General features: G+C 47.4%; 1 protein-coding gene across 1 annotated transcript; it reads right to left on the reverse strand.

Moving 5' to 3' along the window:
• Positions 1 to 3277: 3277 nt before the first annotated feature.
• EPS8L2 (EPS8-like 2) lies at positions 3278 to 46534 on the reverse strand. Its single transcript, XM_010295852.1, has 19 exons — positions 46486 to 46534; positions 30203 to 30267; positions 23756 to 23917; positions 22674 to 22823; positions 22459 to 22538; positions 22179 to 22318; positions 19929 to 20008; positions 19302 to 19428; positions 18855 to 18943; positions 16449 to 16523; positions 15280 to 15428; positions 14914 to 15097; positions 14459 to 14574; positions 10545 to 10656; positions 9359 to 9478; positions 7783 to 7924; positions 4960 to 5143; positions 3933 to 4065; positions 3278 to 3612 (listed from the first exon to the last, which is right to left on the reverse strand). Exons 1-19 carry the CDS (start codon positions 46532 to 46534, stop codon positions 3541 to 3543), a joined length of 2229 nt encoding a protein of 742 aa, XP_010294154.1. The 3' UTR covers positions 3278 to 3540.
• Positions 46535 to 66156: the final 19622 nt, after the last annotated feature.

Here is a 66156-nt window from a genome sequence, read left to right on the forward strand (position 1 = left end):
TGGTTGAGGGGGTTGCGGTTCGGTTTGGGATTGCTGTGACCCTGAGCACGGGGAGGGAAGCGCGGCTCTTCGGGTAGCCGCTGTCCCGGACGGCTGGGGGCGAGGGGCCCTTCTGTCTCCAGGAGCTCCACTGGGGTCTCCTCACGGCTGGGGATGGCGCCCTAGCCGCCCCTTAGGCACCCAACCCTCTTGGGCCCATGGGGCCTCTTCGGAACAGGGCTCTGCTGGTGACACAAGATGGCGGCTGGAGGGTTGGTGACGGTGAGGCTTTGAGGAAAGACTCGCAGCCGTGCCTCGCCTGTGTTAACCCGTTGCAGGAGCCAAGTGGTGTGTTTCCTTCCTTGCTGTTGTGGAAAGGCTCAACATAGCTTGTTAGCCAGGGCCTCAGCCTGTCCTGCCATGCCAGAGGGAGCTCCCCTAACTCAGTGAGGCTCGCGTTCTTGGGCACCTATGGCTGGTTGTTTGCCTAAGATGCTTTTGAGCTCTAGAGAACGTGACCTGTTCACATGGTTGTGCTTCTGAAATAGGGAATGGGACTTGGCTGGAAATGTTGCAGAATCCATCACTTGGCCTTTCAAGAGACTCTTTGGACCATGCTGTTCCCCTCATTTTGTCTTGTTTCAGTTGTGGAAGCTGCCACAGTAACTTCCCTTCCTGATGTACAAGAATATGCTTTTGTACAACCTTCTCATGCTTCGTCCAACTCAAAGAGAAGGTAATGGAAAGATGTGTTGGGTTTAAGTCCTGTTTGAATTCCGTAACTATGTAGGAAATGTGTTCTCATTGTCTCCAGAGTTACTTGCCAAGGAATAAGGGAGCCTCCCTTGTATATCCCTTCCCTCCTCTTTGTTCTCAGCCCTGCATTAGCTGGCATTGACCAGGGTTGGGTGTTTTTAGCGTTGCCAGTGCATAATGTAGTCTTAGACAGTATCTGTGTGTGTAAATGCTGGTGTGTTGTTTCACTTGCATGTTCCAGAGGAAAGAGAAATTTGTTCTTCAAGATGACGAGGAAGGGGATATTTTGGATTCAGGTCGTAGCTTTCCCAGCATTTGATTGCTGTCATACGTGGATTTTCACCTACCCCTGTTTTTAGACACGAATGATTATCAAGGCCATAGTATCCTTTCTCTTGAATGGTAGTCCCCATCATGTTTCAGATACTCTGCTGTGTATCTCAGCAGACTTACAGTGACAAGTAATTATGAAAAGCCAGCCCTTAGCAACTGTTTTTGTGTCCTGTTGCTTTAATTTATATCCACATGAAAGAGACAGAGATGGAGTTAGAAGTATAACTTAACTATTTTAATAAATCTTATACAGTGCATGGTTATATCATTTTATCCTTCGTTCAATTACATTAATGTACAATACATTATAGCACTATCTGCAGGCAGTACAAATAGATGCACAGCTCAGTCATATGGAAATTTTTAAAAGTGACTTCTGCAGTAAGACCTACCAATATATTTATTTTATGAAATGCTCCTGTGGCTCCCAGCTTTATAGAACTGTCATGTATGCTTCTATTGCAGTCCCAAGTAACTATAATTGTGTGATTTGTTTTCCTCTATACCCAAAGATGAGAATGGTGTCATATTCCCTAGCTCACCCTTTGTTTTTATTTTCATTTTAGAAACTATTTAGCCTCCTGTGCTTGTAACACCACTGGTTTGCAAGTGTTCACACCTGCTTCCTCTCTCCACCCTAATCCAGAGCCAGGGCTTCTCAGGAGGATTGTCCTCTTCATCCCTCCCTGACAAGGTGAGTGCCCTTTGCAAACTCTGTGCAAGCCAGCAGGGTTCTAACTAAATCATGATCCTCCTCTGTAAGTTCCTTGCCTGCACCCTAATTCTGCTGGTGCTAACAATGTCCTGTTTCAAGATTAAGAAAATATATCATCCATGAGAAACGCTTCTGGAAGAACAAAGCCAAAATTGAGAGGTGCATCAATATTCTCAGATATAGACACGTGTTCCCCAGCTACTGCTTTACAGTTGCACATGCAAGGACAGGCCCAAATTGTGCAAAGACTTAGGCATGTGCTTAACCTTTAAAGGAGGTGGGACCATTCTCAGCACGTAAAGGAAAGCACATGTGTAAGTATTTGTGGAGTCTCGGCCTGAATTCCCATTCAACCAAAGTTAAGTGTGAATGGAAGAGAGTCTTCCTGGTCTGTGAGCAGTTCCTGTAGATGTGTTTGCTTTACTGCATTCCTATCAAGTTGGTCTGTAAGTAAAATATAGATACAAATACAGCGTGTGGCAAACTTGCTGTGGACAGGAAGTCTACTATATGCTTGCTTGAGCTTTTAAAACTTTGACTAAATTATTGATGCGTAATCACTTAATTATGTCTCTAGAGAAAGGGATTTTTTCCTCATCCCTATTTATAGATGTAAGAGCAAGGGGGTATTTCACTAGATAGATATATACATATGCACATAACGTTACTAAGAAAAACAGGAAGTAAAGAACAACAGCCCCTACTAAATTAGAGATTCTTTTTTTTCTTGTGGCCATCTATTTTGTATTAAAACAGCCTTTCCAAGTGTGTTCTTGCTTCTTAGCTATTTAGGAAGCATTTCAGATTGCTCTTTGCAATGAAAATGTGAAGGTGGGGACGAGTGGCGAACACCCTGGGAAGGGCTTTGGGTGTGACTGGGTTGTGAGCAAATGGTAGGGGCTTAGTCTCCTTGTTGAGGCCTGGCTTTGGCAATACTGCAACTTTCCGATGCAGGATCAGTGCTGAGGTGAAGGGCTGCACAGCTGCCCTGAGCCCCAGCCTCTGCGTAAGCAGGGATGATCAGGCTGAGCTCACCTATTTGCAGATTCAAATCACTTCGGTTGTCACTCGGATCCAGCTCGTTATTACGCAATGAAAGCCCATTTCCACGGTTCAAAGAGAGCACTAACTGGTACATGTGTTTAAGGAAGCAGCCAATCTTAGGTAACGTGTGTTGCAATTCTAGCCTCGTCCAACAAGGGGGCATAGGGCGACAGAAGGAGGACAGTGAATTGTCACAGGGCCTTTGCTAGTGGGCTGCAGGGGATGTCTGCCACAGAGCAGGAAATGAAAAGTGGGGCAAAAGACTTATTTCCGTGGTCCAGACTCTAAATACTCAGGCTGGCTTGTTCTGTGCTGTGTGCCATGCCCTCTCTTGCTGAGCCAGGCCGGCAAGGGGGTTTCGGGAGCGGGTACAGCCCTTTGAGAAAAGCTTTGCGGGGTCTTTTTTTCTTGAATCCAGCCATTGTCATATATTCAGACACGTGTGAATTCTTATCGCATGCACATAAAATTTCAGTATAAAATATATAGTTATAAAAAAAAAATACTTCATGCAATATTAAAACACCTTTCCCAATGGGACATGATCTTATTGTCTACCTTTAACAAGTGTTCAAGAAGTTGTCACTTTGATGGAAATTACACTGCTAAGTGTGGAGCACTGCTGTCTCTTGTCTGGACTGGGGATTATTGCTTTCATTCCCTTTTTCTGCGCTACTATGACTAATAGCTGAAATAAAGCAGATGATAGATTTTTAATTAGCGGAATCAATCCTTTCCTGGCGACGCTTCATGATTTCTTGGAGCTCTGACTCCCCTCTGCTTTTCTAGGATGGAAACAAAAGACGAAGTTTGAATTTTAACTTCAAGCTGTAGTTAAATTATAATATTTAACTAATGCTGTAAGAGTAGAGCTAGTTTCAAAGGGATGAGTGATACCAGCAAGAAGGCAAATTCATTAGTCCTTTTTCCTGAAAAGACTTCTCAGCATTTTTAGAGGGTGTGGTTTTTTGGTTGTGTGGGTTTTGGATGTTTTGTTATTTGGGTTTTTTTTAATCATGTTTCTTAAAGTGTCTGTTTAATGGGATATCTGACACTGCTGGTACAGGCACCCATTCAGGTCAGAATTGTCCAGAAAGCTACTTACCTCCAGTTGGTTTTTCTCCACTGTGATTTTACTGTATACTCTGTTTCCTTCATCACCACACACTTTCTTCAGCTCCTCTCTGTTGAGGGAGAAGAGCTGAGCTCCAGTAAGTATGCCAAGGTGTTCCACTGTGCTGAGAAGACACAAAGTGAGGAGATGATAATTGTGCTACACGTGGCCTCTTCCCAAAGGTGAGGAGTCGGAGATAAAGGGGCTAGGAGCAGCCGACCTGCAGTCCCTGCACCAGGACCATATCACATGCAAGGCCCTGGGTGTGTGCCAAGGTGGCAGCAGTTGAGTAACCCAGGCTCTTGGCGGGAATGACAGCAAGCCATGAGGAGTGAGTGAAGCCAGCTTCACCCTGGCATCCACTGTGTACCCAGACACATGGGTATTGCAGTGATTTCACTCCAGTTGCGTTGCACTTGGGAGCAATCCTGGAGCTCCTCTTAGCTCGCTGTGCAGCGTGTGAGTTGTTGTAACTCATAACCCTGGACTACGTGCAGCTTTTTGGTCCTTCCCTGGTGGCTGGGAAGATTTGCTAGCCCCAGCTGAGGGTCTGGCTCTTCCTCAGAGATACTTTAGGACAGCTTCTCCAGAGACAGGCAGTCATCTGGAATTTGCATTTCAGGCCACGGGTTTAGTTAGTTACTTTTCTCTTAAGTTCATCACTCTGAACTGGCTAACCGGGGCCAGACAAGTGCCAGTGGTAGGACATTGTGCAGTGTTTGGCTGTGAGTTGTGTGAATAAGCAAGACCATTCCTTTATTTGCAGCTACTCATTAGGTCTTTTGTGGCATTGTAAGACAAGGTTTATTTGATAGTATGTAAGAAAGGGAGTAGGTATGGGCTCTGAATGTACTGGTTATATAGGCTGGATTTAATATGATTGAAATCTAATTTATAACACAGGATCTGTAAGTAAATACAAGTGACTTGTAATCCAGTTGAAATGTTGCAAGCTGCCTCCCCCACTCCTTTTTAAATGAAGGACCAGCATTTCATATGGTAATAAAGCAGATCTTACTCTTTACTGAATGACTTTGCCTCCAGCCAAGCTTTGACTTCTTCAGTGCTGGATTCGAAGGTGAGGGGCACAAAAACTTGCTGAGGCTTCTCCACTTTGAAATTCCTATGAGGAGGCTGAATTTTATTGTTTGTGATCTTCTTTAGCAACTCATCATTCAGCTCGTCCATTTGATGAATAAGTTCTGGGGAAACAAGGCACAAGGTAGAGAGTAGGGAATGAAATCAAGTCTTCAGTCACAAATCCTATTAAATTAATGTGCAGGGAAAATGTGAGGAAGATCAAAATGTGTCTCAGCATTTTTATTAACTCTGTAAATACACCAAAGGAGGAAAGTGCATACTTTTGTATTTTAGTTTTAAAGAACAAGCTCAAGTGCCTTTAGAGCAAGAGGTTGAGCAATGACATTTTGACCTTCAATATTCCATCAGGAACAAAGGTTTAAAAAGACTGCCACAGTTTTGGAGGCTGACAGACTGCTGGAGCAGACTGTGGGAATCTCCCCATTCCTCCCAAGCCAATACTCTCCTCTTCCTTCAGCTTTTGAAACCTCACTTGTTCTTTGGGAGAAACTGAGATTTCTGCAGTTCCTCTCCAGAATGATGGAGAGGAGGAATCACAAAAAAAGGCTAGATGCTCATCCTCCACACAGCGATCACTGAAACTAAAAAGTTGCTTAAGGGTTTCTTGCAGTGTGACTGTCCCCCAGGACAAGGGCACTGTTTGTTGCAAGCACTGCATGTCTGAGAGTTTGGCCTCAATGCTTCAGCAACGTCCATTAGGCTAATTGGGGAGTTTTGGAACAACTGCTGCTGTTCCTGGGAGAAAGAAAATTTCTGGTTCTGATGTTGACCAGCATTGACATAACTGTATAATTTCTAGAGAAAAGTATATTCTCCATCATGGTATATACCAGCAGGCTCTGAGCTGTCTCATTTAATAAGCACATATTCCCCAGTCCATGTTTAACTGAGTAGATATTAGTCTGGCGTGATAAAGGAGAGCACACATCAGCAGAGACACTTGCTTTTAGCCAGCAGGAGCAAAACTACCCATCAATCTGCCTGGAAAATTGTTGTTCAGAAGCACTTACTGGGGGGAAAATTGTGTCCTATTTGGCAAAATAACGGGAGAACTATTTGATAAGAACACGTTCATTCTGTGTGACTGGCATCTGCAGCAGGTGCTTGGTGAGGGCCTATATTTTCACCTATTTTATATACAAATTTATATTGGGATTGATCTTGTTTCTTGTGTTGCTAACCTACCCTGTTCATCACACCTTGTTCAAAGTACATTAAACCCTGCAACACTGACTAGCAGAAGTTTGCTCAAGGGTGTAAAACCCGATCTGGCAGTGTCTTTGCTTGCACTGGTGCTGTCAAGTGGTGACAAAGGGCATGGTGCCTTTTCCCTGCTGTTGTGTTTTTGCTTTAGTTTGTCATCTTCCTGTTTTTGAGTTACTTAGCTCCCACTGGGCTACTGAAATAAGGAAATTGCCCTGCAAACTTAGCAGCTGGGAGGGGGGAAAAAAAGCTAGACCACATGAGACAGCAGAGGTTAGGGAGGCCTGACTATCTGAGAATGAGGGTCCTGTTTTTCTGTGCCCCTGTGTTGCCATTTATTTTCTTCCGATTACCCCTTTGCTGTCGCCTGAGGTGGAAGGCCAATTGTGTACCTACAATTAGATTCCTGTTTTTGAGCAGTAGCCCTGTTCTCTCTGCTTTTCAGTCCTCTCTGCTACTTCTAGTAAGTAGTTCGCTGATCCCAGTCCTCAGACCTCCAGCTTTTGCTGTGCAGCTAAATAGAAGTAGCAGGAAGCATGAACTGGGAGTGAGCAGCACATTCATAAAACTCCAGTGACACATCATCTAGTATCACTTTTTCCATGAACCTCCTGGAGACTGTGGAGAATAACTCAGTGCGATTAATAGGTGCCTGTCTGTGATGCTCGTATTATGGGGCTTTCCGTCATCCCAAAAGGGCTCCTGCTTTCAGGAGTCCACAGTAGCTGAACAGGAGATGAACCTTGGTTGTGGCCTTCAGGAGACAGCTTGCTACAGGTGTATGCAGGGTGTGATAAGGGGGTGAGGTGAGCAGGACTCTGGGTTTTTCTGATGGTTCATGACCCCGCATAGCACACGCAGGGTGAGAGAGTGATGTGACTCTTGTGTTTGGCAGATCTGCTGGCTGGGATTTCTCTGAAACCACTTGAAGGAACAGGCCAGATGGACACCACATGTATGGCAGGAGGCAAGAGCAAAGGAAGCGAGAGAAAGGGATTGACCTGAATGTGGGTGGTTACTTAGACTTAAATGTGTTGGCGTGGAAAGGAAACTTCTTCTTGGGAGGAGGAGGGAGGTCAAGCTGGAAGGAGGGTTAGGGGTCACCTTTTTGCCCTTCTTGTCCCAGGCTGCCTGACAGCAGTGGGTCAGTGAGCTCCTCAGAGCTGCTCTGTTGGCTGTTGCACTACCTGGAACCTCCTCTGTGCATCTCCGCCAAAACCACTGTTGGTCTATTGCGTATCACTAAAAGGTGCAATCACTCCTTGTGCAGAGCCTTATGAGAGGGAACACACACTTGGGTAGGACTGGTTACATGCACACAGCAACCAAAATAGTGGACAGACCATTATGGTGAAAGTAAAGAAAGAGAAAGAAAGAAAACCACCAGGACAGAGAGCAAACAAAAGCACGTGCTCACAAACTTTTCAATTAAGTCCTGAAATGCAAAGCTGCAGTGCCAAGCTCTCTGGCTGGCTGAGGCTGCTATGTATGGTGTAAAAGGTGCCCGGACGCTGGGAGTGTGATGTGGGACACATACGTTCTTTGGCATCCTGGGGAGAGTTGCGTGATAACATTTCACTTCCCCATTTATCCCCAGCGTAGCTGGCAGGTAGCTTGTGAGTTGGGCTGGATGGTCCATATCCCCTGGGGCTTGGGTCTCCTTTGTACCTCTGGTTAGACTGGGTGATAAGAAAGAAAAAAAAAGAGTGTAAGATTATTTTTTTGCCATTTTTCATTTTCTAAAACATTTTGCCTTCTACCCACAGTAGCAAATTGAGGGACAAATTGCCATGTTCTCCCTGTGCTGATCTGCAGCCACCCAGCTGAGGCTGATGTGACCTCAGGTGGAGCTGCATGGAAGAAGTTAATTCTTGGGGTCTCACAGGAAGGAACAGAACCTAAGCCAAAGGCTGAAGACTATGTGAAGGCATTTACACCCCTGGAAAACACATCACACTCCCCAGCGGGAGAGGAGTGGTATTTTATGCTTGCTTACTACTGCTGTGGATGACTGCTCTCACATGCATGACTCGGCCCCTTAGCCTCTTGCTATGCAGAAATTACTGCTCATAGAACTTCCTTGGGGATGGAGAGCACGGGAAGCAAAAGGATTTTTATATGAAGAAAAAACAAACAGAAATCTCATTTGAAGCTAAAGCATCACTGCTCTAGTAACTTGCTGTTAAGTGGGACCACTGCCAAGTGCCCAGAGCAGTCTGGAAAGTTTTTTGGCATTTTGATTAAACTAACAAGGCTTTTGTCCAGAGGCCCGCTGGGGCACCTTATGCTTTGCCCAAGCTGTGAAATATCAAAGTGGGGAAGCAATTCCATGCTTCCTTAGGGCATTTAGAGCTCTTTAGCTCCACATTTTTGCAATGCAAGGTGCTCGAGAGCAGTATTCACTTAATACTTAGATGACATTTCCACCTCCCTCCGCTCCAGTAACTTGTTCCTGCTGCTGAACTGAACTGGATGAGGAAACTGTCTGTCTTTGATTTAAACCCCAACATTTGTTGGCAAAATTTGGCTGCCTTAGCTGTTGTGTCCTGTTCACAGCACAGCCCTGAAAGCAGCAGGGTTTTGCAACAGAGGGGGTGGTAAACCATAGGCTGAGGAGTACATGGGTTTTGGGGGGAAGGCACTGGCAAAAGGTGGAACTCTTTCAAGCCACTGCAGCCAGCACCTGCTTGGTGACACCTTTTCTGTTGGGATGACAAGTCATGGTGCTAGGCTTGGGATGGGTGTCTCTTGGAGCTAAGGTCTCACTTTGTAGCAGGCTGCTGTCTATAGCACAGGACTCAGCCTTCACCTGTCCTATAACCCTGCCTGCCAGGCACTGTTGGCTGCAGGCAACGTGCTTGGCATCTCGGAGCAGGGGAAAAGCATGAGGCTGCTGCATGGATGGGAAGAATAGGCCTCATTTAGGGAAGGTGAAGGTAAACAGTGGCAAAATGTGGGAGTTTTATCATAGGAGACTCAGGAATCTCCAGGATCCTGGTTTGTCTGCTTGTGAGGGTTCATGCCAACTTGTGCACAGCATCCTAAGAAATCCAGGGAGGTCTAATTACAAGATTATTCTCAGAGGCTGATTATGCCCTGCAGTTACATGTCACCTGACTACAGACCTGTTCGAGCTCTTCCAGTTTTACCACATCCAGGATGTTATAAGGGACATAACCAGCTTGCCCACTCCGGTTGAGCAACTTCCACCACTGCTTATTATCTTCCAACACCTGAGAGAGGGGAAAAAAAATAAATTTGCTAGTGAGAACATCAGATTTCTGGCACACATAAATGGCATATAGTAATAATAAACCACACAGTAATGTGAAGTTGTCAGAATAACATCACTGAGGCCAGGAGCTGGCAAACAAATTTACTGCACTCATTTGCAATTCAGGACTGAAGCCTTTGCTGAAAGGCATCAGAACTTATCCTAATGATGAACAGGAGAGCACCTCTGGGGGAAAATAGACCTGGGGTACGGAAGAACTCATAGTTCCTACTTAATTTATCAGTTTCTCCATCTTCTTTTTTTTTTTTTCCTTCAGTGCCTGAGTTTGTGTTGGCTTTTTGCATTAAGAAAAAACATAAATCAAAGTGACTCCTGCCAAAGATGCCAGAGTGTTGTTATATAACTTGATCATGTGTCACATCATAACATAATCACATCATAACCATGATGTGGCAAGGAGATTGCCTGTTGCTGAGATATCTCCTATTGCACCTGCCTCCCTGTGCCTTTCAGCAGGCTTCTTACCCAGAACTGTGATTTTTTTAAAAAATTTTCTTTTTAAAGTAACCTTCCTATAATGGATGAGCTTTGCGGGTAAGACCCACCCACGTTTCTCATTCTAGCTACATTTTTGAACCAAAGTCTTTTTCTCAAGTCATAGATCTGTTAGTGTGTAGACCAAGTCATATCCTGCATTCTCCAGCTGCCAACAGTATTGTGGTAAGAGAAAGGTTATGAAAAAGGATGTTTTCAGAGAAAATAATTCCTTTCAGGGGGGAGTGGTAATAATGAATATAGGCTCAGAAAGTGGGTGAGCTGTGTGCTACAGTGACTTGTTTTCCGTCCTCCTCATTGCTAATTAAAATGTGACTGATGTGTTTCAGCTGAGCAAATGTACCCTGCTCCGGCTCAGATGTAAAACTTTAGATTTGAGCAAAGCTTCATGTGACTGCTCAGAAAACACCAAGCGAAAGTGAGTTGGCACTTGCCAGTATCTTGAAATCTTTCTCCTGTTCCTGGAAAAGGGAGGAGGGCACACCTTTTCCCTGAGCATGTTCACGTACCTCCAGGATTTCATCCTTAAGCACTGAGAGTTCATTGGCATTTCGCGCAGTGAAATCGTAGCGGATTTTGGCATATCTCTTCGGCAGAGCCATTCCCTGTGCCTCAAAATTCCTGCAGGAGAAAAAAAATTGAGTTTTAATGGAGGCCCATCTAATAACTAGGGAAATTTAGGTCCACTAGGAAAAACTAGGGCTCACTGGCAAAAGAGAAGAGTTGAAGGTTGAGTAGCAGTGCAGGTATAGAGACAAATGTGTTTGTGTTAGGAGGGGGAAATGCCTCTTTGCTACTCTATTTTGAGGAAGATTTTTCAGCTCTTATTTTGGTGAAACACCCTGTGTTTGGGGGGAAAAAAAAAAGAAGCTGTAGGGCTGTTTGGTTAGTGGCCTTATTGGGGGACTGTGAGTCTGTTGCTTTCAAGGTGGGAGCCATTTCACTTTACCAAGCAAAGACTTCTTCCCCGTCAGTCACAGCTTTGCTGCAGCAAAGACTGGCGAGACTGACAAAGCACAAACAGAATGCTCTGATTGCATGTCCTGTGAAAAATAAGTGAAACCCTCATGTCCTGATAAGTGGAAACAACTGCCCTGCTAGAGCAGGGGAGCAGCAGGCACCAGTGCTGGGGGAAAGGGTCTTGAAAATGAGTGTAGGTAGACCTGACTGGAAATCTGTGGTTTCTTTCATCAGGCAATGAATGCTGAGCTACTGAAACAGAATTCTGCGGGTTCTCAGGAAAAGTAAGTTTGAATGTTTCTTTTTTAAGTTACGTTTGGGGGAAAGAGGACTGTGTTTAAGTATTTTGCTTGGGAATTTCTGATGCAAGAATATATGGTTTTCAATGATGAACTGGCTTTTCATTTAGAGAGAGAGACAAAATAAATATGGTAGGTTGTAAAAAATGGAAAATGGTGAAAAAGTGGAATGAAAGATTTCCTTTGACCCAAACTGAAATTATTTATTTTTCATAGTATTTTTGCCTGGCTTAGGAAAATTTTGCAGATCTCATCTTTTTCTTCTCCAGGTAAGATGGGTGTAGTGTTATTTCCAAAAATGTTTGCAGTATGGAAAAACTGTCTTGCATTGTTGTGTAAGGGCAGGTGGGAACTATTTTAATGCACCTTGTATGGATCTTTCTGCTTGTGACTTGCAACTGGCACAGCTACAGGATGCAGAAGACTCCCGGGTACCGTATTCACAGTGGGCATGCCAACAGGGGTCAGGTTCTTCTCCAGTTTATGTCAAGTTCTGTGTAACTCGGTGAAGCCAGTGTTTCCAGCACTGCTAACAACTATGGTTTTTAGCCTGATATTTTTCCATTGCTGAGTTCTTGGGTTTGGTCAGTGATTTTAAATCTATAATCTGTGGAAACTCATGTCTTGTGGACTGTTCCTGAGGTGTCTGTAAAATCTGACTTTGAAAAGCAAGCCATTACGCTTAGTTTCGGTTCACTTTACTGTTTTCATTAGATAGCTTTTGGTGGTCTGAAAAAGGTTGAAACCACTGAGGCAGAAGTTTGCTATCATGCCTATGGCTGTAGTGTTGTCTTTAGTTCCCTTGGTTCGGGACAACTCTTGGTCTAGTTACAGCCATGTGCAATATGTAAGTTGTAAGTCTGCAGCGGGGGAGAGCTTGGAGCGGACTCTCAGATTGAATCCACCTGTCAAGAAAGGGAGTGGTGGCCTTACCCAGCAGTGCCCTGAAGGCAAGGAGGGGGAGGAAGGCCTGAGTTAAGTGGAAATTACTTCTTTTGTAGCATTCCAGAAGGTAAATGAGTCATGAGGGAAGAGGTGATGGCTGGAGGAGTTTGAGGCTAATGTGTATTTTGCATGCACCTAGATTTTACACAGCTGACCTTTGCTGATTATTATAATATTGCTTGGGGCTTTCATGACACTTCTCTGCAGCCAAAAGCCCGGTGTAAATAATAATACTGATGCATGGGTATTTTTGTTAATATAGAGTCTCTTGGTTAGAAAACTAGTTCAAACTACCCTGAAAAAAGCATGAGTGTAGTAGGAAATATGTCTGTCCCAGGACTGTGATCTTGGCAAACATCTGGGCAGACTCGGCTGAAGGCTGCTCTGGGCTGAAGAAGGCATATAAGCACATTCTCAATTTTAGCTTCGGTGCTGTTAACGCTGATTTTTTTTTTTCTTAAATGTTATGCATGAGGAAAACTTGCTGTTGGTAGTCTGAAAGGTAGGTGAAAAGGCATACCACCTATCCCAGGAGAAAACAGATCCTCCATGTACTCTTCTATGAGCCCACACCGTAGTTAGGCTGGGTGGTGTCTCAGGGAAACAAGGTGAAGAGGCATACTGTTAATTTGTATTCCAGGACTAATACTACTATTTATCATTTGCCTGTGCTGAGACTAACAGATGAAAATGTTTCCTTATGTGTCTTATCTGCCATTAAAGATGGATTTAAATGTTCTCATAAACTAAGTTCTCCTTATTTTTCATAACCTCACTGAGAAAAATGGAATTGGAGAAGAGAATTTGTCATCGTAATTCATTCCCTACTCGACACTGCATCTGTACCATTTTATGGTCCCACCAGGACCTTTGATGGGGTGAACGGGAAGAATAAGTTATTTTGCGGTTATAATTGGATTTAAGGTATTTTGCTGTGAATTTGAACTTTTTTGTAGTAGTAGTAGAGCTTATAAATCTTCTAGATTAGAATATAAAACCATGAAAAAAGAGTCTGGCTTGAAGGTTTTTTCCCAGTCTAGAGCTGGCTACAGAAAAGTGCATGGTTAAGTGCTTTGCTGGGTCTGGACTTCCAGTCTTGAAAGATTTGAAGTTGATAACTTCATGTGAAATCACTGCAGAGCGGAGTATGGCAGAGAATTAATTTGCAATTTGGGAAGAGCTTGTTGAAACTCAAGAGAGCTCCAGAAAATTTCAAAGGCGTAAGCCCATGTAAACAAGCAAGCAGATGAAAATCCTCTAAACTTTGAACCAAAAGTACTTTCATAAAGGTTTTATACCACTGAGTAACATGAGAGAAAACTAGCAACAGGGAAGGGTGTTTGGTTAAATTGTGGGAGAGCCATCTTTCCCTTGGAAAAAAGCCTGAGGCAGATGGGTGACCGGGTTGGTTCTGAGTTGGGAATTGAACTTTCCAAGACTCCGGAGGAAAGGGGAGGAGGTTTTTCACCATTTTCCACATTTGTCTCATTAAGAAGAGTTGTTTGAACTTAAACCCATGTCCCTTTCCTGATGGAGGGATGGGCAAGATGGGAAACACGCTCTCATTTTATTCAGCCTCTTAATAAATGTTTTTCCCATTGGTTGTGTCTAAAAGCACAGAGGAGTGGCTGCCTCCAGTGAAACAAAATGGCGCTGCCTCAGTTAAAATGTTTTCCATGCAGTGCTGCTCAGGTTGCTCTTTCCCAGCACTACGATTTTCAACAGCAGAAGGTCTATACATGCTCATGCTTTAGTACAGATTCCTCCTATAGCAGGTTCTTTCTAGGCAAGCTGTTGTGGCTTTAGGATGAATGGAGAGATACTAGCTCCTTTAACCGTATGGAGATCAAAAGTGCAGTGTAGTATCTTTGGCACATGATCCTTAATATCACCTTGGTGGGCTGATGTTATAAAACAAGACCTACCGATTGACTAATGAAGTTAGCCAATATTTTTGCCTCTTGTGGTGGAAAACACATGTAACCTATTTCCTTGTAAACCGGATGGTGATTAAAAAGCTGACAGTGTTTACATGAATAATCCCTCGTCTGATCTTTGAGTTCTCTTGATCTTGTTAACAAGTCTGAATTAATAACGGCAGAGAGTTACCTACCAGGATGCCAAAACATCCTGGTGTCATGATATGTTGCAGTGGATGTTTATGCGGTTACAAGGTGGGAGCCAAGGCGCCGTTGTCCAGGGTGGTGCTGATACATTACCTATTTACATGCTGAGTTACGTTCTGTTTAAAGGCATCTACAGCTTGCGTCTGATTGGCAGTCTGGCCACGCTTGAGTGAGGAGTTACGGTAAGGATATCCATTAGCTGATGATAGCTGGAAAGGTAAAAACAGAGTCAGTGTTCCCAGGAAAGGAGAAAGCTTTATCAAAGAAAAGGAGAGTGATAGGAGAGTGATAGTAGTAGGTGAATTATGGCCTGGAAGCTTTTGGTCATGATGAGGTGCATACCAAAGAAATGTTCTTCAGGCAAACCTGTATCCATGGGGCTCAGTTATGGTATAGTATTCTTTTTCTTGTTGATGAGGAGGTGAGGCTGATTATTGCTGCCCTTTTCTGGCCTTATTTCCATATTTAACTGTTGTGACCAGATCCAACTAAGTTTTGAGCCGACTACTTGTTACATAGCCCTGCAAACTCCACAGATCATCCCTCACTCTGAAGAAGGGGGAGGGAGGGGTAAAGAAGAGGATGACCAGGGGCACAAGACTAACCTCTTCTTGCAAGTGTCCGATGTCTATTTCCCAGGGAGCTCCGCGGAAGATTTCCATGGGCGGTTCCCAGCCATTGTGGAATTTGGGGATGTAGGTGGGGATGTTTGCTTCTCGGGGCCATTCAGCTCTAGGACATGAAGCAGGGAATATGTGGTGAGATTCACAAGGAACATGTCTCTGATGGCACATTAGGAAGAAACAGGGGCATCAGGGCATCCTTGACCCTCTGACACTGCTATAAAATCAAGTATCCTGTCTGCCTTTCTCAAGAGCTTGGGGAACCTGGTGAGGTAGCAGCTCTATCCTCACCTGGATCTGGTCCATGTCTCTCCCAGGGAGTCCCAGAGATTTATCTCTTTTGGTGTCAGGTGTCCTCTGAGGAAGTCTGTGGCATCTTTAGAAAGAAGTGGGCTGATGACAGACCTGGCAAGCTCAGGGCCACCACAGCTACTGATGATCTGGATCACATACAAACACACACAAATATGAGAGATTTTGCAGGAAATGTTCCAAATAGCAAACCAGCACATACACAAAGGAACAGAAATCAAAGACAGAAAAATCAGTGGCTCTGATCCTTTGGAGTCTCTATGTCTGCCCACTCCAAAGAAAGTCAATGTACCCCTCCATGGCGTCTACCTCTAAAACTAGGCTACTTCATGTTAGACTTGCACCTCCAAAGTTGTCCTCCATGCCTTCATATGTAGGGTGAGGTTTCACAACACAGATGAACTAAATTAATGGTTTGCTGCCACTTGAAGTACTGATAGTAGTTGATTGGCAGATTTTATTAAGAAAAGGCAAATAGACAAATAAGACATATAGTTCCTGACTAAGTTCTCCAAGGTATAAAATGAAAGCCAGAGGGCAAGCCATCATGCCAAGGGATGGTCTGACTCCCACTGGCAGCAGCTAATTCTTAGATCAGCTCAGTTCTCTCAAGAAACATCAACCTAAATCTTTGAAGACTGGACAGTTCAGAGGAACATAAGAATTTTTCTGTTGGAGTCAAAGCAAGGTCTGATGTAAAAATTAGCTGCTGTTAGAGACAGGATACATCACAAGCTGGCACTTTAAAAAATGGAAAATCACTTGGTATTTCTGTGTCCCTTCTGGCTTCTTTTTCAAATTGGGATTTCTGCTTCCTATTTTCAGTGCAAATACTAAGCCATGTTTGCTTGACGATTGGGCAGATTCCCAATGGGAATCATAGCTGTCTGGCACGTTTGTTCACAGTAAGTCTTTATTAATGGGATGGAAAGATTCATATTTGCTAGGGTTTGTCTATTTACTTCAAGCTGGCTATCAGATCAGAGGCCAGAAACACTGGCATTGTTGCTTCTAGACTTTACTGGGAGAGCTTTAGCCAGTTGTGAGCAGCCTTCTAACTGTTCCGCGTAATCTAGCTGCCTGTAAGTGCAAAAGCAATGTTAGAAATAACAAATGAGTTCACAGTGAAACCTGTGAATAAGATTTACCAGTTCCAGCGGCCCAAATAGGAAATGCACCAACTCTGAAGCGCTGGGGTTCTGGATGTGCTTTCTCAGTTTGGCCTGAAAAGAGAAAGGAAACCCAGTTTAACCCTAACCTGATTTTTGCCTTCTCTTTTCTGTCACATGGAGGGATTGTTGCTGACCGATACTTGCTATAGTTAAAAACACAGGGCAAGGAAACTTTAAACAGTGCACCTGAAATCAGGGAGGAAGAGTAAGTGATTGGGGAGTATGAATCATCCAGTTTTAGATAATTTTTATTTTGTGTCTGTTTCTAAGTGTGTTGAATTTCAGGAGGGGTGGAGCACCTACTCTGTTAAAATCAGTCCCTTTTGAAGCTATTTTGAGCAGAAGCAGAAAGCCTTGGCTTATTTTGAAAGTCTTAGTGAGGAAGGGCCAGGCCTGTTGCTTCTGACTCTGCTTGCAAAGTTGAAAATCCCACTAGTTCCCATGAATGAAAACAACAGAACAAGTGTTTTGCGGAGTCCCTTGGCAAATTGCTGATGGGGAAAAACCTCCACCAAGGTCTTGCCTGCAGCACCTAGAGCTGCCCTGGCCACTAAAATGCTTGGTATTTAGAATAGACTGTGGTGGAATGGAGCAGCAGATGCTTAGGATTACTTTACTGTAAGAATTGCATTTCATTAACAGCGATCAGCTAAGCTGTGGTGAGACACCACTTCAGTTTGTGCTTCCTTTCAGCTCTTTCTTGTGTCTTGTGCTACTGGCATTGCTGCAGTGGAAAACAGCCTCCCTCCTCCCTACTGAAATGCAAAGCATTTTAAATGCTGGTGATTAAACATTAATGTGGAGTGGAAAGTGTGAAATAATTGATGCCAACAAGGTGACTAAATGAAACAGCGCTTCACAAGGACTTTGCAGCCATGTGACATGTGACAGCAGTCCTGGGGTGGACATGGCAGTGCTCCACCACTAATTCCCCGCTCTCCTTCTTACTGGCCCCCAGCCTCTTGCCAGGAGAGCAGCTGCTCTTTGTGTGTTTGTGGATGTGCGGGCAGCAAAGTCCAGGGCCCAAGTGCAGGGAATGAATTTCCTATGTGTTCACTCCCACGCTGCTGACCGGGGAGCAGCAGCGATGCTGAGCTCGGGGGCTGTGAGCCAGAGCATTTGCACAGATCCGCAGAGGGTAACGGGCGCTTGCGGCTGCGTTGCGTGATTGGCAGTGGCCAGGGTAGGGCACTAACTCCAGCGCAGACCTGTGCTGTGGCTGAAGGTTTGGCTGACCGCACTGACTCCACTGTATTTATCTCAGCTGTCTCAGCGGTCAGAAAGGGCTGGGATGCAACAGCCAGGCTGGGTTTTCTTTATGCTTGGAGAATCCTCAGCTGCTTCTTCAGGGAAGCTAACACCTTGCTGTGGATGTGTGGCATAGCCATAGCAGGGTGCCTGATTGGTTTGTGTGAGAGCAGTGATTGCTGGCCAGAGCTGACACCTCCAAGACTCACTTCTGGTCCTAAGCAGGCAAAAATTATGCGTATTTGCCTCTCAAAGAAAAGCTTGGAGTTTGGTGTCCTGCATTAATGTTGTTTACACTCTCTGTGGTTTCCTTACTAATAACTTCTCAGGAAGGATCTTGTTAGGCTGTGTTCGCTTGGCAAGTTTGGTCAGAACAGACAGAATTTCCTTCTGCCTCATTAACCTTCTGGTCTCACATGCTTCACTCAGCAGAGCTGGCAGCACTGGGAACATCTTTATGCTCCCGCTTTTCATTCTCTTCCTAAGACAGCAGCTCTTCCCGGAGAGAAGGAGAGAGGGCAGGAACCTCAGGGCAACGGGGGACATCAGTTGTTGTTAACCAAAGACTTTCCAGGACCTTGGCTGAGGCAGCTTTACAGCTGCTCTATAAGAATTGGATGAGAACAATTTAAAGTAGATAAGACTTATTTTTCTTTTTTTATATTTGCAGTCCTCAGTTTTATGCTTTGTAGGGATAACAAGGACTACAGCTCTCACAAAACTACCCAGATTTTTAAAGGCCACAAGTAGAAGCAAATATCTGGAGTGGGGATGCCTATACAAGCCTTTGCACAGCTATCAGTAAGGTGGGCATGGCAGTTCTTGGCTCTGGAAGCTCACAGCTTCACAAATGTTTTAAGTCAGGTCTGTATCTGAAAAGAGATCCAGGCATTGCAAGGCCCCTGGCTGCTCAGTCCCATCCTGGATTTTATGCTTGTAGTTTCAGTTTAACAACTTGACCCAAGAAACCTGCACAAGCCTGACGAAATGTTCTGGATTCTCAAGAATCTGGAATTCACACCTTTGTCCCTTGATAGTGTTTGCAGTTCAAATTTCACTTTAAATGCTTACTACTGTGGTATATGGGAAAAAGCCCTGTCACTGCATGGGACGAAAATACCCTCTGTGTCTTACCAAGAGGTTAAAAGCCAGTTTGGTTTTCTGGAAGCAGTCGATGAACTCGGCCTCGCTTGGGGGTCTTGCTCGAAGAGTCAGCATGCCCTCTTTTATGAGAAGGTGGAAAGAAAGACACTTTAATTAAAGCATCCCTTTTCAGGAAAGTTTCATCTTGCTGGCATGCAAAAGACACAGCAATAAAGGGTGCTGAGACTAGAACTACTAAAAATCAAGGGTTCAAGAAAACCAAAAGTCTTTCTCTGTGTTGGAGGCTTTGCTAGGCTCTGTGTGCTCTACAAGAGGTCCCCACAGACCAGTGAGACCTTCCAAACTCGTGTAGCTGCTGTTGGATCCATAGCCATGCTGCTGCATCAACCTGGCCTTTCTGGGGTGTAAGCTGAAGTGTCCTCCCAACCTTCATCTGTGCCTGTGTGTTCCCCATTTGTTCTAGCTGTTGCACTGTACCTGCTGGCCCTTTCTTCTTGTTCTTCTTCCCTTTCTTTCTTTGGTTGAGCTGTTTGAATGCCTCTGCAGCCTTCTGAAGCCTGGCAACAAACACTTCAATGTCATCCAGAGTGCAGTTCAGGATTTGCTGTGGAGACAGAAATGCAACAAACCGAGGTGAAAGCCCAAATTGCACACAGCTGGGAAGCCCAAATCCCAGAGCATGCCGGTCAGTCCCTGCTTCATTTCCTGGAAGAATGCACAGGAGAGGGGAATCCAAGCATGAAGTTAAGCTGCATTCATCACTTCCCAAACACAAAGCTGTGCCTGGTTGTGTGCTGTACTTAATCAGTGTGACAAGTGACCCCTGCTAATGGACGTCTGGAAAATAACCCCAAGACTAGACCGTGGGCTGGGGACGAGCAGACCATCTGAAATCAGCAGAGCTACCTCAGGTCAAAGGAGATTGTAACTGACCCAGTGATGGAGCTTTGCTTTTGTTCACCTTATATTTATGAAGGGTAGATATTAGTTTAACAATGACTAGATTATGCCTAAAATGTCTGCTCATGGAGGAGCCCCTTGCTTCCTTCCTCTCTTCTCCCTCTCCTTCATGCCTATTGACTGTGCACCATTCTTGTTACCAACCGTTTCTTTTTCAATCTTCTGTGCTAAAATGGCTCGGGACTCCTCGTGGTCATGAGCGCTGGAGCCTCGTCGTTCATAGTCTGCAAACAAGGGAGGGAGAGAAAAATGTATTTACTATCAGAGGTTGAAATAGGCTCCATTAAATGCTGGGACCCATGGGATGGTAACTCCCAGATTGGTTGTTTATTCTGGGTTATGAGAGCACCTCAGGAGATCAGAAAGGAACAGGAGGTGATCAAAGTTGCCAATTAAATCTTCCAAGGTCACAGCACCTGCCCACCAACGCTCTGTGTCGATATGCTGCCTGTTTTCACATACAAGCAGTGAATCAATCATGAAGAGCATACAGCTGCCAGCTGCAGGCAGAGACCTGCAAGCCCCAGTCCCCAGCTGCTGTGAGTCACTAACTCCTTTGCCTTTGCATCTAGGCTGACTTACGCCTGCAGAGGACCTGAAGAGCCACCATGTGCATTGCAGAGCACTCCACATGTATGTAAAGTGCGATTAGATTAACTCCTACTCTCTCTTCTAACCCACATCTCTCCACAGGCGCCTTGCTTGGCCCAGAGGTACCAGTTTAACTAAATAGTTAAAGAAACAAGACCTGGAAGTGAGTGCAACTGTCACAGGCTAGAAAGCAGCGTGCCAGGAGTTCTGCGTGACTGATGTTTAGGCAGGCCCGTGCACAAATCAGCATTTTTGTACAAACTTGCGTGCGGTCTCTCAAGTGTTTTTAATGGGTATTAAAAAAAATACTTCTGCAATGAAAAAACAACACAGGCACCTCCCAGCTTCCAGAAGACAGTCACTCAGTGAGGGGGTGATATTTTGGTGAGAACAATGGCTCAGGTGGCCTCTTGTGAAAAGAATAATGTGTCAGCTTGGTGAAATGGGGTTTGAAAGGGCTGGCTCAGCAGGTGTTTGGACAGCAGGATTTATAAAGTGGGAGAACTGGGGAAGCAGTTTTGGCAAAGGACTGTGAAAAATGTATGTCATCTTTAAGTGTTAAGATGAGGTGATTAGTTTTGACAGGTTTTGCAGGAAAAGCAATAAGGCGTGTTTCAAAGGAGAAACGATCTCAGCAGTCAGGCATCATTCAAGGCTTTCTCATGTCACCTGCTTTCATGACAGACTCTGTATTCTCACATCCAGAAATCCTGCCTGGCTAAATGCCCTGCTCTGCTGGTGTAAGCAATGGACTTAAAGCTTTCTCCTAAGCATCCTGGGAAAAGCAGAGTTGAGGGTGGCTGTTTCCTGAAAAACTGCTGTGCATCAGAATATAGATATTTATACATAGTCCAGCTCTGAAATATAGATCTTAATTTTCATTATGCAAAGCTGGACCTGAAACAAGCTGCCAGATCAGCTGCTTGGCTTCAGGTGCCATCCCAGGGAAATGAGTGTGGTTTTTTTTCTTTTCAGCTGGTGTTTGGAGTTTCTTATTGTACCCTGATTACTCGTTTTCCTTGAATTTAGAAATTAATCCCAAGAGATGGTGGCACAATAGGCAGTGATTAAAAAGGCTTAAATTTTGCTCATCATTTTAGTCAGTTTGAGGTTTTGTCAGAGAAGGAGCTTATTTCTGTTACTTCTTTCTCCAAAGAGAAATACAAGTTTTTTCAAGCCAGCTCAAACAGGCTGAAGTCAGGATGGTTTTGGAGTAAGATTTTAGATTAGTACATGAGAGAGTACATGAGAGCTCAGATCGGCGTTTCCACGCTCAACTCTAGGAGAATTCATGTAAACTACTTGATTTCTGAGGGTGAAATCTTGGCTCCCGTGAAGTCAGCAGGGCCAGGAATTTGCCTTTCTGACCAGGTCTGTCTTGTCTGTTTAAGATCACCAGTGCCTGGTCCAAATTTCATATGATTGCTCAGTTTCATGAGGGGCTTTTGCCTCATTTGAGCATTTCAGCGTCCCCAAAATTCAGGTGTCATTAAAAGGAGTTTCTAGGAGCCTTGATTTATTGAGCTGTCATTGAGCAGAAGGTGTCTACTGCTAGCCCAGTGTGTAGAAATGTTTGCTGTGGCACAATTTTTAGGCATTTATAAAGCACAGCCAGGGATAAACCAAAATATTGTGCCTTTGGTATGTGTCTGTGTTACATTATAACACAGTGAAAAAACACTGGGCTTCTGTGCACCCAGCAGTATGGGGCCTGAAATGACGACAGGCCATTTCAGGAGGGTCAGCTGTCCAGGCTAACAAATCCCCTGTCCCCACGACAGACTCGCTGAGCGCTCCCAGTACCTGGATTGTGCTGGGAAGGGGGTGCCACGCGGTTCCTATTCATCCCTGAGCCTCGCGTGTCGTGCTGGATTGGGATGGGAGCTGGCCCTTGCGGCGGTGGGAGGATGGATTGTCTTTGCTTGATCTTTTCTTGGTTTGCTCTGCAAGGGAAGCAACGCAGAACAGCCCCGTCAGTGGCTGCCGATCCCGTTTCTGAGAGATTGGTGTGCGAATGCACCATTGTGAATGGGGCGCTTTTTTTTTCTTTTTGTAACTCCCAGCTGTGTCCTGCAGTACTTACTTGAGTGTCTGTGGCCGTATCTTCTTCCCATGCTTGTGGTCTGCCAAGGCACTTTCTATGTCCTCGTGAACCATCTCCGCCTCAAAGATAAAACAGAGATGTTTTTAATGGCTTTCCTTTGGAAAGGATCGAGGGCTCTAAGTGAGCAACGGAAGAAGGGGCTGGCAGGGAGCTATTTTGTTCTGTTTCACACTGGCAAGGAGGGCTTTGCTCACCTCCACCTCGTCACAGTTGAAGAAGTGGATGTCAGGTTTGTGCTGCTCCGAATCCTGACACACCAGGAGGAGTATGGAAGAATAGCGCATCTGATTCAGCACTGTTTGGCAGTGCTGGACTGTTGGCAGTGGGAAGTCCTCCAGCTCCTCCTGGAAGACAAAAAGGAAGGGGTCAGGCAATGGAGACCTATTGAACTGATGGGGAATGGTTCTGTGTACAAACTTCTGGGATCCCTCTTTGAGGAGAGAGACCTGGCAGGACTTGTGCCTCTTGGCAGTGGCTTGCTGCGCTCTTCAGAAGATACATGTCGAGGTTTGCAGAGGGGCAGTGGCTTGGGACTGCGGAATAGGAGAGAGGTGGATAGCAAACAGAGGTGAGCTCTTGTTCTCCTCCGAGTCCTGAATACGGGGCCTAGTGTGAGACCTCAATAACTTGAGCTTCGTTGCTCAGACCATTATCTTACTGCTCTGCTTTACCTGCACCAGTACACTTATCATGCATCCCAGCAGACCACTGGGAGGAAAGATGCTTTCTGTGAGGGGCTTACCCTCCCACTGTCTCCTTGGATGACCTTGGGCTAATATTCTTTAGTTTCTCATTGCTAAAATCAGGGCAGCACCATCTCTCTCCCACTGTCTGGCTGCTCTTTTACCTCAGATTAGGTGCCTTTTGTGTGTGTACATGTATCACCTGCCAAAACGGGGCACTGTTCTTGGGCAGGGAATCCTGCATATTATTTTAATGCAAGTAATAGGTCCTTCCCTCTCTGCTCATCCTTTATGCAGATCTCTGTGGACCTGTAAGTCTGCATCACTCCCACAGAAAGCAGTTTTACTGTTGGCCTGGAGCACAGCTCCAGGTATCTTTCACCTGGCGTATCTGTGCTCTGGAACTGTGAATAAACCATCCCACACCTACCTGCCCTTTGAATTAGAGTCAGACAGCCCCCACACACCCAGGAGTGGATTTTGGTAGTGATTCACCCTTCTTTGGGTTCCTTAGAAATGGCCCTCCCAGGCAGAATGGGAAGGGCACGCACTGCGTGTCAATCCGTGGGTAGCTCTTGCAGAGCTCTGGGTACCTGCGACTCGCAGTCCAGCAAGCGGATGGACTTGTCATTCACTTGCAGCAGCATCTCCTGTGTCCAAATCTTCTCTTTTGAGTTGAGCAAGATGAGTTTTCGGATAGCATCATCCACTGTCACGATGGACTCGCTCTTGTCCATGATGAAGGTGGCCAGGTGCTGAAGTTGGAGGTGAAGGAGGAAAAAACAGGTTAAGAAGCTTTGATGGTGTGTGGACTATAAATCAGTCGTGAAACCAGCTCTAAAGGACTGAACTACTGTTTGCTCTTTTAGAGCACAGGCATGGAAGAGTCGCTGCAGAAGGTGTAAGTTCTGGTTGTAATATAAGCCTCTCCATAGTGGTGAAAGATTAGGGTTTCATAACACAGCAAGAGTTTTCGTAACGAGTTTCACCACTTGCATATTTATCTCATCATATGTCAATTCTAGCAGCTCTGGCCCCTGTCCAGCAGCGCGTGTTTGCAAATGCTTTGTACACGTGAGTTAGTCCTCTGGTTTCTGAAACTGGCTTGGAAGTTTAAATACAGTAGTTAAGCCTCACTTGCCAAGCTAAAAGCACTTGCATTTTGCTTGTCTCATGTAGCAGATCTCCCTGTGTGGAATTTGTCCCAGGCGAAGAGCTTACACAAGCCAGGGGCAAATGTTGGTCCTCTTGTGCTGAGGTGGGATCCACGCGATATGTTGGCTTTGGCCAGGTCCCCTGTCCCAGGTAATTCAACAGGCAGCACAGCCACAGCGGAGACCTTCTGTGCTGCAAAGCTATTTAGTCTGCCAGGTGCTGCAAAGCTATTCAGTCTGCCAGACAGCTCCAAACCTGACGGCTGACTGCACCAGCCCTTCAATCCCCTCATGTTACCCCCCAAACTACCCAAATCAGACCTCAAGGTAGTGAAAATCGGTGTCGCTAACTGTAAGAAGGGATTATTTTTTTTGCTACTTGCCTCTGTTCTGCACTGTGACTTTGCTGGATTACCCTGGTTTTCCTCCCTCCACTTGTCCTATAAACCCAGCCTAGTGCTATTCCCACTACCAGCCTGGCTTCCATGCTATCCTCCCCTCTTGCGGTGCCTTGTGTGTGCGCTCAGGACAGGAGCACCTCAGGTAGGGTGGTAGCGTCCTGGACATGACTGCACTCGCGTCCTTCCCCACCCCTGCTCTAACCTGTGTCCTGAAGCATGTGGCGATCCAAGCCTTGTGCTTGGCACTCGTGTTTGAGCTGCAGCTGCAGGCTTTGGACTGCTCTTGGGGCTCCATGCGAGGGGAATGCTACGCAGGGCAGGGAGGCAGCTGCAGGAAGAAGCGTGTTGTATCCAAATGGTGTGTGTGCCTCCCCAGCAGTGGGTGAAGGCCACTCCAGAAATCCAGGTAACTCATCTCCACTCTGATCAGCAGCCAGTGAGAGCAAGCACCGCTCTCTGTGGATGGGGAGAACATTCGTCTGCCAACAGAGGGGACTGCAAGGCAGGAGAAGCTGCAAGCTTTGCCTGCTCAGAGCAGCCAGGCAGTTGTCCCTGTATGAATGACAGCGCAGCCAGGCCATGCATTCAGGTGACAGCAGGGCAGGGAAAAATTCATGAAGGAAAAGGAAATGGTTCTGTTTCACCTTGTTCCCTCTGCTGCCCTACTGTCTTCCTGGTGAGGAGACGGGAAGGAGGACATGCCTGGCTGGGAAAGCAGCTGAACCCTTTCCCTGTCATAAACAAACTTCCTCCAGGGGAGAAAGCTGGGGAGGTTTCAGGTGGGCAAGTTCGAGGCCTGACCAAGGTGCCTGTGCCACAGCTGGACGTAGGGCCTGCTTCTGGGAGGCTTATCAGGCCAGGTCCCAGCTCTTTTTCTCTTCCCTGGAGTATCTATGGCCCATCCACAAGCATGACACTCTCACCCCACTTCCCCTACTCAGTAGCATTAGGGTAAAAAGCACATTGCTGCTGAATCCACTGTGGCTCAGCTGAAGAGCAGATTAACCTTTCTGGCAGGGAGACCCAGGTACTGTGGGTAGAGGACATGCATTACACGTGTTTACTGTGGGGCTGGGGGTAACAGTATGGCAACGCCAGAAACAGTTCTGCCAGGCATTTAGTGTTTCTGTGGATGGCAGCCGTAGAAGCTCCTGCTTGGGGCCTGATTTCAAAGCAAGAGCTGGAAAAATAGGATGCATTTAAAGCAAGACACAAATTGGAATGTGAAATTTGGAGAGGCTCTTTGCTGTCTTTAGTACAGGGATGAGTTTAGCTGGCTTTTCTCCCTCTGATTGCTTGTCTTTGTGCCTTCTCCCAGTGATCAGACATAACCTTTTTAGGGTTCAGGTAGTTTATTTCTGGTGCTTACTCTTTGTTACAGTGGTGCTGTATCAGGGGTCAGGGTCCAGACATGGCACAAAAAGACAGCAGTCTTTGTCCCAGAAGACTAGCAAGCAAGAGCTACAAAACACAAGACGAGAAGGGGAAAAGGCTGGGGGAAAATCTGTCTGTTCCCAGTAGCTGTCTCAGCTCGTGGGCTGGTTAATAACCCACTGGGTAGTGTCCACAATCAGCATATGCCTCAGAGGGCAATGGAGGAGATAGTTGCTTGGGGAGGAAGTCCTTTTTTACCTGTAAAAGCCCAGGGAGATGCAAAGGGGGAAGCTGGACTAAGAGGCAGCAAAGGCTGACCCTACTCCAGCACCAGGAAGGGAACCAGCACTGTACTGCAGTGGAAATAGGTTATGAAGGGACCTTGGAGAGGCCATGAATGTTGAGGTCTGACACAGACCAGATGGACCTGAGGAGGATCTGCATACTGAGAACACGGAGCGTTGGATGGTTGTGTTGAAGCATGGGCAAGAAATATTGTTGCAATCTGCTCCAGACAAGCTGGGTGCAGGGGGAAAGGCTCAGATTAAAAGCACTCCCTGACAGGCAGAAAGGGCTGAGACTTTAAACATGATGGTTGATGGTGGGAATTAGGGGTGGACAGTGGGAATTAGGGGTGGACAGGATTTGTGGTGACCAATCTGTTGTTGAGGTGGTTGTTGGATAATTCACGAAGACCGGAAAGAGCAGAGAAGAGGATTAACGTCACAGAGTGTGAGACCCAATCCTGTGTTCATAAAACAAAGGTACTGGGTGAGGCACTGTCTAAATAAAACTCCTGGCAAGTATTTGAGCTGAAAGCTGAGATTAGCCATGCAATCAGATATGAAAAACATGCTCAGGTATATGTTACTGTAATTGTAAAATAGTGCATGAAAAGGTATGCACAAAGTCAATATTATCTGTGTAGAGGTGACAAACTCTCTGCTTTCTGAGCAGTGAAGAGAACCGGTTTATCCCTGATGACTGGCACTCTTATCTGCTCTATTATTTTAACTGCCAGGTTTACAATCTTCATAAATTCCTTTGTTGTTTACTGTTAAGTAAATTAATTTTCATGGAGGGGAAAGCTACTTGTCTAACTCAGACTCATTAGAATATTTTTTTCTTTTCCGTTTTCTTTAGATACGGGTGAAGTGAGAGGGAGCGAAGCTTGCTGCTGTCTTTGATTTATCTCATTAAAACCCCTTTTCATCCAGATGGATATTCAAACATAGTAGCTTTGTTGTAAGAATGGGCAATGACTCCATCCATTATTAAACTTTGATCAGCTTATAGATTACTTCAAAGGGTGTAAAATGCCTCTTGTGAGGAAAACTCTTCCTACATCACTGCCTGCATCTGAAATCCTGTTTGCCTTGGTCAAAGTTCAAGGTAGAGGCTCACAAATGGGTGGCATATGGCATAATTAATGAAGAATTCATGTATGTGTCACTGTTTAAAGTTCCTTCTCTGCTGCAATGAGTGACTTTATTTGGTAGGAGTCACTGATGGGGAAGGCTGGCAGGACCACCAATGGGGCAGTTGGCCATCAGGTTAGTTTCTCCGATGGAAACCAGGGCCTCTTTCCAAACAAGCATTTTGAAAAGTCTAAACTTAGTTTTTAAGCAACTGAACAAGCTCCTTTGTTTCTGTGTACTTAAGCTCTGTGCTGGACTTGGGTGTTAACCCAGCAAAGACTCAGGTGTTAACCCTACCTACTAAATATGAACCTCATAAAGTGTCTTCCTTTCTCGCCTTGCCCAGTTTTCAGTGATGAATTGTCCAGCCGGCCTCAGACAGGCACTTCTGTTGCTGTGGTGGCCTGCACTGGCATGTTGTGTCCCAGGAATCGCCGGGCTCAGGATGGCCAGGCTGGCTCCTCTTTTTTAAGTGCATAGTCTGTGACACTGGGAGATGAATTTGACTTTAATGCCTATCATGGTTGAAGGGTTTTGAATTACTTGAGAGGACACAGTAGCTGAGGGAGAGCTGAAAGATAATAGTCGATGTGGTCTCTGTTGTTTGGGCAGATGAGTTCCTGTAACCACCTGTCTGTCCATGCTGATCAAGAAGGGTTTGAAGCATGGGGTGACAAGAGAGACAACAGCTTCTCCATTTCTTGTTTCCTTGTACAGAATTTCCCTCGCCTTTTTAACATCTTTTTTTTTTCCCCGTTCTCCTCTCCCCAATTACTCAACAGTTTAACTTACTGAATCTTGATTATTCAGAAAGGAAATATATTTTTGATAAATGATGGTTTTATATGGTAAAATTGATAAATTTAAAGTAGAAAAGAGGCCCATATGTAATCAAACCAACTTCACATTCTTTAATAATCATTTTTGTCCTCCCTTCTTGTCAACCATTTCCCATCTGCAGGCTGTAATGACAGAAAGTGTCTAGCTGAACGACTGATTAGTGCTGGCTCTACAGCAAGTCCCTGAGACAGTGACCTCCTGAGCACGTGTCACACCTCATAGCAAGAGGACAGAGTTGCTGACCTCAAAATGTCCCCAGACACTGGTCCTTGATGTAGCCCAGCAAGGGTAAGGGGACAAGCCAGTAACTTCTGAGCCTTTGGTACAGGTCGGCACACTGGACATGCAGAAGCAGTGACTGGTCTCTGTTTCTCTCCCCATCCTCAAAGCAGTTTGTCTAATGTGGATGTCTCTCCCACTCTTCAATTCAAAGAAATGTGTGGGATCTAGGGGAGGGACAGGTAAATAAATGGTCAGGGATGGCCTGCGTCATGCAACGTGGGAGAAGCCATCAAAATCTGGACGCAGCTGTGTTATGGGATTTGAGCATGATTCAGAGTTGCGCCACGGAAAGCTGTTTGTAGCCTTGTGGGAGGATCTGTGAGCTATACCAGAGTCTATTTGCTTGGACTTTCAAATAATGCCATACCATAATGCTCAGGGGGATGGAACACCTCTCCTGTGAGGACAGGCTTGAGAGAGTTGGGGTGGTTCAGCCTGGAGAAGAGAAGGCTCCGGGCAGACCTTATTGCAGCCTGCCAGTATTTAAAGGGGGCCTATAGGAAAGGTGAGGACAGACTTTTTAGCAGGGCCTGTTGCGATAGGACAAGGGGTAATGGTTTTAAACTAAGAGCGGGGAGATTTAGACTAGATAGAAGGAAAAAATTTTTCACAAGGAGGGTGGTGAAACACTGGCCCAGGTTGCCCAGAGAGGTGGTAAATGCCTCATCCCTGAAAACATTCCAGGTCAGGTTGGACGGGGCTCTGAGCAGCCTGCTCTAGGTGAAGATGTCTCTGCTTATGGCAGGGGGTTGGACTAGATGGCCTTTAAAGGTCCCTTCCAACCCAAACTATTCTGTGATTCTACTATGGTAACGGGACAACTTCTGCTCTCCAAAGCAAGCAGTTTGAGAGGAGCCATGGAGAAATAAAACATGGCTGGAGAGCTGGTATTGCTTTTAGACAGAGCAGGCAATATGTGAGAGGAGAGAAAGGGGAAGGATCCAGTTCAGTGTGAAACCTCTGACTCTTAGGAAGAAGTGGGGTCAGTCTTGGCAGAGGAGTTGTCTCAGGACTTGTGCTGCTCTCATAGTCCTTTAGTTTATCTCCTCCAAGTGTCTGTGGTGAAGAAATTCCTGTGCTCCACCTGTGTATGCTCTTTACTTCCCTACCCTTTTGTGCTTGAAGGAATCAGATGAGAAGCCCAGTTGACCTCAACTTCAGTAGCGTGTTATATGTGATGGAGAGGACCTGTGTGGTCTCAGCCCTTGGGTCCCGGCTGGCAGGACCATGGGGACCCGCAGCTCGAAGAGGGAAATTACAGCAGATGGCTAAGTCTGAAAGTGTGTTCTACAGTCCAGGAGCTGGATATAGTGAGTGCACCCAGCTCAGGGGGAAGCTCAAGAGGCAAGTTTATCTACAGGCATTGGGGAGCCAGAAACTGTGGTAAAGAAATACGAGGTTTCAAGCAGCTTTGCTGTTTGCCTCTCCCAGGGTGTGAAAAGCAACACTTGCTTATTTTAAGAAGGTTCCCAACTACTCTTTCAGGACAGGACAAATGAAACACATTGCATTACCAGCATCTATCATTGACGTTGGCCTTTCAGCCCCTTAACGTTTCGTTGCATACTCACCTGTACGTGGTACTGTGAAGTCTCATGCATAATGATGTTTGAGTTGGAGTATTTTTTCCTTTGTTCTGCACAAAAAAGAAGAAAACAAGCTTTCATTATAGTGGCTGTTTATCAGTATATCAGGGTCTGAGAATTATAGCGCTCATGATGGTGTGCTGCAGTCTTTCTCATAGTCTCTGAGCTTTCAGCTTCAATTGGTGTATTGGGAATAATAAGACATATTAACGATATTAACTTTTGTCACAAGGATTGGCAAATTGGGTGTGTAGGGTACACAATGCTGCTGATAGTTTGATTCCTGGACGTCAGCACCATTTGTGGAGGAAATTAAACCTCGCTTAAAGGAAAGCCCCAGATAATGAACGATTAGGGAAGCTCTCGGAAGAGGGCTTGGGAGGTGAGGAGTAGGTTGAGAAGGCTGGCAGAAGGCTATGACATTCATGTGGCAAGAATAACAAAATCCAACCACAACCCACCAGTTTGGACATAACAGCCCTTTTAATTGTCCTCCAAAAGAAACCCTTTGCACTACCATAATGTTTTTAGTTGGCTTTCTTGCATTTTCTAAATGCAAGAAAGATTCCTAAAAATTTCTTAGAAAACTAGAGGGCTGTAGTTACAGCAGGAAGGGCTGTAGGGACGAAGGCCAGCCAGTCAGAACCTGAGTTTCTTGTACAGTATTTTTGAGGCAACAAATCTTCATTACTTCCTGCGTTTCTTACTGGAAAGTGGCATTAAAGAGCAATTGGGAAAAAACTGCTTGGAATTTCAGGAGGCTTTTGAATATAATCCTATAAGAATTTGCCCGGCCTACTCTTACTGTTTTGGTACTTGTCCAAGGATTCCTTATAAATACTGTGTTTGAATAGCAGAGGAATAACTATCCAGGCCCAGAGTGATCTGGGAGCATCCAAACTGAAAGAATCTTCCTCACCAGCAGAGGACATCCTCTGATCTCTGGTTTGCTTAGAAAATGCAACGGCAGTTTTATATGTTTTCACCCTTCTTAAAGCCTGTGTTAGAATATCCTGTCCTCTGTAGCAAGTTACAGCCAAGGGGATTTCATAACACAGCAAAGGTTAGGGCTCCTTGTGTTTTAAAGAAGTATATATTAATCTTAGTTTATTTGTGGCTTACTTCAAAGCTCTCTTTAATGCCTGCTAGGGGATGTTGGCTTCTCTCTTTTTTCTCCCCTTTTCTTTGAGCATGGAACATGTGGCCTCATTTAACAAATTTCACATTAAAGAGACTAGCACCTAGAAAATGAACATTCTTGTAGGAACTCATTCAGTTAGTTTCCAAATTTATTTAAAAAAAAAAAAAGGACCTTTTGGTGAAGTGGTGCAAGACCTAGGTAAAATTTTCCAAAATGGTTCCTTATTTTATATCATTAGTTGCATGTCACACTTTAATTGACAACACTCCCCAAAGACTTACAAGAAACACTGGTAGTATTTTAGATGGCTAAAAATTGAAGCTCTCCTTGTAATCAGAAGACCATGACTCCTTCTTTTTAATAAAAAAGATGGAAAACTGAAGATAAGTCTGGTTCAAAGTGCAGACAGTGAAATGAAGTGAATATAAAGCAGAGCAAGGGCAGGGCAGTAACTGGGAGAGGCTGGAGGTGGTAAGGAGCTGGAGTAGTAGCAGCCTAATGCAGGTGCTGGTGATGTAGCTCTTCCCTAGGGACACCATGGTTTGTTTGACTTTTCCTTTTGCTGTCCTCTGAAACCGCAAGTGTTTTGCATCCTTTTAGTTTGTTCAGCAGCACAAATACCTGCCTACGCACTGCACTGAGTTCTCCCCTCGTTTGCTTCTGTGCAAATCCTTTCCTTTCTGGGTAAATGAGCACAGCTTAAGGGATTGAAGGGGCCACGTGGTAGTTCTCCCTTTACCACTGCTAGTGTCTTGCTTCTTATTTCCTCAGTCCCTTGTGTAAAACAGAGAAGTGACTATTTCTTATCTGCTGCTGCTACTATTGTACTATTGAAGTTACTCTCCCATTTCTTTCCCCCTGTGAAGTGGCCTCTTAGTGCCCAGTCGGGCCAGGCATGGTCTCCCCAGCATTGCCTTCCTGCTCCTGGTTTAGAGGCACAAGTTGCTTTGCAGAGAGAGAAGCTGCCAAGCCCAAGTCCCGAGAAGTGAGTAATGTGGGCTCACTTAGAGAAGACAACCAGGTTTTCCCTGCACCCTGGCCACCTTCAGCAGGGACAGGAAAAGGCTCCTACCTGATGGGTGTGCATTGCCATGAAAGAAGGAAGTGTGATGAGTATGGGTGATAGGAGCAGGGACAAAGGGGGAGAGGAAGGGAACAGCACCTGGTCTGCTTTTGTGTTGTTTACACATTTGTTAACAAACTCCTTAACAGACTCTTTACCAGTGTATCTTATCGGGGTTGCTGTGGGAGTGACAGTGAGGAGACTCCCAAGCTGCTGGTCAGGGAGAGGAGCCAGGGTGTGTGCAGAAGGAGAGGGAAGGCTGCCTGGTGCACACACCTGCTGGCTCTGTGGGTCTCCTGCCTTGGGTCTCTGCATGGAAAGAGGTCCAGCAAGTGGGGCAGGGGGTAGAGGGCACAACAGGGCACCCACAGAAGGGAAAGCTGTCATCGTCGACACAAATAGTGGCTGAGGCAGTGCTGCTCTGACAGCCTTTTCCTTGTCTACTATATCCCAGGAAAAATGGTCTCTGAGCACTTCACCCCAAGAAAGTGCATCTCCTGGTTGGTCCCAAACTATGGAGTTGTTTTCTACAAGATCTACCAAGCCTGTCCTTTACATCTTGTCCATAGCTAGCAGGAACCACTGAGACTCCTGCAAATGGGCAATATCTTCTCCAGCAGCTGCTTGCTGCTCCTGCTCCTGTTGCTGTTCCACACTAGTTCAAGGCCATGCATCTTGTCCGTCCCTTTCCCTGAGCTTGCTTGAGGGAACTTGTCCCATAAACGGTGACAAGCAGAGGGGTCAGTGGACTGCAGCAATGGGACAGAGAAATGAGGGCCAAGTTTGGAAAGCATGGCAGTTCCTGAAGCTGGTGACAGTGATGGAGAAGATGTGACACTGAATTACAGCCTGAGTATTGACTGGGGGGTAATTTGCCAACTCTGACATGTGTTCTACTTTAAACCTTGCATCCAGGAGAGTGCTAGCAAGGAGACAATGCAGTGAACCTGCTGTGACAAGAGCAGAAAACAAACCTCAAAGCACTGATTTGGAGCTTTAGCTTAGTCTTGGGGCCCTCATTGTATTCACTTCTTACCCGAATAGAAGGTTATTTAAACCTCCTGCCAGTAGGTCCTGTGCAAAGGAAGAAGCTGGCCTGAATCTGCTGCTTTCACAGAGAATTGACAGGAATTAAAATATCTTATAGGCATGTGCTTCCTCAGCGCTGATTGCCAGGATTTCTGCAAACGTCCTTTCGCACGAGTGTGCATGCCGTTGCATATAACGTGCAGCTTCATGCCTCGATTTTTCCTGCCTAGAACGGGATAGGATTTTGAGCCAACCCATCCAGCCTCTGTGAATGCTCCTGTTTCACCTTACTCTGATTTTGTTCACACCTAGTGGGAATTTGGGGTTTCTTTGGCTGTCCTAAAATCAGAGAACAGGCGGGGAGGGCAGTTAAAAACTCGTTATGGTTGAACAAGCTCAAACCTCTCATGTATATTAGACTGTGGGTTTTTCGCAGTCTTCTTTCTACCTGTCTGTCAGGTGCTCTCACTCCCGTAACCTGCCCAGGTCTGGGGCTGCAAAATGCTGGTCAGGAACAAGGGCCTGTGGAGTTGGGATCAGGGCTTGAGTCACGCGCAAGTTTGCGGCATGCTTTTGCTTTGGGTTCCGCCTCTTTAGCGTGAACCTTTTCCCCAGATCCCCCCTTGCATCTCCATTATGCTTTTATTTCTACTTGGCTTCCGTGGAAGGAGGATAAGCGTGTCCCCGAGCTCAGCACGGGCTCCGTAGGCATTGCCAGCAGATGTCTCTCCAGAACAAGCACTGGCCTGAAGGGCTGCTTTTCTTGGGATTTGGTTTGGGCTTTTCACCTTTCTCCTTGGCCAGCAGAGAAGAGCTTTTAAATTGAGCTCCTCTTGGTACTTCTCTGAAGGCACAGGGCTGAGCACTGGTAGCAAACCTGCCTTGGAGCTGTAGGAGTGTGCTGAACATACAAAGATAGCGCAGAGACAATGAATGTGAGAAGAGATGTTGCTGCTTTCATTTGGAGCCTGGCAAGGGTTGAGAGAAGCTGATTCAAGCTGATTTCTAATGCTTTTTAACATTCTTCTAACACTCTTTAAGCCTGAGGTGTGCCATCAGCTTGGCAGGACACCCCAGTACTTTGCACCTTGTATCTCTGTGCCTGTGACTGAAAACACAGCAGTGTGCTTTGCCTCTGCGGCTAATTCCTGGTAGCCCTGAAGTGGCTGCTCTTCTCAAGTAGAAATGATTTATTGGTGGGCACGCTGGCAGACGTGTTAATGGGGAATGCAGGTCTCCGAGCTGGTGCCTTTTACACCACCAGCAATAGGTCAGAGGTGGAGCGAGGACACTTTGAGGGGGAAAGACCTCAGACACCCAGCACAGCACCCTGGCTCAGCTATTAGCTTCCAGAGTGAGCTTGAGTAAATTAGTTAATATTTCAGCATGGCCACTTCCCACCTTAGGCTGGCATTGAAGAGTCAATGGCATTTTCTGTTTGCTGTGTGTTTTAATTGCAGTCTGCCCTACTTCAAATGTGGGCCAAGGTCTGGAACAGGGCACACGGCAACACACACCGCAGGGATTCGTGTCTGATGTGAGTAACTTTTTTTCCTCTCTGTAACCCAATTTCCTCACCAAGCATTTCTCATGTAAATAGATGACACTAATGGAAATGAGAACACTGCGTCTGTGTGGGATGGAGATAAATTTGGATTTTAAGACATCCCGTCAACTCCTTTTTAAAAGAGAGTGGGAAAGGCTGAGATGGTCAGTCTGGAAACAAAGGAGTTTTACATTAGGACAGGCAAATGTCTCCAGCCCTGAAAAGAATGGTGTAGAGATGTGTCAAAAGCTGTTAGGCCCTGAGGAAGGCAAGGTGTACCAGGAGGACGGGGTTTCCAGAGGGAGGCTAGCGCAGGACTGCATTTCTGGCAGAACAGCCCACCAGACTGTAGGCTGGCTTTCTGGTAGGAGAACAGCTCATGGAGCTGTAGCAATGGTCAGGGCTGTGGCTGGTTGCCTACAGACTTTCTGGGGTCCCTTCTGATGCCTTTGTCCTATCCTCCAAGTTCAAAGAAGCTGCACGTGTCATGGTCAGGGGAGATCTCAGCATGCACCTCTGAGAAAACGTTTGGAGAAGCCTTTGCAAATCTTGGCGACCTGTTGAAATCTCGGAACTCTGCATAGCCCCACTTCCCATCAGCTGCACTTGGGGGTGAGCTCATTCAGAGGTGCCAAAGTGAGCCTCTGGTTAGCCATTTGCATCCTTTCCCAGTGACAGAAGCAAGCCCCGGGCATGGGGAAGATGCAGATGTTGTTTCCCCCCCATTGATTCTCCATGGGGGCATTTCTGCATTACCTTTAAAAGTCTCAGAACTAGAACGAAGTGCCTCTATTTTGTCTCAGGATGCCATTCAAGTGACATCCCAGAAGCAGCCCAGAGTGAGGAAGGGGGTGTTCCTGCATATTCTCTTTCCTGTCCCTTTCTTTAATATGTCTGCTTGTTCCTTCTCCTGAAACCCTTTCTGTCTCATTGGCTTCTACCTGGTCACCACACCCATGGAAACTTTTATTTTTATATTTCCTCCTGGAATCTGCAAATATAACCACACGGCCTGAAAATAGCCATGCCTTCCGGGGACAGCAGGGTGCCAGAACACTGAAATCTCCCGCTTTCCTAGCATTTAGTTTTGATTTAAACACAGGAAGAAGTAAAGATGCAGGCTGCAAATCAGAAAATAGTCAGTCTTAGGTCACGTCCATGCAAGAAGAGTGGGTGCTTTAAAAAAAAGAAAAGAGGGGTTTTTTGTTTGTTTACTTCAAAGCAGTGTGGTGAAACATTGCAGACTTTTCTGTGGATGCATCATTGTTTGCCCTAGCTTAAATCTGTCTCTGGTTGTGGTGGGCAGAACAATGCCTGCAGGGAGATCTGTGTCTGTCTGGTTCTGTGGATCAAGGGGGATCCTTTACGTTGGACAGGTGAACTCCCTTGGCCAGAAAAGACTTTGGAAGATAGGTCGCGTGTCCAGGGTGGCTTCCCACACTGGCCTTCTGCAGATCCCTGTCCTCTGTCTGCTTAATTTTGTATGAATGAACACCCATTTTAACAGTAGTAGCTAATTTCCTCCCAGTTTATCTGATACCTCTTCTACTAGGACACTTTGCATTTCTTGCAGTGGAGAAGACCCAAGCAGCATAACATGTTATCCAACCCATACCCTGTCCCCAGGAGGTGGAGAATTTGCATAATCCCCATGCAATAAGTAAGCATTACAGGAATATAGCGATGATTTTCCCAAAATCAGATGGCAGCTGCTGCGAGAGATTAGTCACCAATATGCACCTCTGTTTATATGAATTATCTTCTGCTGTGCCCTTTAGAGGCTGTAGTGGTGGAGGACTCTTTGATATAACATGGGATGGACTTCAAAGGGCAAGGAGAGCTCCGGGGCCGTGGCACTAGTACAGCAAACATCTGAAGGTGATAAAAGCGAGCATGAGCCCAGTGACCACCACTGTACTTAATCCCTTCTGTCTGCCAAGAGAGCCAAAGAGATGGGAAAACAATACAGCTTTGTCCCTTGCTTTTGGTATCTGGCAACAAAAAAACTCTCATAGCATGGGAACCCTGTGTTGTCTGGAGGAAGGTGGCTGGTGCGCTCCACTGCTGTGGCCTCAAGAGCAAGGATGGGTAATTCACAGTCGTGCTGTTGCTGAGCCCAAACACGTGTATGAATGGCATGGGTAATCCAGAAAGTTTTGAATGACCCGAGCATGGACGCCACACGGGACTTGCACGCAGTCTGGTAAATTGTCTCATCTCCTGCCTCTAAGGACTCAGCCCAGTAGCCCTAAGACAATTCTTTCAGGGGAAAAAACCCTATAAATGGTTCTTTAACTGAATTCAGTTCAGTTGTTCAGTCCTTTCCTAACCAGCTAGCTTTAATCTTACCTCGTACCCAGAGGTGTGGGGAAGACTACAAAGTCATTCTCTGAAGAATGTTACCTATCGCCAATATCTTATGGATAAACAGTGCTGTGGGAATGATGTTTCTCCCTGGCGCCAGTGACCACATGAGGAAACGGAAAAAGCTCAGACCACTGCAGAGGTAGCAAGGTGGATTTTACCCAAGGGCTCAAAACTGGGTGCTGGGCTGAAATCCCAGTGATGAGGCTAAAATCTTGGCTGGAAGGGAGGGTGTCCTGTTTGCCTTTATGTTAAGGAGTGGAAGAGATGAAAGAGAGTAACAAATGGGGGGGGGGAAGCAGGATCGATACACATCCTGGAGGGACGGGGTTATCGGCTTGGTCTGGGAAGCCAAACCACATCTTTCATGCCAAGTTCCCTCCCCATTTCCATGCAACGCCCTTTTTTGCAGGGAGTTAGGACATGGTTGTGAACACTCCCTTCAGCCCAGTGGATTGTGTGCACAAGAGATTGGCTAGCGGGATATACTCTGCCCGCTGGGATCGGCTTAGAGCTGAAATAACTTGGTTAAAGTCTCTAGGGATGTAGAGTAGAGCAAGGAATGGCAGAAGCGGGCTTATCTCTGTGCATGGCCTCTGCCAAACCAGCAGGGTAGAGCATCTGCAGTACAATGTAACTGTGGTACCAAGGTGGGAAAAAGGGTGCCCGTAGGAGTAAGACACCCAATGGGGGGCCTGGGCTTGGGCCCTGCCTCTGCTGCCAGCTTCCAAAATGGTCTGTGAGTGTTCACAGGGGAGAACATCGGCCTAGGGAGGAGGGAAACAGGCTTCTCTGGGGTTCAGCTTTTATCTGACCCTGAAGCAGATGGCAAAAAGATGTTAGATGAGGGGTATGCCAGAAGAACCTCTGGCTGCCAGCTGTGCATCTCCATGCAGAAGACCCTTGTGCCTCTGCATATGGGGTGTGCTCCCACCATGCTCTGCTTTCCTCAGATTGTTAGTCAGTTATAGTGGGTTTTTCTGCTCTTTTTTAGATTTTTTTATGTGTCTGTAAGAGGGCAGAATGGCCTCAGGACTGTTGTGATACTGTGTGTTCCCAGTGTTTCAGGGGAATTTCAGCCTTTTCCTGCTGGTGGCAGGGGGATTTTAAAAAAGATTAATCTTTTTTAGATTTTTTTATGTGTCTGTAAGAGGGCAGAATGGCCTCAGGACTGTTGTGATACTGTGTGTTCCCAGTGTTTCAGGGGAATTTCAGCCTTTTCCTGCTGCTGGCAGGGGGAGCACCTGTGGTGCTACGCTGAGCTGCACAGGGGTTACTGGCTGGTGCAGGCAAGATCCCAAAGCTCAGTCCTGAGATACCATCTCTTTCCATCCATTTACATTCTCACTACTGCTCTAAACAAAAACTTGTGTGTGCTCTTGCTGTATGGTGGGGCCAAAGTCAGTTGTGTCAGTGGGTGCCTCTGTAATGAATGCAGCCAGTTACACCAAGCTGCGAAGGCCCCAGCCTCCCCTCCATGCACATCCTTCTCTGATTAATTAGCAAGTTTTATCACACAAGATCCTCCCTGATTCTCCCCGTCTCTTCCCGTATTTGTTTTCAGCCGTTGCTGGGCAGAAGGCACAGCAGAAAACGTGGGGGATGGACAAGTCATATGTGAAGCAGTTTGTAAGGAGCAACAGATTTATCAGATTAGGTTTGTTTTCATTTGGCAGTACCAGACCAAAGACGTCTCCTTGCTTCCCTGCATCACGCTAGAGACCTCCCTGGCCTCCACATCTATTAGAACAACCTAAGGAAAGTCTTGGCTGTTGCATTCTGGAGCTTGCCAATTCTTTATATTATCTATACATTATCTAGCAATGCACATGCTGTTTATAGTAACCTGCCAGTGTAGTATGACCTAGACTTTGTGCCAAACCAACAGGTCAGGACACAGCCCTCCAGAGGAGAAACAGCAGCAAATGCCTCAGTATGCTAATGGAAATGATGCAAATTTGCCAGGCCTGCATTATAAAGCAGCCTTATGAAATAGCATCCATTCCCAGGATCTGAGCACAGGGCCAGATCTGATCTGGCAGTCTGACTGTGCATCTGCGGTAGCGCAGCTCTGCCGATCTGACAGGTTCCTGCTTCCTCGCCGAGTGGGAGGATGCTCCAGGTTCTGCAGGGTTAGTCGAGGATCTGGTTTCAGGCACTGCACAGACCTGCTGTGCCTGAGCTCCCAACAGGGAGGCATCTGCAGGTCTGTACCTTGCTTCTGCTGTTGTGGAGGCTTCCCTGCTCAGTGGTCCCTATGGCTCGCCGGCTGGCACAGGGAGAGCTCCATTTTGGAAGCATTTTTGCAGCTTATGAACCATAAAGCTCCCTGGTTTTCCTGATAGCACCACGGTACTTTCTGAACTGCCAGAGCTTGTCTGTACTGGTGGCTGTGACGCAGGGAATCTTTGCATGGGGCAGCTATCACTCGTGGCTGGCACATTAGTACATGATCTGTAAGCTCCTGAAGTGAATGAGAAGGCTCTCATTGAGGTTGGGGGCAGCCAAAGGTATGAATGGTCTGTGGCAGCAGGGAGCCACTTTACTGATAGCGTGTTAGCAGCTGCTTGTAGGTGTCACGAGGCTGAATTCCTCCTCAGAACGCTTAATATTTGCCACTAGCTCAGACCCAAGTGCTCACATTCCTCTTTTATTAGCTGAAGACACAACCCACTCTAGAAGAGCAAATAAAAACCTGACCCACCTCCCGGGTTGTGCAAGGACTGAGTACATCAAGAAACACTGCTTGTTTGTGTCCAGCATGCCAGGGAAGGCAAGGCGGTGTGTACAGTAGTGTACTGTCTGCTGGGCAGGCACCCAGAGGCCGCTCAGCGGAAAATAATCACAGTATTGAGAAGCTGCAGGGAAAGCTCATGGGTAGAGGTGTTCCTTTTTTCCTTTACAACCAGAGCTGGAAGAAATATGCCAAATTATTTTTCACCAAACAATCCAATATGTTGTTTTCTGAACTTGTCATAGCTGGTAACGACATTTGTTGAAAGTCAGAATACATTTAGTAAGATTGGAGGAACCTTGGTTTAATTAAACAAAGTGATGAATTTGCTTTACTTGAGGACCAAAAAAAGTCAGGGCTGAGCTAAGCCTACATGTTCCCTGTCTTACCCACCACTGGTTTTTGATCTGCAAGAACCAACAGGAATGCTGGCTTCCTATTTTTCTTCCAGCCCTGTTTCCAGTTGGAGTATTAAATGTCCAAGGCTTTGAATAAAAGGGTCGCCCACAAGGCAGTGTCAGAGGGGAGCTGGGGTAATCCGAAGCTGGAATCTCAGGTGGGAAAGGGGACGTGAAGAAAGAAGCTGAAATGACGCTGAGGCAGCAGTGGGGGAGGACAAGGGAGTTATTCAAGGCTGGCAGTGGAGAGGGGGAATTAATGTCTCGGGCACTGCTCTGACTCGGAGCTGTGATCAGCACTGCCCAGGGCTTTCTTGTGGTGGCCCGGGGAAGCAAACAGCAACAGCATGTGGGAAAACTGCTCTGCCTTTCACCCCACTGGCTGCAGGAGCACTTTGGGTTGCACTGGGCAAACGCATCCAGGGACGCTCCCTCCTCTGAGCCACTTTCAGTCTGTTGTGGCAAAGGGCAGGAGCGGGGGAAAGCAATGCCCGAGGGTGCAATGTGTTGGCCGTGGTCGTGCAGCTGGTTGGAGACAGACACAGCTGTGTCTCCATCTGCCCTGTACCTCTGGGGAGGTCTTGGGCAAGCAGAGAAGGTCCTTTGGGAGGACCACAGGTACAGGGAACGCTGGACCTGGGAAATCCCTGTTAGGTCGGTACTGCTGCGGTCAGCACCAATTCCCTCAGTCCCCCTGTCATTTCCCAAACAGGAATCTGCGGGGCAGTCTGAGGGAAGTGGCTCCTCCTCTCTACGGCAAGAAGTCTTGATCTTTTCTGGGTCTCAGACGTTCTCACCTGTGGGGTGATAGCTTTATAGGAAATGGCTGTTCAGTCTGTTGGATGTGAAGGTGCTTTATCCTGAATTGCAGACTCACGGCTCTACTGATGGCCGCACTGGTCTGCTTCAGGGCACGGGCTGAGTCAGATGTGCCTAAACCCAAACACCTGGCCTTTCTGCTGAGCTATCAAACCTCAGAAATTGTCTCAATGAACACCAGTGCTTTCCATTTTTAGCTTTTGCTAAAAGACACGGAGGGTATATTTGCATCTGAGGGTCGTGATGGTGAGTGGTACCCTTCAGATGCGGCCCAGATCCCCTTGGGTTTAGGCATGTGCATGGTCCTCTCGACCCAACTGCATAGCTGAGCAAGCTCGGTTTCTAGCTACCACTCCTGTCAGGATTGTATCTTGCAGACCAGTGTGTGTTAAATCCGTGCACAAACCCTCTTCTAGAGGGCTGTGGGGAAGCAACAGCAGTTCAGTGCTCCCATTGATAACTCTGTGACTGCTACATGGCCTCCAGCTGAAATAATTGTCAAGCTCATGGTTTGAGCAGGCAATAACTAATAGTAAATAATGACCCTTTTGTTGGTCATCATGCAGAGCCATCAATAGCAAACGCACGTTTACAATGCAGCTTTAGGGAAAGCAAGACTGTCTTGAGTCAATGTTTCTGTCTTTCTGCTCTTGGGGCTGTTTGTGAGTTGGCACAACTCTTGTCTGTGACGGGTATCTCACAGCAGTGACCCCAGGGCCCTGCTTCATGCTGTGTTCGCCCAGGGTGTGGGAGAGCTGGTGGCAAGGAGTGACAGTCTGGGGGCCAAGAGTGAGTTTTATCTCAGAGATCTCCCCATGTGAGGAGACATGGGAGGTATGTGGAGAGCCCCAGGAGCTGGTTTGTGACTGTTAAACACAATTTACTCCTTCACCATCAGGGTATCCTGCTTAGCCAGGCCCAGTGTCCTCTGCCAAGTGGCCACTGGTGACTCCTGGGTGCAGCCAGCACCGGTGGAGTCTCCTCTCCCTGCAGCTCCGCAGGCAGATGATACCTGTCCAGGGCCATGCCAGGCGGGTGGGAATGGCTTTTCTCTTCTCTTTGTGTTCAGTGCCTCGTGTCCTGTTACAGCACCGAAGCCCTGTCTTGGGTTACTGGGGGTGTGCAGTGTCAAATGATCGCGCCTTGCTGGCTGCCGCTGTTCAGTGCCATGTCTCTTCAGCCTAACTCATGCTACAGGCAGTTTCTCTTGCTCCAAAATCCCTTTTCCAGCTCTGTACAAGTTTTGTTTTTTCCCAGAAATGAATATATCGAGGATGGGGTAGGCAGGTCGGAGCCAACTGTCTGGGTCTCAGAGGTTTGGATGGGAGACGAGTGCTGCCCTCCTGGTGTCTTGCACCTCTGCGGTGCACCTCCATGTCGCACCCCTCTGCTCTGTGGCCCTGCTGGGGGGCCAGCCTGGTTTTGGATCTGCTGGGCACTTCTGTGCCCCAGCACTTGAAGTGAGAGGCAAAGACACCCAAGGAGTTGGCCAGGGATGCTGGAAAGCGGCTGAGCACTGCAGGGACAGACACGGTAGCCAAACAAAAACGGGCTGCTCTGAATGCTGCCACAGAGCCATCTCCTTCTTACAGCCCCATGAGAAATCCCCTATAATCATTAATCTGCCCTCAGCTCTATGCAGCTTCTCATGGTTACACTGCCTAATCTGTCACGAGAGCGCTGTCTGACCAACCATGAAAGCAGCTTAGATGAACGCCTGCCTAAGTCCACCTGGGTGTCACCACAGAAGCGGGTGGCAGAAGCCTGCTGTGGAAAGCACTATGCAGAAACACTTCCTTCCAGCCCTTCCCTTGGCTTCTGCCAGAGCCACACTGTTTTCCCCACCACGGCCTTTCATCTAGATGCCAGTAAGCGGAGAAGCAGTTTAATTTATTTATGGTATGCATTAACATTTATTCAGCTGGTTCCTGTGCATTGAGTAAGGTGGCAACTTGATAGGTGCCAGCCATTCCCCCTGCTGCCAGCAGAGCCAGGGCTTACACTGTGCAGGCAGCCACAGACTCTTCCAGAATGTGGAGCTGAGCAAATGTGATGCCCTTTTGCTAAGGCGAAAGGAAAGGATGCGTATCCTGCTCCCACAACAATCAGGAAACTCCACCGAGGATAGCTGAGCACCTAGAAAGCGTATCCAACTCTGATCAGCTCTGGTAGGGGTAGAGCCAGGGGAAGATATCTAAGGGCTTTAAGCCACTTTTTTTGTAGAATTCCCTGATGACTTTGGTAGTCTGTCTGCATCCCTCTGTTCTCACCACAGTGAAGAAGACATGGTGGTGTGCTGTGTACTTCATGATCAGGGCAATTACAGGAGGCTAAGGGTGACACCAGAACAGCCACCTTCCCCGCCCATCACCAGCCACGAAGCTGCATCCTGTGTGGGCCTATGTGGCCCTGTGAGTTTCACACTATGTCCTTGAACTCCCTAGAGCAGATCCCCCACCTCTGTCTTCCAGTTGGCTTTCTGTGCACAGCCTGGAGCTGCTGGTCTGCTTCCCCCTCACGACGATGCTTTTAAATATCAGTCTCCAGGGTCTCACCTGAGGTGGCTTTAATACTGCCAGTAAGTCCCTGTTGATACTGGGGACACCTTGGCCCTCAGATAGCAGTTGTGTCCCTGCAGTTGGCACTCTTGTCATGTTAGGCCAGTAATGAAAGCTCAGCCTGGGTTAGCATTTAGAGCCCAAGTACCCAAGCTAATGATTCAGTACATGCCCTCCTCTCCCACGCCTGCTTTGTGGTGAGAGGCACTCTGTTGTAGAAAAAACATCTTAAGAAAGCTAAAACCAAGGCCTCATTCACCTAGGAACAACATGTAGACATCTGTGTGCACTGGAACATCTGTGTACGTTACCTAGCAAGCTTTAAATGTGACATGTGTGCTCTGGATTTGGGAGCTGTTGCAGTCATTTCTTTGGAGGCCTGGCAGCGTGCACAGGCCGAGGGTCCAGCCTGATTACACTGGACAAGAGTGGAAATATAAAAAGTCTGGTAAGCTCCGAATGTCCCTTAGCAGCATCATAAACACATAATCAAGGCCAGTTCGGCTTGATGTGATTTGTTTCATTATGAAATGTAATTCTCTCTGGAATTTTAGTTCTTGCCTGCCCTCCACCCCTAAATGTGCCAGCTCATAGCAGGAATTGGTGTTAGGGGAAGGAGGATCCGAGTGCGAAGGGGACCCAGACATTTAAGTATTGGTTTAACACATGCCGAGTGCCCTTTGATAAAGGCATGCTGAATTAGCAGGGCAGGTTTCAAGTTCTGCCAGGCAAAAACCCTGTGGATGTACTCGTGCAGTGCTGGGCTGAGCTGGCCAACAGCCACTGATTTATGCAGTAAATTACTGCAGAGCTCCTACTGCACTTCAGAGGTAGCAGCTGAAATAATGGGCAGCTGATACATTCCTCTTGAGGATTTGGCCCATGGACTTACCGTCCTTATTTAAGATTTGCTGGAATTTGGTCAGAGAGGTCCCATCCCTAGTGAAATTTGCTTTTGAGGTGTGTCCATGCAAAAAAATTTAAAAGATGTAACTCAGTTTACTTACTTGGTAAGGCAGTTTGTCAGCCTTTCCCTTTGCTAGCATCTGCGGTGGAGGCGTTGCAGGGTGGTCCCTGCTCGCCATGCCGAGGCACCGAGTCAGCCTTGTGCTCGGAGTTAGATCCCTCCCTGAAACCCTGACAATCCGGAGCCCTGGGCTGCCTCCACCCATGGGTGCTAACCCAAACATGTGCCATGTTTCCAATGCAGTTGTCAGCTGTCGATTTCATTTTTACACACCTCTGCATGGCGCTCTGTTTACCTTGCAGCTATAATCTTTCCGCTCCTGATCAGATCTGCAGGAGCTTTCAGTGAACAGCAAAAGAAATGATGCCGTTAGAGGTAGGAGGAGCTTGTCTAAACTAGCAGTCTTGTGTGCAAAGTGGAGCAGCACCCAAACATTTCCACGCCTCATCCTCTTGCTTTTTTCTAGGCTTATCATGTGTTCTTTCATCTCCAGACAAGTGATTGACACAGTTCAAACCCCCACTTGGCACCTGTCCATCATGCAGCATCCAGGCCACAGATTGCCCCGGCCAGTAACACCAAATTTCTGTTCTACCTTTATTCTCATGTTTCACTTCTTTGGAGCTAAGTTAACAATGACTTTGTTTAACACTTCATCCACTAAGTACAGCCCCAGCCTTCCCATCAGTGTCCACTTCTCGCCAGGCAAGATAGGTCACTTGTGGGACAGTGCTCCAGGCCATTCCACACTGATAAACCTCCAGGGAAAATTGTCCAGCAACCAAAATCACTTCCCAGGTACAAATGCAGCCACCCTCACCTCGTAGCTGCACAGGGAGATTTCTGATCAAATACAAGCTCTCCAATAAGGGGCACACACAATGTGTTCACACCCAATGAAAGCATCAACCAGGCAAATCCACATCTCTCAAATCGGAGAGTTTGCAGGCTTGCACTCCTGGAGAGCTCCTAGTGTTCCCCTAGACAAACCCCACCTTCTTATGCAGGGAGTGACTGAGGGAGGTGATTTCTCACACAACTTTCTGCTTGTTCTGCCTACCCCACAGGCCAAGTCTTCATCTAGGATACGTTAAGACAGCTGCTAAGATCAGGAATAACTGTTATTGATACCTAAATGTTCTCTACTGCTCTTCACCCAGTGACTCGCTGGCTCCTCTGGAGCTGGGGTCGTTTATAAACAAGCTACAGATCAGGCTCCACATAAGCACCCGTCCTGCCGATTCCCTCTGCTTCCAAAGAGCCAAAGGGCACTGGAGTTTTCATGGTTCACTGAGTAGTTAAAAGAGGATAATCATTAATCTGCTGAGGACAGTCTTTCTTTTGTTAGGCCTTTTATCAGGTTATCTTGCTAACATAACTGGAGAGGATCTGGGTGATGGGTGGGGGTGAAGGGAAGCAATGTTCTGTGTAGCTTGTCCTCACAAAATCACAGCTGTGCCCACCATGGGAGGTGGTGACACGGAGGTAAGGTGTATTTTTGCTGCCATGTCAGGCTAGCCTGTTGCATAGCTCTGGATTCACGTGGCTTTGATTGAGTCACAGCCTAAAACTCCCCAACAGCCACGTCCAGCTCTCCAGAGGTGCCTTTGCTATTGGAAACCTTAGATGTGTTTGTGGCTGTGACTTACCATACAGGTCCTTTGCGCTCAGCTTGGATGCTCCGTCCGCCCTGCCCATGCTGCCACTGTAAAAGAAAGAAGGTACAAATAAACCATCAGCTCCCAGATCTTTTTAATATCTGCTTTCACTCTGCAGCTCACACGATAATCAGCACAGCAGCCCTGCAGCTGTCCCGAGAGGTACCAGCCCTACCCTCCTCATCATGTCTGTCGGATGTAGTACAACTCCGAATTACCAGGCAAAGCATTTGTTTGTCTGACTGTGCCGGCAGCTCCCTCAGCAACCCTAGCTGTTATCCACGCCGCAGGCACATGTCACTAAACCCAGCAGCTGGAAACAGGAGACGGAGGAGCCCATCTAGGCCTGTCCCCACTAGAGTTACCTTCATGTGCAATGTCACCTGCAAGGCCGTTGCTTCTGGAGGGACTGTTTTAAGGACAGCGGCTCCCAGTGAGCAATAACGGGGTTGTTACAGGGAGCAGCACAGGTAAATGGAGACCCCTCCATGTTATACCTGAGTCCACCTGAACCTGAGGCAGTGTAAGTGCCAAGATTAAGATCCTTTATTAATGGACCCTTTTGAGATGTACTCCTTGAAGGCAGGTGCTCAGGTGTAGAAAGTGTCCTGTGTAAAAATGTGGAAGGACTTAATTGTGTGTAAACACTTGACTTTTGGGGTGTCAGGTGTCTAAGCATGCGTTACATCCCCTGTAGGGCCACCCCCATGCCTGGGTTGTGCATAGAAGTGTGCAGCCAGGAGATAGTGTTTTCTCCAGCTCAGGCCTGGCAGGGGAGGATCAAAGCAGGACCTCAGGGTTTCAGGCACTGTGGTCAGGCTGTCCTGCACAGTGCAGTGAGACAGTGGGTGGCTGGTGGCTCCTTTCTGCTCTGTCGCCATGTCCCCCTGGGGGCAGGTAGTGGTTCAAGGTGCTCATACATCTACACCCTGCTCTCCAGCGATCAGGAGCATGCAGGAGGGAGAGAGCTGGTGGCTCTGGCTCCATCAGGAAGCTGCCATGGGCTGCCGTAGCCCCCAAGCCACAGGTGAAGAGGCTCCTGGTGTCCCTCTCCTCTCTCTGTGCCTAACAGAGCACTAGCAAGCCACAGTGTGCAGGGCACGTGAGGTGTGAGGCAGCAATGTTGGCTATGGCCACAGCTTGTGAGGAGCCCAGAAAGGGTGAAACAAAACACTAGGGATTTGGGGGGCAAGTGGAACCGCTAGGAGCATTCCCCTGGGTGGCAGGAAGGAGTGGTGGTGCCAGCCACGAGATGGAGGAAGCCCACCACAGAGATCCTTACTTTGATGAGCCAGGGTTGCTGCTGAGGGATCCCTTGAGACTCATGTCGCTTCACAGGACAGGCAACTGCAGCAGAAGAGACAGGGTTAGTGATTAGAAAACATGCTATCAGATGATTTAGCTGTGGGCGTGCTGCCCTCCCTGCCTCTGATTTGGTGTCTCCAAGTAGCACGGTGGGTGGATGACATCAGTCAGGTGAGCACGAAGGGGTCTTCTGGCTGTTCTCTGCCCTGTGGCTCAGATACCTCTCACAGCTTTGACCTGGGCTGAAGGTGACACATCCCAGGATGCTTTTCTGAAACCTATTTCCACCTCTCTCGTCTTGCCCACCCCCTTGAGGCACACCCTGACTTTGTGGTACTTCAGCACATCTTTTTCTAGCAAAGCAGCCCTGCCTACACTTTTTCACAGGGACTGATGTGGCCTTTGCCTTTATGGTCTGTCAGAGGCCATTAACAAACTAACAGATCCCTGTGGCCATATGCTTATGACTGTAAGTGTCCTGAGTAATTTTTCATGCCCATAGTGCCATTATCTTTTGTTATGTGGCAATTTTAAGCTCTATACCGGCTGTCAAAGTATCCTTACCAGGGTATTGCCCACCTAGAGAAAAGTGAGATTATTGTGAATGCTGCTTCACTGGCAGCATAAGGATGGCGAAAAATTTGATGTGATGGCTGAGTGCTTGGTGAGAGGCAGGCAGACTCAGTTCACAGGTTTTTTTCCCTCCTCTTTCATATAAGAATTATAAATAACGTGAGAGAAGATGTGAGAGAGATCCAAGCACTGCTCTGAGAGCAGAAGTGCAAGGGCGGGGGGGGGAAGGGAAAGCAAGGTATAATAAAATCTCAGGGGATGCTTTGTATTGGCATTCAAGCTATTCACCTCTGCTGCAGTGCGTAAGTTGAAGGAAAGCCAAGACAAAGTCTTCAAGGTTTTTTTAATTCACTTTTGAAAAGCTCAGGGGGCACCCACCTGTGCGCTGGGCACTCAGTGCCTCTTTTTTACTTTGCCTGGGTCAGACCCCGCTCACCTCATTATAAGGCTGTTAGAATTCAAAGGTATGGCTTTCAAACCCTCGTCGTTGGCCTGAAGGAAGAAATTAATCAGTGTCTTCAGTGGGACTTCCTGCGAGGGGACCTTTGAACATGCTTGGCGTGTGCCGTGGGGCTGCCGTGACAGCCAGCCCTGGCAGGCAGAGGAGCTACCTCGCTAAGGTTTTTCTTAGCTGAGCTTAGGCTAAATTGTTTGTAATCCCTGAGGAATACTTTGGAATCATCCCTGGCAACTGGGATTTCCCCTCTTGAGGCTGACTATCTCTGCTGCAGGGCTTGTTGCATCGTCAGCACAGCTGCCCTAGATTCCTTATGTATCCATTTTTATTCCTAGTGTTGGAAAGGCTCATTTCTGGTATTTTGCTCTGTGTGTTTCACCCTGAGGTGAGGGCAGATACAGAGTTTTCTCACTGATCTTAACAAAACTGCCCGTCTGTCACGGATATATTTTGCGGAGATGCAGCTCTCCAGATGAAGCACATGGCTTGTGTGCATGCTGCATGGCTGCATACTGCTAACAGCATTGCACAGTCACATGCACATACTTCTTAGCTGAGTTTAGGCTAAATTGTTTGTAATCCCTGGGGAATACCTTGGAGTGCACATACAGACTGTATGGAGGACCCTGGCATGTTTTGGGCTCAGCCTTAAGACTTTCAGCCTGCTTTGTGTCACAGTAATATTCCTCAGCACTGAGACACTGTTAGAAATTACTTTGAAGTGCATTTTGTAGCTAGTATATTAAGTTCTCCCTTTTTTGTTTCTCTTGTGGTTGATACTAAAGTCCACCCAGACACACACATGCAGATACAAATTCATACACATGTTAGAATAGAAACTTGGTGTTCTGCCAACCCCTCTGAGTGTAATAAAACCTGTCCCTGTGCCCAGGCTTAGGTACCTGTGAATTTTTCCTCTGTTAATAGCTGTCTGCTGGTTTCCTTTTACAGTCCTCAAACTGTTCCTATCTCCCAGATCTCTGTGTGCATTAGCATAAGTTACTTAGAAAAGGGAACGTGCTCTAATAAACCCAGCTCTGGTCTGTTTACTTTACACCATCCAATCACTTTAGTCCTGTGGCTGATGATCATAGCTGGGAATGTTTCTGCATATTAATGAAATATGTTTGGCTCCCTTTCACTTACTGTCCCAGTGCCATGTACTTAATGAACTAAAATCCAGCTTACTGCAGCGGGTAAGTGGCACCACGTTTGGCCCGTGGAGTTCAGAACTTGCTCCCAGGCCACTGCCATGAAACAGCAAGAGGAACCAGGGATGCAGCCAAGGTCACCCTAGTTTTTGTTTATCCTTCACAAGCTCCGTCCGAAAGACAAACTCGGGGGGATCTGCGCCTGCTTTTAGAGGAACCCATCTCATCAAACCCTACGTGGCTGCCAGAGCAGCAGACCCTGTGACAATGGCAGAGGTCGCTGCTCAGCTTTGTGGGTGAAGCGGGACCAGCCACAAGATAACCCAATTCTTTATCTGGTGGTAGTTATTAAGAAAGTACTGACGGGATAAGCTGGGCTCCCTAGAGCAAGGCAGGGTAACCTATCGTGTACCTTGGCTAGTGTAAATGCCACTGGACCTCCACAGGTGTCAGAATGACCTGCCAACGCGCTGCTTGAAGTGTGCGGTGGGAACACCCACCACCCGTTAAACAGCAGAAAGGTTTTGTGCTGCTTGCACTCCCATTTACACCCTAACGCTCCAGAAGTCTTCCACTCGGCCAAGCAGAAGCTGTAATGCATTAGCACTGCTGACATTTCAGCGAAGGACTGATTATGTATTGCTTCTTCTGACATGTCTGGTCAAGTGATCCCTGGCCCGTCTTGGCGTTTGTAATGCAGTAAACCCCAGCATCCGTCCTCCCCTTGCCCAGCACCACTGTAAGGTTGTCCTCGCTTCCAGGGCGCCTGCATCCGAAAGAGGATGTGAAACTGGAAGCAATGTGAGTGCCCGCCAAGTCAGCAGGTCCTTATCCTTCTAGGCTGCCTTCTTTTTATTTATTCATGCTATTTTCATTATTTAACCTTTGCCTAGTTCTTACTGCTGCTTTAAGGGCCATGTCTGTGTTCAGACTTGTGTTAATCGAAATGAGGGTGTGGTGTGATGCTGGCCAAATTAAACCAGGACAGCCTTGTGCCAGAGCTTTTAATTCAGTTTAACTTGCCTGATATTAATTAAATCCTAGCTGTCAGACTGGGGGGGCACGTTTCTGAGAGGTTAGAGACTTTATGATTTTGCTAAATCGAGAGACAATTGGCCTTGAATAAGATGAAGAAAGGGCTGAGAGTACTTCAACTTTAAACGTGGAGAGAGCCAACGATGAGACTCGAGAGACAAGATGCGGTTATGGCCAAGCGGCTGGCTTTCCCCAGGTTTCCCCCTCCCCGCGGGGACAATCCATAAGAGGTCTGACACTCTGCAACCTCTGACACACATGTTGTCTTCTCCCGCTGTCATTTCAGCTGTGACTCAGGCTTCCCTGACTAGAGGGTTCCTGATCTCCCTCTTATCTCCCTGCAGGGTGTGGCTGCGTTCTCCTCCTTCCCCAGTGGGGTGAGCATGCACAGGAAGGGAAGTGAGAGGCAAATTTAGCAGTGTGGTGTGTGGCTGTGCAGGGGTTGCCTTTGACTCAGCCTTATCAAATCCAGTTTTGAGACCGTGCATCTACTCTTTCAATGGCGCAGGGCAGTGTTGCTCTGTGGGTCACCAAGAAAGCCAGCTAAGCCTTGCATGTGAGCACAGTGTTTAACAGGACAGGGGCTCCAGCAGCTAAGCCAGGCTCAAATTCTGGCTGCGAGGACAGACGGCAGCACTATGCTTCAGCTGGGGGGACTTACAGGGGAAGTTTAACTGCCTGGCTAAAGCCTGGCACTGTCACCCGTCCCAGACCAGGAGATCTCCTGTGCTGAAACAGAGGGCCTTAGAGAGGCAAGCAGAAGTCAATGCTAAAGGACATTGAGGTGGGTGAAGTGATATTGTACTTTAAAGCAAAGGAAATCTCACTCCCTGACTTTCCGGACAGTCTTATCCTTGGAGGTCAAATATCCTCCCAAAGACACTCGGAGTCATGATAGGAGACTGGCATTGTTGTCTGTGCTCCATTTCTGTACTTTTATAGCAAATGGAAGCAGGCCATACATTGTTTTGACTTTCTTTGAGTCTCTTTGAAGAGGGAGCTGCAACGTTGCAAGGGTGGAGAAGCTCTATGGGAAGGGAAAAAATAATAGCTCTCTTCTCTGTGGGCCGATCACTACTATTGTTGTACATTATTTTTATTAAGATACTTCTCCCTTGTCTGCTGTGGTCACACATTTTTGTTCTTACAGCAAATTGAAAGGGATTGTGAAAACTTCTGGACTTCGGGTGAAGATTGGACAACTTGAAGATGTGAAATACTAGCGTCTTTTTTAGGGCTATTATTATTATGATCACTGTTAACAACAATAGCAGCATCTGGTGTTCGTGAGTGTTTTTCATCATGGGTCTAGGACTACCTTTAAGAGTGCGATCAGGTAGAGCAAGCTGCAGAAGGTTTGTTGGTATCAGAGGCTGTTATAATATATGATTGGAGCGGCAGAGAAATGCTGGGCAAAATGCAACAGCTTTTGCTGGAACAACAGTAGAAAAATATAGCAAAACCCCCTCAACCGACAAGCTACCTAGGTGTAACAGTAAGTTTTTTCCTAGCGAGCTCTAACCCATTTCTAACAGACCTTGCCCTTGTTTCCATCATTTATCCCATTGAAATCTGCCTGGTGTGATAGGGCTTCCGAAATGCCCACAAGTTGGTATTGAAACATGTTTTCCTGCTGGGAGCCATGTTAGTGGTACTGATGGTTTAACCGGTGTGTCACAGAACAAATAAGGTTTGATGTCTGTAGCCTAAAGTGTTTCTTGACCAGGTGGGACCCCTGGAATGAAGCCAACATGCAAAGTGGTCCCTTATGCCCTGTCAAGTCAACCCAAAGGTGGTGGGGAATGCCTTCATTCCACGGTGCCTGTGAAGTGCTCGAGGACGTGGTGAGGGAAGTCTCTGCACCAAGCAGATTACAGGGCTTGGGCACTGGTGAAATATATGTGATGGAAACGCTGCCCAGGGGTCCTGCCTGGAGTGGGAGGGGGCAGATACAATGAGGGTGCTGCCGTCTGTGCATGTAGCCCGTGCCAGCTGGATGGGTCAGGCAGAAATGGTAGATTAGCAAAAGCTGCAGCAAGTAACATAAAGCGTAGGTTAGAAACATTAGCTGGTGACCACATGATGTTATCTTTTAAACTTCCCAGGACAACAAAGCGCTGTCTGTTAGGGTTGCTGAGTGTTTTCATAAGGGAATGTCACGCTGGTGAAAGCTGTTTGACGGGCTGTCCTACAAAACTAAGTCTGCTTGTACCCATACAAGAGCAAAGGGAGCACAAGCACCATGATGTATGTCCTGCACTTATTCGTGCTCCAGACAGCCTTCCCCGGCCCCTGAGAGTATCCTGCCGACTCCCATGATCTGTCCTGCCCACTGTGATCGTATTGGAGGACCTGGCAGATAGGCAAGGCTACAATCCCACATCAGTCCACTAACAAAACAGCTTTCGGATATTGGTGAGGCACTGGGATCTGTGTGCTTAGTGCTCCTCATGCGGCACCAACAGATCTAAATTCACACAATCTGGTTTAGATCTCTCAGAGTGCTTGTGAGATGGACCCTGAGAGCCTGCGTCAGACCTGAGAACTTAACCTGGGTCTCTTGTGTCCTGGTCCAGCCTCCTAATGATGAAATCACCCTTCTCCTGCTTTTAGTTGTTTTTCTGAACCTGACAGTAAGGATGCCTGTCAGGGCTCACCAAAAGAAATTCGGACCTGCTTGATAGGGTCTCTCCCAAGAACATGCACTCATAAAGAAGATAGTCTTTGGGTTAGTCAGAAAGCATCAGGGGACACTCAAATCCAGAGCAAAGAGGCTGACAGCCAAACAAGTGAACATGTTGTTGTTGCTGCTCCTTTGTAACAAAAGTAGGCAAACAAGGATCTTGTCCCATCTGAAATTTCCAAACCCTGTCTTTGCAAATCAGGCCTTGCAAATCATAGTGGTTCAGTGGAACCAAGTTGGAACTTCATGACTCTGTTTTATCCTGTTGCTGATGATTCCTGCTTTGAAAAGGGGAACACATCCAACCGATGTTTCTTAGAGAGTCTGGTAACTCTAGGAATCCTCATTCTTATCTGCTTTGTTTGAGATATTTTTACAGTGCCACAAGTTTTGGAAAGTGGTGAGTCCTGTTGTTGCTTCCTTCCTCCCTCCCACCCATGGCACCCTTTCAAGCTATCTTTACAGTGACAGAGCCACTCGAGATCACAGGTCACTTTGCCCCTGTGGAAGAAGGGAGCATGAATACATGTTTCAGGGTGTGTGTGGCATGTACCATGTTACAGTAGTTAGTCACAGGTGGTGGGTACAACCTGCTAGGTGTCTAGAAGAAACACTCCCTGGTTTGTACAGGGGATTTTTCACATTGTGGAGATGCTCCAGAAGACAAGCACCTGGATAAATATAAGCCAGCCCAACAGGTCAGCGTAGGTCTGCGCGAAGAAGAACCGAGTGTTCTTCAGCCTGTATGGGAGAAGCAGCAGCAAGTCTTTTAGACTGAGGCAACTCAGATCTACAGCCACCCCTTTTCCAGCTTTGATAGACCCTGATTGCCACTTTTTTGTTTAAGGGTCCCTCCTTCCCTTTGTGCTGTGCCCTTCCATGCTGTGTCCTGCAGAGCACCAGGATAAGACTTCTACCGATTGCTGAGGATCACACCCAAGTAGGCCATACCTTGTTGACCCTGCTCCTCAGAAACAGTAATTTGTGCATAAAAAGTATTTCCTGGGAAAATGTTTAGGCAGACTTCCCAGTGTTAAGAGGGGAACACCCACACATGTGTCTGGCAGCTGGGTTTGGCATGAGCGGTCCCTGGGAGACTACACAGCCCTGCTAGACTGCACTAGTGATTTGGAGGCAATGCATCTGCTGGCTTTACTATTGATCCCCCAAGGGGCTGAAATGGAGGCTTTGGGAGTTAATGCTCAGAAACACAAACTGACACCACTGAGCAAAAGTGACAATATTTACAAATTCCTGATGTGAGATTCACAAACTACATAGAGAGACCATCTGAAGTTGCCCCCTGTGTCCCCCCAGACACACACATAGGCACTTGTGCATGGCTCTTTCCAGTCTGTATGTGATACACAAACAGACCTTAATTTAAGTCCAGGTCAGGAGTCCAGGCAGCGCTGGAGGCTCTTGGTGCCCACAGAGGTTGGTGCAGGAGAAGGAAGGCTCTGCAGGCTAGTTGAACCAAACTAGGAGCTTTTATATTTTTGCCAGAAGGTAAAACCTTCCTTCAAGAAACGCAACCAAAAGCAAGTCTAGACAGTGACTTGCTCTATAAATACACGGGGAAAATGCACAAATAGCCACAATCCCCATGATCTTGGGAAAAAACTGGAAGCTGGCTGCACTACCCCTCTGAAAGATGTATTTGCAGAGTCCCCATGCTGAGTCACAGCTCCTAAATTTACACGTTTCCTCTCTATTGGAGGAATCCCGCAGAAGCCGAGTGGGGGAAAAACATGGAGCAGGTTGGGGCTTGCTGTGTGTCTGCCGAGCCTGTCTCCTGCCAGGGGTACCGAGCTGAGCATTGTCTATGCTTGGGCTGCAGTTTGGCAAGCTTGAGAACCAGCCCCAGAAATAGTGTGCCAAATATTAGTAGATGCTTTTGGAAAGATGGAAGGAGATGGATGAGCGCACCTTGTATAAAAGCTCATTAAATGGTTTAAAGTAAAAGACCCCAGTTCAAAACTACCGGAATGGGAGAAAGTGTTATGTGAGTCACTTGCACTCCCCAGGAAGAAAAAAACAATATGATGTGTTCCCTAGGCTTCCTGGGAAGGGAAGAGTGTTGTGGGGAATTTTGTAGGTTTTTCCTCTGTCCTGTTTTAATTTGTGCCTACACCCTCTGTGAGCAAAGCCTGTCCAGTTGCAGGGTGAGAGGAGAAAGGAGCCGTGGGAGGCTGGTGCTGGCTGTGGGACTGTCTGGGCAGGACGCAAGGGGAAGGCTGGAGGGCTCCAGCCATCACATGACGGTGCTGGCAGGACCTGTGGGCGTAGCATGTCTGGTACCCAGAAAGTTTGCTGAAGAAATGCACTGGTAGTTGTCATGCTGAAGGTTTCTCTGCCCTGCGTCCTTATTCAATCCCCCACCCCAAAAAAGATCCCTTTTTCCTACCCTAGGATTAGATTCTGGGTGCTAGATTCTGGGTGCTGGATCACCAGCAGCAAGGGGGTTAATAGCTGTGATTTTTAGAAGGGGGGAAGGATTGGACACTGTGACTCTATTGATGAAAGGGATCCTTTTTATTTTCTCTGTGTAGAAAGCAGGACTCGGACATCAGGCCAATAAAAATAGGGAGTGACTGCATGTGTGTGTCATAGTCCAGAGCAGGACGGATAATGGCCCAAGGCGCTGCCCTGTTCTGCTCCAGCCCAGCATGAAGGAGGTCACTGAATGGCCTCTGTGTTCAGGCAAAACACCAAAACCCTCTGCATAACTGGCAGCGTGCTCGCGTCTCCTGGCTGCAAGCGCTGACTCCCAGAGCTGTTCCTCACGTGCACCTCGCTGTGTAGCGAGACCGTCTCTCATTTCTCTTATGGCTTTTCCAGGCTTGAAGGCATTTGTGAAACAGCTGGGAAGCTCAGCAAAAGGCTGGCACCAGTGGGGAGGAATGGGCTAGCGGCCGGGGATGGAGAAGGTATAAGGGTTCCTGCTGTGTCCCTGCTCCTTCACACCATGGTGTTAAGGCTCTGACTGAGGGCACAGCAAAGTATTCTCCTTTATGGTTGGACTTCAAGGAAAAAAAGCTGATTTGCCCAGGGCTGTCACATCCGTGCTTGAAAGGTGGTGGTGTGTTTATGCAAAGCACTCATAGCAAAACTGCTTCTTCCAGAAGCTTTAAAGCTGTCTGGTCCAACCATCAGCTTCCATGTCTACACTGACAGCACACTAATAATACCTGGGTGGTCCTTGTTAATCCCCGATGGGTATCAGTCATTTATTGCTGCTGTGGCCACATAGGTAGGTAAGAGATTGGCCTTTCCTATCACCATGGCTTTGAGATAATCACTCAAGTGTCTTAATGGTTCATTAAACGATTGCTTTAATGTGTAAGTACACTGTGACCTCACCTCATATTAATACTGTGCAATCCTTACAAGCTAGCCTCAACAGTCCTAGTTTGTTACTGCTTTTACAGGAGAGCTGCAAAAATAAATAAACAATAAAACCCCCTTAAACCTGAACATCATTTGCCTGGCTAGTGCCAGCCCAAACAGGGTTGAAATGGTTCAAGGAAAGATGACTGGGTGGTATGTCTGGTCTCTCACCAACCCCCAGGAAGGGTGGAAGTTTTTCTGTAAATTAACCCCTCCATGCCGATCGGTTCATGAGCAAGAGAGAGGCATTGAGTTTGATGGGACATTTCCACCACCTTCTCCTGAAGGAAAGGCATTTTTGGTCACTCCCTGAAACGCTGATTCACTTGCCTGGCAGAAATTCAGGCATGCGGCGGGACAGTCAGTGTGCCAAGAGCTTTTTTTCCATCAGAGAAAAGCTTGTTACTGGCCTGAGACCCACTTTGGGGGCCACGTTTAGCTTCAGTTTGTCTCCAGCATGGTCATCGTGAAGTCTTTGAAGCTGCAGCGAGATTGATAAATCTGAACCAAGAAATACTTATCTCCCTGCATCGGAAGGTCACACCACGGTATCTTTCCAAAGAGAAAGAGAGAGGGCTGCAGCCTGTCTCCCTCTCTCTCTGCCTATACCAGTGAGTAGCTATTTCACTGTGCTCCCTACTCCCTTTCGAAACATCTGCCCACAGCAGTTGAGGCTTGGAGAAGCTAATGCATCAATAATTTTCATTTCCTGCTGTGAAACTTGCCCTGGGGTTTTTGCTGGGAGGGTGGGGCAAAAGATTTGAGGGAGGAGATTAATCTCTTGAAAATCACATTTGATTTTCAAGATTTGAAGGCTTTTCCAGCCTTCTTTGGGCTAATCACGACAACATTCGTTGCCATCTCTTCCCACCCCATTTTGTGCTTCCTACTCATATCCTGTCTGTGTATTTTTGGCCACTTGGTAACAATGCATTTGAGCTAAAACTTGGCACATGGGAGCTTGGCTCTGAGTGTCGCTGCAGGAAAACAAACTGACATCAGTTTAACCAGCTCAGTGACCTGGTGGCAGCCATGCTCCCAGGGACGTGGCAGGGTTCAGGTCAGCTTTTGGTGTGGCAGGGGATGGGAGTGTTTCTTACAGGGTGTACTCAGCCCCTCGAAAAGCACCTGGGGCTGAGTACAGGCATCTTTCCTTTGATGCAGGCGACAGCCACATCTCCCAAGCACTGCGAGTGCAGAGAGTGAGCAGGGTCTTGCTTAGGGGCTGCTGCTGGTTCCTCAAACCCTCTTATCCCAGGGTGCCCTGAGGTGCCAGCTTGCGTGGTGGGAGCCGGAGCAGCAGCACAGGCAGCCAGAACTGGGCCCAGCCCCTGCGACAGAAACAAACGTCCATCCTGGCAGACCACAGCTCATCTCTGGGGAGATATGCTGACATGCCACTGAGCTCCTGTCTCAGGGCACTGGCACCAGCTGTGGATGCAGCTTGGATCAACAAGGGTGTATCATCTACCTGGCTCAGGGTAGCAGGCTGTGCTGCTGCGGGTGGGAATAAGCAAAAAATGTCCATGCAGCAGCACTTGAATGTTATTTAGTAGTAGTCTCATCTAGGTTTTTTTTCTTTCTGTTGTTGGTATTTTCATATATATGTCACAGTAGATAAAATTCTATATGTAAAATTGTGATTTATCACTTCCCAGTCATCTCTGAAAGGCAGAAATGGGAGTTCATCAAAAAGTGCTTTTGCTGTCAGTCATTTACTTGTATTACCTGCAAAATGCTGAGATTTTTGGATTTCCATGGAGAGTCCCCATAGGAACCGTAATACTGATTGCTGATGCAAAATATGTTCTGTTGCAAAATACTTAACCAAACTTTCACACCCACTCACCCTGAGGATAGCCTTGCTCTTGTCTTTGGATTCAGAAGACAAGATGCATAGTCACAGGAAACAGCGAAGGGAAGACAGCCAGGCGTTATTCTCAAAAACCCTATGCAGGAAACTTGCTCCTTTCTTAAGACACAAACTACACATCAGAGATGAGAATTCAGCTCACTGGTCTGACAGAGGTCTCCCATGTCTCCTTCAGCGCATCCTTTAGACTCAGCAGAGTTCTGCTCCCGTCAGTGAAAGGGCACTAGAAAAATTTACAACCTCACGAAGAGGAACACATGAACAACTACAAGGGGATGAGCTACCATGGCTTGGAGGAGAGGTACAATGCAGGTGCCTAAGCTGGACAGAGCAGTGGACTGTCCGTCAGGGGAAGATCTGCACTCAGTGCCTGGCATTCCCACAGGGGATGGACACAAGGGCAGCTGATCCAAGTGGGCTCATTCATTGCCTCCTTGCTTTAACTTTTTTTTAAGCAACTCATCTTGCTGTTCTGTGTGTGGGCCTCTTGACTGAGCTGTAGCATTTGGAACCTTCTGTCAGCAAAGTCTGCTAGAGACATTCCTTGTTTTAAGCCTTGAGGATGCCATTATATACAGCAATCTTACTCTGGTAGTTCCTCTCTCCTGCCTTTAAACTCCTGCTTGATTTTCATGCTGAAACCTGGGCTAAAGATGAGAAAATGGTCCTGATTCTCTTTTAGCAACTTGCACCGTACCGTGACAAGTAACCGTCTTGGTTCCAGGACCAGCTTCAGCACTTCCCACCCTCCTGCTGTCCCTGGCCACCACCTCATCCCCAGCAACTGTGTGTGCAGCAGCAGCACTGTGACCCCAAGCAGGATGATCACCTGTCATCTGGGTTGATTTCCGATGTCTGGGCTTTCAGTAAAGCTACCAAGCTCTGTGGATGAGGCCAGCAGGAGGGGTTTTTGCAGCATGGACAGCCAGTAACACAGTAACCAGAACAGTCCCATGAGAGATCTTTCCAAAAACAAACAAAAAAATATGTTCCCTTTGCCCTTTGTTTCATTAGAATAGAAGGATGTGCGAGGCTGGGTTTATCAAAAGAATTTAAATGGCAGTTTCTAATCTTACAGTGCAGAAATGTTTTAACAACCTTGCAGCAAAAAAATAATCTCCTGCAAGGGCAAGGAGGGAAAAGCACAATCGGTCCCTGCAGCAGAGGCCTGGGATGAGAGTCTGTGAGGACAGTCTGTTAGCTGGGCCAGGAGAAACCAGGAGTGATTACAGGGCTGGGAGGGGGAGAGAAGAGTTTCCTGCAATGTCTTAAAGAGGAAAGGTTTCACGAACCACTCCCACGTGCCCACAGGGGCTTGGCACAGGGATTTCCAGTCCCAAGAAGCTAAAGCTCTGCAGGGGAACACGAAGGAGATGCTTTCTGCATCACTGGGGAGCCGGTTGCCCAGAGAGGTTGTGCTGTCTCCGTTCTTGGAGATTTTCAAGAACAGGCTGAGTAAAGCCCTGTGAACCTGTTCTGATATTTCAGAGCTGACCCTGCTTTGGGTTGGACTAGAGACCTCCTGAGTCCCTTCTGACCTGAATCACCCTGTGATTGTCAAAGAGGAGAGCGGGAAGGAGCAAGAAAGCCCTTTTACGCCAGGTGGGCAAGCTGTGTTTGCAAGGGTTGGGACTGTTGGAGGATGGCACACAGCCGTGCCAACACAGGCCACATGGATTCTCCTGCAGCCAAAGGAGGAGGCAAGGGTGGTGTTTACCACAACCTGTGGTTTAAAACCAGTGAGCTCTCCTCACTGGACTGACTGTCTTTAGGGTATGCTGATCCTTAAATGAGCCGCAGGTTTATGGGATTATGGGTTAAGGAAAGGTTTGCAGAAGCAAGGCTGTTGTCTAAACATGCACATTGAAGAATGTGGCATATTCTGGGAAGGTCATTTTGAAGGAAGGAGCAGGTGGCCCCGAGAGCACAGGAATACCCATGGTTTTGTGAGGGACAGGGAGCCTCTGACTGAACGGAGAAACCAAAGGCATTTATCCTCCACCTCAGCAAATACCAGCTTTCCTGACAGCAGAGATGCAACCCTGGTAGCCAGCTCTCCTGCACAGTTCTCCTTCAACTGTAGATAAATATATATACATGTCATTTTTAGCCCTTTCAGTAATCCCCCTTCCTGGCCTGGCTTTGGTGAGGATGCAGCACTCCTGCCCACAGCTGTCTGTGAGAGGATGTTGCCAACCTTTCATGAAGATGCTCTTTCAGCGTATGCAGCCCTGGTGCATCTCATTTGGTGGGGCTCACTTGGACTACAACAAAGTGCTATTCGTGGTGCTCCCCAGCCAGGTCCTCCTTAGTCCTGCCCTGTGGGACTACCTACTAGCAAGAGAATAGCATGGGCCTACTGCTAAAGCTGGTTGTCATGAGCTAACCAAGTCCTCTTTTAGCTTGAGTTGTCGGGGGACAGGATTCTGAGTCAAGAGGACCTGAGTGCCAGTCACCCATGCAGCACTGCAGCGGACCATGGCCTCTGCGAGCAGCATCTGGGCAGTTACATGCACTTGCCTTGGCAAGGACAGATCACGTTGGATTAAGCATCACACGCTGCACTCTAGGGAAAATACCAGGGACTGCTGAGGGTGGTGACAGCCCAGATCTCTCCTGCAGCCTTCTCCAGTGCGTTAGATCGTTCTTCTAACCTTTGACCGTTCACTCACAAGCTCTTGGCAGGCAGGGAGCAGAGAGGAGGAGTGTCTCTGGGCTTGTGCCAGGTGTGGAGCAGATATTCTGGAGACCTGTCTGATCTAGTTTGCATGTGACTGTGGCAAACAGGGTTTGACCGCTCAGCTTGTTTCTTCCAGTCACCCTCAGTCCTCACTTCCTAGGCTGTGATTAAACTTGCATGACGTTTCCTTCCACTGAGCAGTCACTGGGACTGGAGCTCCTCTCCTCCCTTCCATCCTCCCTTTTGGCTCACAGGAGCCTTGGACAGTGGGTAGTCCATCAACTCTCCCATCACCCATGCTCAGTTCCTGCTTGGGTGGCAGGTTAGGAGCACACACATGGCTGTAGCACGTGTGGATGCCCAGAACAGAGGACAAGAACAGGACAGGCGCACAGGGAGTCTCTCTGCGAAGTTTCCCAGCCTCCAGCAGTGAGATTTAAGAGGTTTTGGTATCCTTTTTCATCCCTGAATTTGTCCAACTGCATTTCGCCAACCTCTGTAAACTTTTGGCATCCTGAATGGCCTGTGGCAAGATGCTCCACAGCTGGGCTCTGCGTCATGTGATCAGCCATCTCCTTTTGTTGATGCCACACTTGCCAGCTGACAGTTTCACGGGATGCCCCCCAGCTCTGTTATCAGAAAAGAACTGTTCCTTTATGCGCTGTCTCTATGCCACGGGCAATATCGCAGATCTCAAGAAGAGCAGCACCTCAGCTGTCTCTCTTCCAAGCCGGAGTATTGGAAGTTTTGTAACTTAAGTCACATATTAAGCGGGCCCTTCCTTCTTTATTTTTAAGCTTGGAGCAGATGCAGGAGCGCAGAGGAGCAGTGGGAAGAGGGTGCTTCTATGTCTAGAGGATTGCTCAGGCAGCTGATGGCCCGACCACACCTAGGGTGTTACCTGCTCATACTGGCAAAGGCCAGCAATGAGCACAGCTCTAGTACATTTACTCTCAATTTATCCTGTTGAACCTGCTCCTGCCTAGTTTAGTGCAGCAGCTCATCTGACTGAGCTGTAGCTTTTCTGGCATTTTAAAAATTTTTTCAGCTGGTGAAACTTTATCATCTGTTTTTTCAAGCAGTAGCAACTCACAGCAACAAGTCTGACAGTTCTACGGATCTACAGTTAGCCCTGAGAGCCTTTCATGTCACATTTATTCTCCCACCTGCCCCTTCTATTGCAAAAAAGGGAGGGGAAAAAACCAACCCAGCGTTTTCCTCACATTATTCACATCCAACCTACTCTGGCTTCATTTGAGTGCCTGGTTGGAGTGAGCATGCGCCTGAATGCTGGACTGGACCCTCCCTTCACCAGCCTTGGTTCTCTGCTATTAAAATACTGCCAGACCAGCTGGAGAATGCTGACTTACACCATTTGGAAATCAGCCCTTTGACTTCAGTGGGGCAAATTGCTGTTTCCATAGCTCAGATGTACTACTCTTCTCCCACAGTTTGGAAGGGTTTGTATTCTCAGGTGCTGGAAAAATAGAGATGAATCAGTAACGCACCTGCCCGTGTGGTCAGGTACCCAGCCCATCTGGAGATCATCTAGAGATGCTGGCATGCAGGTGCCTGGTGGTACAAGACTCCTTCCCCTGCCAGCCTGAGGGACCTGATTCTCTTCTCCTGTGGATCTGAGCATGGATCAAGCCTGTTGAAGTCCATCTAATTCCAGTCAGAGGCGGGCCTCTTGGAGTTGCTTGGGTGCAGTCTGGGACACACTCCATCACAGAAGTCCTACCTGCATCAGATATTAAAAGCTGGAGTCTCAGCATGGGAAAATTTGCTGAACTCTGTCATGGTCAGTGTACATTGACTCAGGAGCCACCCCATACTACCTAACCTTACACCAGGCAAGCAATATCCACACCTGCACAGGCTACTTGGATGCATGTTATTCCTCTTCTTTCTTCAAGAAGTTTTGAAAGTCCCATATCTCGGCCTAGGAGCAATGCCAAGAGCATCAGGTACTGAAAACAAGATGAGCTGCCTTGCTGTGTGAAAGTCAGTGTTACAGATTAACCTGTGGGCATGGCCAGAGACAAGTCCATTCACTTCTTCCCCAGAGGAAAGCATGAATATCTTCCTAGGGAACAGAGAGGTTTTAATTAGTGCTCCCTTCTGCATAAAGCCTGGTTCTCCTACTCTGTCTCCTCAGATGAACACAGCTATAATTAAGAGGCAGCAGTGTCAGGAATGAGAGCAGGCTCCAGCCTGTGATTTATTAAGGGATGTCGTGGGTGCAATTACCTTTCTCTCTTCTCCTCTCCCCAGTGTTTTTATAAAGTGAATTTACTGATGAAAGCAGTGTCTCAGGTTGAGGCAAATGTATGCCTCTGTTTATCTACAGCACAGACAGAGCAAAGGCAGAGTCACTGCTTTTACCCCCATACAGTTACCACCGAAAGCAGCCAACACCTGTAACACACGGAGAAGGTAGATCTACCTCGGCTCCCAGATAGTTCCCACTCCTGGTCATCTTCAGTGAGAGGGAAGTTATGTGTAAACAGTCTGGGGGAAGGTGATGTTGACTCGGACTGTGCCTGTTTGCTTGATCTTAATCGCCGTCCCGCCAGCGGCAGTATTTCACTTTCTGAATTACTCAGCAATGGTGAGCATTACTGCTGGGTGGCTGAACTTTGGTTTATTGCCATTCATATGGTCTGCACTTTACCTTTGTAGAGTATAAATCTGGACAGGCTGAGACGGATAAGACAGTGGGGAAAAAAAAAAGAAAAAGGAATCAGGAAGAATGAATTCAAACAGGTTCAAATTATGAAAAGCTTTTAGGGGCCAGCACCCCAAGTGGAAACCAAAAAAAGGAAAGCATTCATTGGCCTTTTCCAAAGTGGGGATGAAAGACCCCAGCCTACCAAATGTGGAGCATTACTACTCCACCAGGCATCCAAAGAGGTGCCTTCACCTAGGGCAAGGGTGGGCTGGAGGCCTGTGAGCCATGAGGGCTCATTTGTGCCACACCTGCCCATCACGACAGCCAAGGCTGTTGCAAAATCCGATCTGCTGCCCCTTCCTGCCCTGTGTCTTGCTGCCAATTGTCCTGGTGGGCGCTCAGCCCCTCCATCCCTGCTGAAATGCCTGAGAGAAGCCATAGCAGTGTACTGGGGAGCAGGAGAGGAGAGGTGAATAGGTGGGCTAATGCCTCAGTGCGTGAAGATCCAACTGCGGTCTGGATGTGGTAATGGCACCTGGGATGGTTCCTGAGATGAGGTGCCATCACCTGGTACCTGAGATGAGGATTTGTGACACATACATAAGATGCGTTTGTCCATCTCAACAGGGTAAGGAAAACCCCTGTGGAAGATGCTTGTGAGTGGGGTTGATTTGTGTCCCTCCTCTGTAGGCAGTGTTGGACAAAAGGACATAGACCATCCTGAGCAGGCCCTAGCTGCCACACCAACCAGGGTTGCACCTTGTCCCCTGATCTGACATGGAGCAGCCTAGCCTCTTGCCTTATGCAGATGTGAGGGTCCCCTGATTCAACTATGCCTGCAGGAACAGTCACCTCCAAGCCTCATTTGGTGCTTCAAACCAAATCAGGGCCAAAGTAGCCTGTCTGGCTGCTTCAGTTACTGTTCCAGGGCAGCCGAGCAGGCAGAGCCTGTGAATCCCCACCTTTGGCTTCCTCTTCCCATGGGTTGGGAAGCTTTTGGTCTCCCTCAGTGGAACATCAGTGGCGGTGAGCATGTTGCAGTAACGCCCTTGGGAGCATTTGGGGAATGGGAACAAGGGTTGGGCTCTCCTGAGGAATTGCAGTGCAGGTGAATTGGGAAGATCTCCAAACCGGTCCAGCACTCAGCTACACACCCTTCCCTCCCTTCTTAATTGTGATCCCTCCTGATTTATCTGCATTACCAGGAAATAAAAACACCAGGGCCTTTTTGGTTAACCCCCCCGGCATCGTGCATTTCAAGTTTGCGGGCGGCACCATCCCCAGCCCAGGAGGAAGGAAGCCTCTTGTCTTGGGAAGGGACGAGCTCCCACCTTGTGCGCAGACGTGGTCATGTTCATGTGGGAGCAGCACAATGACACCAATGCATGGGATCGGCTCTCTCCAGGATCCCTTTCGACTCCCTCTTGACGGTGGTTTGATGCAGGGGAACTAAATACTATAGGGATGGGTGTCACTGGGTTTGCCATTTCATACCCGCTGCAAGCAGACAGACTTGCTGTTCACAGCCTCCCCGCAACATGAAAATCCCTAACGCTCCTCTCTGTGTAACCCTGACAGATGAAAAGCTGTGTGGTCTTGTGGACAGGTGGGGATCTGGGAGCCAAGCTGCGATCTTGAGCCTCCTGAGCCTCTTTGGATCTCGTCTCCTGCATCACTCAGGCATTGCACAGTGCCTGGCACCGCTTCTGATGGTGCAGGGACTCTTCTATAATACAGTTGGATGAGCAGGGAGGGTTTCTGAAGGTACCACCGTTCCCCTCCCTTTGAGTGGGAGGCTTGAGTACCTCTGGGGCAGGCAGGTGGGTATTTTTCTGGGCACCTGC

The sequence above is a fragment of the Phaethon lepturus genome, unplaced genomic scaffold, assembly GCF_000687285.1.
Source record: "Phaethon lepturus isolate BGI_N335 unplaced genomic scaffold, ASM68728v1 scaffold16171, whole genome shotgun sequence".
NCBI classification, from domain to species: Eukaryota; Metazoa; Chordata; class Aves; order Phaethontiformes; family Phaethontidae; genus Phaethon; species Phaethon lepturus.

Bases quoted from the DNA above. Each gene is read 5' to 3' on its own strand.
- EPS8L2 (XM_010295852.1), bottom strand. From the start codon at position 46,534: ATGGGCAGGGCGGACGGAGCATCCAAGCTGAGCGCAAAGGACCTGTAT. The intron at 22,319-22,458 runs GTAAGTACTGCA...CTTCCCTTGCAG, and splicing joins ATACGGCCACAGACACTCAA to AGCAAACCAAGAAAAGATCA. The intron at 10,657-14,458 runs GTAATGTATCAG...TTTCTCCTGCAG, and splicing joins GTAACTCAGCATGTAAATAG to GAATTTTGAGGCACAGGGAA.